The following is a 60948-nucleotide window of genomic DNA, read 5'->3' as shown; positions in this document are numbered from 1 at the left end:
CAGAGGAGAAATTACAAATTACCCCCAAAGAAAAACTCCTATGGCTTATCGAGACGGAGGACCTCTTAAGTAGCTGCACATCAGCCCATTTCCACACAACTCCCTGCCTCTGATGGCCAGCCCAGGGCAAAGGCTGCCAACCTTCTTCAGAAAGGTGGTTTCAGGCTTGAGCAAATCATGCTCAAGTCTAATGTACTTATATCACCGTCAATTGTAACAAAGATAAAATTTAAAAAATCAACTGAAATCCTATGACGTAGACAACACCTACTGCAGAGAAATAGACCGTAAAGCAAAGAGTACTAGGTGTGGCCATTCCAGCTGCAACCTCTCAGAGAAACACCTATAAAAATGAGGTATACGAGCTGAGAAGCTACACTGTAAAGGAACAATTAGAAGAGTGTGTTGTAACTAAAGGTGAGAGTCCAGGAACCTTGCTGGAGCAAATGCTTTTTTTTCCTCTTTTGTTAAGGGAAAGTTGAGCGGCAGGAGGATATGGAGATCTTATCGAACCCTACACACTTGGAGTGTTTACAATACAATCTGTTCTCATCTCAGAAGCCCCGGCCTTGGTCTTTGTTACCTATTGGATTTCAGGAAGGCTGACTTGAGATGCGGCGTTGCCATTTCCTGGGCCTTCACTTTTCTCCCACCCTGGAAGCCAGACTCTTTGTTGTGTCTCCTCTGCAGTCACTTTTCCTCTGCCCTCACACCTCCCGATGACACGATGGGGATTTTTGTTTTCTTGTCCTGGCGCTTAGAGCCCGGGAGCGCCAGTCTACCCGGCATCAGATCAAGTCCCTGGTGCTGTAGAGGCTGGGTGCTCGCCCTCCGGGAGCCCGGCTTTGTGTGCCGGTCTGTTTGTCTCCTAGCCGGGACCGCTGGGGGCCGCGACCCCCGAGGAGGCGTGGCCTCGTCCCAGAACCACCCGGGAGGGCTGGGCACAAGCTCTCCGCTCGCCGCCGCCCTTATTTGTTCCGTTAGCTGGCGCTGGCCAGCCTGATGCAGCCAGGACCCGGGAGGCTGGACAAGGCTGCCCGGGTCCTCCGGGGACTGCATCCCACCCAGCCCCGCCCCCCGCCTTTCCCCTCTCCACTTTTAACAGTGCCACTGGAGGAGGGCTGGGCAAACTCAAGCTGAAGCGAGAGAAAGGCGGGCAAAAGGACCACATTCGATGCGCCCATCTGTCTGGTCTAGAGTTCCCCAAGGGTCTTGACCATGTCGGAGTCCGGGGAGATGAGTGAATTTGGCTACATTATGGAATTACTAGCCAAAGGCAAGGTAAGCGCCTCTGCCGGGGGCCCGGCTGGGCACTCAGAGCCTGGGGGTTAGCGGTGGCACCCGAGCGGTCCCATGCTGGGGGTGCACGGCTGGAATCGGGGTCTGCGCTCCGCACCGGCGCATCCCAGCTGTACACAATGCACCGTGGCTGCCTTTTCTTTATGTCGAAGAAAGGGAACTCTTTGAGCTAGTTGGAGGCAGCGGTGCGGCAGCCCGGCGGCGGCGGGAGAGAATGGGGACTTTAGGGACGCCCCGACAGCACGGGGACTTGGAGCCGGTGACAGGCGTGGGATGTAGAGGGAGGGTCCGCCGATCCCTCAGCTCAGAGGCCCGGAGGAGGCTCCGGGTCTGCACGCAGCCTGTCGCTGTGTGGGACAGACAGGGAGAGCCCTCCGCCCTGCTTCTTAACCGCTGCCCTAGGCGGGAAAGATGCTGAGCAGCCTTCCTTTGGTGGTGGTGGTGGTGGTGGTGGTGGTGGTGTGTGTGTGTGTGTGTGTGTGTGTGTGTGTATGTTTGTGTGTGTGTGGTGGGGGGGGGGTTGGGGGACGGGTTCTGGACTGGCCAGATGCCAGCCTCATACCTATCCTGAAATCTTTGGGACACAGGCTGAGTGCCTCGGGACGTTGGCAGGGTGGCTTCGCCTGGGCAGACAGCCTTGCGAGAAACTGGACCCCGGGGAGCGGCTGAGAAACTGCCCAGAGATGCCTCTAAAGTGGTTTACAGAGGGACATGTTGGGAAATACTGAGAGCGACTCTCCAAGGTTGGGTTGGGAGAAAAGGCGCTAAACTGTGCCTATGCTTGTTCTCTGCACCTGGCGTTTGGAGAAAAAAAAAAAATAGAAAAGAAAAAAAGAACCAGACTCCCTGAGCAGTCATCAGAAAGGAAAATTGTGCAGCCCTGATGTAAGCCGCTGAAACTTGGATCCCACGCCCCACGCCAATACGCATAGCTGGCACGCAGCGTGGAGTAATTTGACTTCAGGCCAGACACTCCTGCGATTCTCAACCTGAGTATCAGGGCGATTAGTCCTCTCTGGATTCTCTTATTCTGTAGCCGCTGAAATAAAATATCCAGTAACATTTCGAAAGCAAGGGCCATGCTTTGGGCCACCCTTTGGACCACCCTTATCACTCATAACCTGGACCAGAAGCACAAGTGGTGGACCCTCGTTCCACCTTTCTGCTTACCTGGGACTCCATCCTGTACCTCAAGTGTCCTCCGAGCACGCATGGAGTCACTCTGGCCAGAACATTCGAGCACTTCATGGTCCTTACAATGTGTACCAAGGCCACTGCTTCCTCCTAATGGACCTCCCAGAGAGGAGTCCAGAAGCAAGGGCTGGTTGCCAGGGAAGAGGGCCTTGGGCCAGAGGTGGGACTTTGGAGAGCAGGGACAGTGCTCGAAAAGGGGGTCAGAGTTGGGAATAGGTTGGGAGGAAGATGCCTTTGTGAATGTCAATATAAATGGACCACTCTTGATGGGCTAGGGAACAGGATGATGGACTGGTAAGTCAAAGTTTGTGCTCAGATGTTCTTCAACAAAAACCAGAACGGTGTTTGTTGGCTGTGCTTTTCTCCGATGGAGAAACTGAGAAACTAGTTCTAGGGGTCAGGCCAGGGATGGGCATGTTGCCAACTCTCAGGTGACTATAAAGTAGACAGATGGACTTCCTATAAGCACTAAATGGAGAAGGCAAACCTTGGTGAAAGTTAGTGAATCTAACTTTCTTAGAAAAAACTCAGGTACAGGAGCCCAGGAATCTCTCAGAGCAGTGGTATGTTCATTACACTATGCTCACTGGAATAGAAACTTCAAACAGACGCACCTGGCATCCTGCACTGGATTCCTCTGCCTTTCCCTCTTTAGTCAGACCTCCTCTCTGGGTTCTACCAGCGGGCATGTGGCTGCCAGGTGCATTCTCCACAGACCTCCACAGCTAGAGAGGCCAAAAGTCTTTGGAAACCTTTGAGGTTGGAAAGTAGGTAGTTCCTCCCTAACTTTTGGGGGGTGGCAGTGATAGCTTAACCATTTATTTCAACTCATGTACTTCTTATCTACTCTTGAGATTTTCCAAGTGCATGTAAAATCCCCTCTCTGTGCATGATTATAAGTGCTTTTAACACTTAGGGTTAGCCATGGAATAGCAGATTTTTGAGACTGACTTCTTCCCTTTTCCCTGGGGATTTTAGGGTCCACTTGGCAGCTTGGGCATAGTGAATGATGGGTAACTGGTCTAACCATGAGAGTAAATGCACAGGGGAGGCCTGTAGTCAGCTAGCCCTCTCCCTGCCTCCTTCAAAGTTGGGTTGAATGGGTTGACCATCGTCCTGATCACTTTCCCTTCCCCTCTGGATACAGTTTTGTCCTTTTAATACTTCTCAAACTCTGTGCGTGAATTAATTTAAATGCCAGGGATGTTACCGGACAAGAATACTTGGGTATTAGCAAGTATTCTTGGGTAACATGCACAAGGCCCCAGGTTTGATCTCTAGAACTGCTAAAACAAAAATGCCAATTTAAAATACATAGCTTTGGGGGCTGTATGTAGCTCAGTATTACAATGTTTGACGAACATACACTAGGCCATGGATTCAGTTGCCAGCACCACAAAAATAAAATAGAATAAAATGCATGGTTTTAAAGTCTTACCGAATACATGAATATATGCTTGTTGCAAAATACTAAAACTTTTGAGATTTCACAGGAGAAACTATGGGAATTCATTCCCACCTCCATGCCACTGCCCAGCAACGTGGGGCTGTGTGCCCACTTCAAATTAAACCAACGTAGCGTATTCTCCGCCTGGAGAGTTGAGTGAGCCTTTAATCTTAGGGTAACCTAAAACCCACATACCTAACTTGAGCAGCTTATAATACTCTCTTGTGGAGCTGGCTTTACTATTTAAGGTACACAGCGATCCCCAGCACTACGACCTTTCTGTTCATCAAACAATACCCTGGAAGCACTGAGTTGCTAATACACAGGCGAATTCCCAAGAGCTCTGAAAAGATCAATACAAATGTTTCCCCTTTTCTTTCGCTGTCAGTAAAACTTTTGCCATTTCTGAAAGCTTTTTGTTTCTTTTGCAACCTGTCTTTGGACTAAAAGAGAGCTTTCCAAATCTGTGGTCAATATCTAGACATACTCAAAGCAATGTTCTCAAATGCTTTTGGTCTCTTGAAAGCTTTTCCTCGTTAATTTTTTATCATCTTCATACACGACTTTAGATCCTCATGTGCTTTTCCGGACTGGCAAAATGAAGCTATAGTGTAGAATGTAATCTTTTAAGTTTATGACATTTCTTCATCTATCCTACATTTGACAGAATTATACCTAACTATCAATACCCAGACAGTGATTCTTATCAGTTGCCACTCAGGTACATCGTAGGAGAACAATAATTTGAGCAAAATAAAAGTCATTTTGGAGAGATTAACATTTCGTTTTGATAAACAGGCAATGAGACTATTATTTGAACTTTGACTCTCTGTGAGGTACAAAACACTTGAGAATGTTAAAAAAAAACAAACTTTAAAATATTTATCTCTGTGTATTTTGCCGGCCTATATCTGTGCACCCCCTGGGTACCTGGTATCTGAAGAGGCCAGAAGAGGGCATCCAGTTCCCTGGAACTAGAGTTGTGCATGGTTGTGACCTCCCACCTAGCTCTGGAAGAGCAGCCTTAATAATCATAACCATTGTACCACCTCTCCAGCTCCAACTTTTTTAATATAAAATTGACTTTGAAACAAAGAATGCCCTGAAATGATAAAATATATATATATATAGGTTTAGAAAATCCCCGAATAGAGCAATGTGAAATGTTAACATCTTCTGGGACAGAAACAAAATCCCATCAAAGGATGTTTCAGATGGCTGAACAGGATTTCACACAACTGAATTTCAAACTGGGGTAATAATGGCGAGGCTGGGCCCACTACAAAGGAAACTTACAATTTTTTGTATGTTGGGGGTGAGTCAAGTGTATGCGCTGTGGGGAAAAGGGAAGAACACAGAGATTTGCGGTATCATTTGAAAATAGCTAGTCTCACAAGTAATTTCTTTATTACATTGTTGCCGAAGTAATTTGAAGATGGTATCTCCTAAATATCACTTAGAAGGGTAAGTGAGGTATCGCCATGAAATTGTTAATTACATGCTTTGTCCTTACCTTACACTGTACCATGCAGTGCAGTAGGGATGGTGGCGTCACATCCAGCTTTGCATTCTGCCTGATGGATAACTAGCAGAGTAGTTAATCTCAGGATGGAGGTAGGGAAGAGTGGAGACTGGTACGTGTCCCCTTTACAGAGAAGTATACCCATTTCACAGGGTTACTGCAAGGATTATAGGAGTATTTTATACAGCTTCTTGGTAGCGTTATTTTTTGGTGGAAGTATGAAGGCACCTCCACGTAGTTAAAAGGAAAGTTTATTTTGAGGGGTAACTTACAAGTAAAGGGATAGGTTACAGGGTCCGGGAGAGGTGAAGTGCAGTCTAGCAGTGTTCTCTGGAGAACTCTGCTCGGTCTACATCCAGCATCCAGGATCCAGGAACCAAGAGAGCCTGCACATCCAGATCTTGGGTCTTAAGGGCTCCTGTCTCGGCCCTGCCTTGTAGGCATAACAGTTACCGGAAGCCTCACTGGGGGTAGTACTTCCAGGTCAAAGCTGGAATAGCTACCCACTACAGTTATTGATACACCATAGACCGTCAGTGCATAAGCTAGGCATTCTGACACCAGAACTAGGTCGTGAGACACTTTGTATCATGACTGTGAGATCCTTAACAAGTGGATGTAGGATGTGTTATTGTCTGGCTACTGATAGCCTCAGAACCAGCAGAACCAGCATATGTGCAGAATGTTCAGTCAGGGCTCTGCTGAGGCAAAACAGGGTGCCAGGGCTTCTAGGGCGCAATTCAGCAGCTTGATCCTCCCCAGTTGTCTGGGATCTTCTCCTCTCTCTTTGCTTCCATGAGGAAAAGTAGTAGATGGCAAAGAAAGCCATTAGCACCGGGAAAGGATTCCTTTTCAGTATTAGCAATACCTGATGGGTTGAGATTTCTCTCTAGAAATCAAAGTCTTTTATGCCCAAAATGGAATCTGACATAAAAACAACAACTGTGTGAAAGGTGACCAGCTAATGTATGTCTACATTTCAGCGGGGTGGGAGGTGGGGTGTGTAAAAAGCACATGAGCCAAATGTTAGGACTTCAGAGCTTTCCCTACAACTTCACTCAAAGCCTCAGCTCACATCCCCTCTGGGAGAACTGGTGCTGTGTCTGCTCCTGGCTGGAGAGAAGGCTGGGAGTGTGGTTATTTTACTCTAGGAATATTGCCATCTAAACAAAAGCAAAAAATTGGATGTTCAGATAAAATACATGAAATGGCTCTGTGCTTCCAAACTCGCCCCTCATGGCACAAGGAGAGAACTTACTCCTACAATTTGTGCTGACTTCTACATGTGCACAAAGGCATGCATGGCCTCCACATAAATAAATCAAAGTAATGTTTAAAAAATACATGACATAGGACTGCAGAGATAGCTCAGACCATAAAGTGCTTGCAAGAAAAGATCTGTATTAGATTATCCAGAAGTCCCACTAAAATTGGTGGCATGCACTTGTAATCTCAGTGAGGAAGAGGTGGAGAGAGGCAGATGTCTTGGGTTCACTGGCCATTCAGCCTTGTCTAGACCAGAAGGAGAGTTCTAGGCCAGTGAAAGAACCTGTCTTAAATTAAAAAAAAAAAAATAGCTGGGCAGTGGTGGTGCACTCCTTTAATCCAGCACTCAGCACAGAGGCAGGTGGATTTCTGTGAGGCCAGTCTGGTCTACAGAGCTAGTTTCAGGACAGGCTCCAAAACTACATAGAGAAACCCTGTCTCAAAAAACCAAATAGATAGATAGATAGATAGATAGATAGATAGATAGATAGATAGGTAAAAATAAAATCACAATTGAAAAGGGCTGAGAGATAACTCAGAAGGTAAAGGCATTTGCTGCCAAACTTGATAACTTACCTTGGATCCCCAGGCCCCACATGTTAGTAAAGAGAGAACTGACTTCTCAGGTTGTCCTCTGTCCTCCACGTGTGTACTGTGGTGTGTGTGTGTGTGTGTGTGTGTGTGTGTGTGTGTGTATGCATGTGTGTGTGTGTGCACGTGTGCATTTGTGTGCACGTGGGTGCACACACACACACACACACACACACACACACACACACACAAGCATGTACATGTGTTGTCCATAAAGTGAAAATTTAAAAATACTTAAAAAGGTAGATGACATCTAAGGAACATCACCACCCAAGATTATCATCTGGCCTTTCCATGCCACACATGCATTTATATACATGGACACACCCATCTACAAATGTGGGATAGAGAATTAAATTTGAAATGCATTTAAAAACAATTTAATACAAGTATGTACAATATTTGAGACATATACTAAAACATGATTATAGATCTAACGTCCACGTTTCAGTGGGTGTGTTAATGCTAGCAATCCTAAAGAGAATAGTAAGATGTGGTCAAAGGAAAAGTAGACAATCTGTAAGCATTACCAATATCATCCACCTCAACCTGCCCAAGAGCCCTTTGCCCACTGACCATGTAGACTGTGTACTCCTGACACTCACCAGAAACTACCACCACACTACCCGCCACAGAAACACTGCACCTCGATCATCTTCCCAATGTGGAATTGTTGGCTGGGTGCTGCTGTGTTAAGTGCCTACAAGATTTTATCTTAAGCACATAAAAGCTTAAATCATTTTGGAGTAGGGCATCCAAACATCAAACATTACTGTAGAAATGAGAGTATGTAACGGAGCATCATAAACTCAATTGCAAATGGGGTTAGAGTTAGGAGATATGGTCAATGATTTTACACTAATGAATCCTCTGTGAGATTTATTATTCGCATTTATTTGTTTGCTTTGAGACAAGCATACGGCAGGGCTGGCTTCAAACCCATGGCCTTTCTGCCTTGGTTTCTTGAATGCTAGGATTACAGGCATGTGCTACCTTGCCTGGCTTTTGGGGGCCGCTACCGTTTGGGTTTCTTTTCTGCCTTTGGTTACCCTTCACATCGTACTGTTTCTACTTTTCAGGTTCTGTCCTTTCTTTTTCTCACAGTTAATGGTCTGAAATGGCAGACTTGAAAGATGAGTGGGACCTGGTAAGGTGATCTCTGGATACCTCTCTCCTGCCCTTGTTCCCATAGCAACGGTTTATGACTGGGCAACCTGCCCTGTGCCAAGGCGTGGGTATAAATGGTAGGCAGTGCAATTTACTGCCTTTCTCCTGGGACTTCTGATACCTGGCAGTATGGATTGCAGAAATCCCATGGTTTCTGCCACTTTTAGCTTTATTTCCCTTAAGTCTAGGAGCCATCTGTATTTTCTGCTAGGGATGCTAAAAGATGGTGGGGGTTCTCCTTAATGGATGTGGTTTAGTAGTCTGTACATCGCCTTGCTTCTAGTTTTTGTTTAGGATGTTGCTGAGTGTTACTTCATCTCCAGACCAGAGGTATAAATCTAGTGTTTCAGGTCATGCAAAAAAAACAAACAAAACAAAACAAAAAAACAAACAAACAAACAAAAAACAAACAAACAAAAAACCCCACCATGGTCACTAGGATCCAACCCAGTCAGGAATTTCATCTCTTCCTGGAGACCAGGAGTCAACGTGGGATGAGACCAGGTTTGGTGGTTTGAATTAAAATAGCTCCCATATGTCCATAGGGAGTGGCACTATTAGGAAGAGTGGCCCTTGTTGGAAGTAGATGTGGCTTTGTTGGAGGAGGAGGTGTGTCACTAGGGGATGGGCTTTGAGGTCTCAGAAGCTCAAGCCTGTCAAGTCTGTCACTGTCACTTCCTGCTGCCTGTGGATACAAAACTCTCAGCTACCTCTCCAGCACCATGTCCGTGTTCATGACTCCTGCCATGACAATAACGGACTAAATCTCTGAACTGTAAGCCTGCCCTAATGAAATGTTTTCCTTTTTAAGAGGTGACATGGTCATGGTGTCTCTTCACAGCCATAGGAACCCTAACTAAGACACCAGGTGAGCTGGGTGAGTAGTGCTAAGGGGTTGTTAACTTTTGGGCTTCATGGACTAGGTTCACATGGCATAGCTCACCTCTCTGTGGCAGAACAGGTAGGTAGACTGGAGATTCAACTCTGATAGAGTACTTTCCTAGCCTCCCCCACAACACACACACACACGAGAGAGAGTGAGAGACAGAGAGACAGAGACAGAGACAGAGACAGAGACAGAGACACAGAGACAGCGACAGAGAAAGTAAAGAGAGCTGAACACACACACACACACACACACACACACACACACACACACACACACAGAGAGAGAGAGGGGGGGGGCTGAAAGCCTACAGGAGATGACAGGAATGGACTAAGTTTCCAGGTCCTGAATTGGGCTCACATGTTCACAGACATTAATGGGGGTGGGGTGATAGGATCCACTGAACTGAGGAGGAGCAAAGGATAGCTTATGAAATACAAAATGGGATAATGATTTAAAAAATTCACTGCTTTTTTGTCTGCATGTAAGTCTGTGTACCATGTGCATGCCTGGTGCCTGCAGAGGTGAGAAGAGGTGCCCTGGACCTCTAGTTAGAAATGGTTGTGAGCTACCATGTGAGTGCTGGGAAAGGAACCCGATCCCCTAGAAGAGCAACCAGTGTCCTTAAACACTGAGCCCTCTCTCCAGTCCTGCCTTGACACTTTTGATTTAAAACCTTCAAACAGTTCCCAGCATATATAGAAATGCTGGTTTTCCCAGCCCTCAGTACTTTCACAGACTCATTTTGTGTCATGGCAAGTTCACCTCCCTCCTGTAACTCCTGTCTTCCAACACTCACACTGAAACACACACTCATGCACAACTACACTCCTTCCCCCCGCCCCCAAATAAGTTCCAAGAACAAGATGCTGTGTTGCAGCACATAGCTCATTTTGCTCCATCTGCAAATGGAGCCACCAGACAGTGCCCCATTTCGGGCAAGTCATCCTTAACCACCCATCAGACTGCCCATGCAAGAGAGGCAGGCAGAGGGGCATCCTGAGACGAAAGAACAGAATCTGAAAAGAAACACTATGATCTGGGTAAAGACGAAGTAAAATGGGTTAAAAAAAAACCCAAACAATAACAAATCCACAAAAGCCAGGCACTGTAGCACATGCCAGTAATCTCAGCATTCAAGGAGCAGAGGCAGAAACATGGGTTTGAGGCCAACCTTGGCAACAGGCCTGTCTCAAAGCAAACACACCAATGTGAATAACAAAACCCCACCTGAGAGTTTTAACTGAGGACCCCGGAAGGATCTTGGTGCCTTTGATAAGTGGGAGACTGGGAGTGAATATGTGCCAAGAATGGGAAGTTGATGGAGCTTAGCAGATGAAGAGGATGCTGATGCTGAGGGAAGTGGGGAGCTGGAGGTTTAAAGCAGCGGACTTCATACTTGCTGTTAACACCACCCCCTCTCTATTTCTAATAGTTTCTAGATCAATAGGATTTGCCATAAAATGTTTTAGGATTAAAACACACACATATTTAAAAAGTGCAAGCAATACAATATGAGTGGAAAGTAAGCCTTATATACCCGAGTGCCTCCTATCATCTCTGCTCATCTATTGTTGTGCTCTATTCCAGAGAAATAATCTTTTTGTTTTGTTTTGTTTTTTGTTTTTCAAGACAGGGTTTCTCTGTGTAGCTTTGCGCCTTTCCTGGATCTCGCTTGGTAGACCAGGCTGGCCTCGAACTCACAAAGATCTGCCTGTCTCTGCCTCCCGAGTGCTGGGATTAAAGGCGTGCGCCACCACCGCCCGGCTGAGAAATAATCACTTTTATTATTTACCTATATAAACACATGCTTGCCTATGCACATGACCACATGCGTATGTGTGTTTGTGTGTGACACACACACACTGGCAGCAACACAGTGCTGGGAATAAAAAGCCTGTGCAATAAATGCTTGGCCAACTTCACAATTAAAAAAAACCCTCACTGTATTTTAGACATCTTTAATAAATAAAATATTTTTATTTATTCTTTGATAATTTCATATATATAAACAATGAACCTTGACATATGCTCCTCCAACTTCCCCCACCCTTTCCCCCAGGACCCCCCAACATGTCTCCTTATCCCTATTATGTCTTTAGTTTTTGTTAATAACCCAAGTAGTTCTGCCTGTTGAAATGCTGACTTATCTTGCACAGGTAACCATTTTTCAGTACTCCCCATCTTCCAGCTCTCATATTCCTCAGGCCCCTCTTCTGCATGTTCCCCGAGTCAGACATCCTTTCTCATCACATGGATCTGCTACAAAGTATTTTGTGGCATAAATGTACATTATGGAAAATATGTAGTCACTGTAAGTCCAATTAATATTTTTGTATTGTTCTGTATACATATTACAAGTATTTAAGTAGGGCCATTTTTAGCTATGAATCACTCATAAAGCTTATTGTATTATAAATTTTTGTATTGCAATTTTTAAAAATAGGATTTGATAAATTTCCTTTCAAATATTTTTGAAAGTGCCTGAAATCTCACATTTTTGTCAGGTGTATAACAGAAGTTTTGAAACTTTGCTGGCCAGGTGTGAAATACCTCAGTGATGTTTGCTTTGTATAATGGAAGGTCCTTAAAATTTATTTTCACCCAGATGTTGTCTATAACATTTATCCTTAGTTTGTACTAATGAAACCTCCTGGTATTCTCTTACTCTACCATCTAGTAAGTTTTGGCCCAAAGGCCTATCTAGGCATGCTAATGTGAATTCATCAAAGAAAGGTCAATATGAGAAACAAAAATAGACTTAGGATACTTTGTGAGGGTCTAGACTTTAGAGAATACATTGGGCATGTGGTATGGGGTGCAGACATTTGCGCCTCTCTTTTCCCTCTTGCTTAAGACACACTTTCCAGATCCAGGGAAGCATACAGAGTCTAGCATGTGCAGCCGCCTATCTGGATAGGAACTGCTCAATCATCCCCCCTCCCCCCGACAAGATGTGAGTCTTCTTAGTTTTACCATCCCTAGATTGAGGGCACTCCATTAGAGGGTAGAGTCCCTTGCTGCTGTTCTAATTCTCCACTGCTATGGTCACTGAACTTCTGGGGTGGCGAAGAGGCTACGGCTGTTGTCAGGGCTGTAGGAAGATGCGGAACTTGCCGCAGCAGGACATTATTCTTCCAAGCAGGACAATTAAAAGAAAGACGCATTTCAAAACCTAATAGAGATGTCGCTCTGCAGCTTCAGGCTCTCTTGACCGGGAGTTAGGACACAGGTTCTTTCAATCTAATATCTAGAGGTGAAATTAGCCATCGGGAAAGCAGTGGCGTTAAACACCTAGTAAAATAGCCTCCGACAACGGCAGGCTACCTTGTTTTGCAGGTGCAAAGGAAGCCGATGAAATGCGCCCATCTAGACCCTTGGCCGGTGCATTCGAGGCGTGGCTGCCGGGCATCTCTGGACCCCTTGTCCTTGGTCTTCAGATGCGAAACTGCAGGGTGGTGGTGATCTGGGCTAGGGCGGGGGCTTTGCCGCAGTCTCTCGACTTCAGTCCTTGGCCAGTACCCAGGGATGGAATCCCTGCCCCTCGGGCTGTCCTCGTGACACTGGGCTCCTTCCTTGGCGTGGGGCACCAAGTCCTGGTTGAGCCGAAAACGGAACCCTAACTCAAGTGCTCAGTGACCAGGGAATGTGACGTCACGAAAAAAAAACCCCACAAATCTAGAGGGGAGAGTAGGTTGAAGAGACAGTTGAGAAGATTAGGGGGACCCCCTCGTGAACTTCCCCTTGGGCCTGCCTGGCTAAGGGGTGGCGGCAGGAGTGGGAGGGACCTCGCGCTGGCGTTGGGGCGGGACTCCCTTGCCCTCATCTCCAGCGTTCAATTCAGGGCGTCGGAGCGTCGCTGGTCTGTGGGTTTTCGCGCGCGCTTTGCGAACGTCCACAGAAAAAGTAAAATGGGCAGAAGCGCCGCAGAGCCAGGACGCGCCCCGTGCAGCCCCAGAGCCGCCCTCCTGCCCTGGAGGATTTAGACTCCCGGCGCCCTAGAGACAGCATGGGGAAGGGGGCGTCTGCGAGCGTCTGCCCCGCCCCTTCCCGCACTGACCACGCCTCGGCTAGCCCCGCCTCCTTTGTGCGGCCGCGCCGTTGCCCGGGCGACGGCCCCGCCCCATCGCGGCACCGCCCCTCGCCACCGCCCCTGTCTCCGCCCGGCGGCCGGTCCAGCTGCAGTCCGCGCGAGCCGCCGCCGCAGCCGGCAGCCGGGCGAGATTCGCGGCTCCCGGGGCCCTCGGAGGGAACGACCGCACTCTCCCGTGCCCGTGCTTTCGCCCGAGCCGGCCCGTCCCTCGCCGCTGACCGGATCTGGCTGACCAGCTCGCCCTCCGGTCGGACCTGAGGCTCCCGGGCCGCCGCGGGGACCCGCCCACCAGTCCCTGTCGGGGCCCGCTGTGCCTGTGGGGACTCCACGGTTGATGACACCCGGCGGAGGGCTGCGATGGAAGGGGATGCCTCAGACTCTCAGGTGCGCAGCGGCCCCGCTTCCTCTTCGCTGTCTCTCCCGGCCGGTCCCACCGTCCCGCGCCGCCTTCTGCCCTTGAGAGGGTCGAGCTTGGGGGTCCCACGGGCGGGTCCGGGTCCCGGGTCCCGGTCCGGCGCTCCTGGCCACGCTGTGGTCTCCCCACGGCGGGCTCTTCCGTGGGGTTCCGTCCGCAGAAGTAGTCGCTCTGGGGCGTCTTGGGCGCTAGAGAGTAGGGCGCGTGCCCTAGCGTGCCGCCCTTTGTCTGGAGCCCCGAGGGGCGCTCGAGTCCCTCCCGGACCCCGGCTGTGCCTGCAGCCCGCTGGGAGCCGAGGCTCCTGCTGGCTGGGCGGGGCCCGGGCCCCTGCGGCGGTGCGGTCCGAGCCTTTGCAGAGGTCGGGTAGGCGCGTCTCCTAAGTTTCCTCTGCTCCAGTGAGCTATCAAATCACATTGCTCCTGGTTTTAGCTCGAAGGACATAAAAAAAAAAAAAAAGACATTGGTTTTTCTTTTTAAGAAAGAATTACTTTATATCCAGTGTAATCAAATGATTTAGGCGCAAGGAAAAAAAATGGAAATGATTTTTAGATATTCCTCTAGGAGGTGCAGCTTTACTGAGGGTGGTGTTCATACGTTAAACGGGACAAGAATCTAGTTTGGGCAGTCAGGACAGTTATATTTTATTTTATTTTTCCTTTGAATTAGCGTGATACTGGGGAAAGAAAGGTAAAATGGGAGTAATCTTTGGTGTGCGTTGTAGGTGTGGCCGTCCTATTTCCATGTTGGTTCAAGTCGTAGCATTCTGTGGGCCTTTTTAAACAGTTGTGGTGCTCGAGAGACACTGCACTGAAGGTCTGCTGTCAGTGAGGAAGTCAGTTGCTTGTGGGGCGATTATCAGGGCTTATTAAAGAAAGCCTTTTGTCTCACCAGTGGGGAGATAGATTAGCTTACACTTTGATTTCATTAAAATAAGTGAATTAAATTTTACTTTCTGAGCACTTTTTAACCCAGCACTCGGGAGTCAGAGGCAGGTGGGGCTCTGAGTTCAAGGACAGTCAGGGCTACACGGGGAAACTGTCATGAAAAACCAAAACCAAAAACAAACAACCAAAAACTTTCTGTATATTTCTAATAGATGAAATGATTATATAAGATTTTTTAAACAAAATATTGGCTTGTCATTAAAATTGCAGGATTCCAACAGTAACCTATAGAAATTGAAAAGCTCACCCTCCACCAGTTTAAAAAAAAAAAACTTATAGGTGATAGATGGGAAAACTGTATGAAGTCATCAAACCTTTTTATCTGTGAGCCTAAAGTGTTTCTCACTTAAAATGGAGAAATAATGAATTCCTGTAGGTTTGAAGGAAGCTCTTAGGATGGTGTCTTTTAGTCCTCTCCACCCTTTTAATATTGTGCTTTTATGATAACTGCTTTGATATGGAGCCTAGAGCCTGAAGCATTTTTGCAGGATCGAAGGAAAGCACATGAAACATGGTTAAATTTATTGTAGGCATTTTCTGATACTCAGCTTGTAAATTGAATTCAGTTAGGACTTCCTGAACACTGGCTTAGCCTGGGTGTTTATTTTTGTCAGCTCTTGCTAGTTGGCAATCTTGGAGTTAATGCAGTAAGTAAGAATGGTTAGTGTCACAGTGAAACTTTAAAATGATCACATTTAGAATTTTCCTGGAGTCCTAAGTCAGGGACTTGTTCCTGATGATTTGAACAGCCTACAGTTTTGATAGGGCATGGTCTTCTAATATTTTTATATTAACCTTTTCTCTTACATTTTACTTTCTTTTGTCTTGTAACATCAGTTTTTAACCCCATGCCATGTATATTAAAGGGAGTCTGGTGGTGTAGAATTTCAAAGTTGTGGTAGTTTGAATAGATATGGCCCCCAGAGAACCACACATTTGAGTGGTGTGGCACATTAATAGGTGTGGCCTTGTTGGAGGAAGTATGTCACTGTGGAGGCAGGCTTTGATGTCTCATATATGCTCAAGTCACACCCAGTGTGAAAGTGCACTTCCTTTTGCCTGCTGATCCAGATGTAGAATTCTCATTTTCTCCTTCAGCACCATGTCTGTCTGCACACTGCAGTCAAGATCATAAACTACCCCCTGAAACCATAAGCCAGGCCCAATTAAATATTTTCCTTTACAAGAATTGCCATGGTCATGATGTCTCTGCCCAGAGCAATAGAAACCCTAACTAAGGCAGAAGTCATAGGGAGGTTTAGATTTTAGGGTCTATTTCTTAATTCTTTTTTTTTTTTTGGAAAAGCAAACACATTTATGTACGGGAGACATGCCGACACATTTACCCACTCAGAGTTTTTGACCCTGGCTTTTGCTTTTCATCTTAAGGTGACTATTAAGAATATCGAAAAGGAGCTGATCTGCCCAGCGTGCAAGGAGCTGTTTACACACCCGCTGATTCTCCCTTGCCAGCACAGCGTCTGTCATAAGTGTGTGAAAGAGCTCTTATTGTCTCTCGATGATTCCTTCAATGATGTGGCGTCAGACAACTCCAATCAGAGCAGCCCCCGACTTCGGCTCACCTCCCCGAGCATGGATAAAATTGACAAAATCAGCAGGCCAGGTATGTTCAAAAAGCTTGGGTGCTGCACCCTTGGTTGGGCAGGGAGAGCTTGTAGATTAGAGGTTCAGCTATAACTGTGGAGGGAAATTGTTGGTATTTTTTTTTTCCCCAAGTGAACAAGTGAAGACTAGCTCCCATTTAAAATGTCAAAATGAACTGTTTTTTTTTTTTATAGGCACTCAAGATGGATATTGAATACTAATTTTGTGTTAAACTACTTATTAACTGTGTCTTTATTTTAGGTGATATTCTAACTCTGTAATGTCCTTGATAATGGTGGAATAATGAACGATTGAACTACTAGGGACCTATTAGTACATAACTATCAAGTTAATGTGCAAATAAATATTACAGAACTAAGGATGGGAGGGACTACATAATGGTTACTTCTAAAAACTTTTTTATCTTTTGAGTTTACTTAATTTTGTTTGATGTGTGTGTTTCAATGTATGTCTGTGCACCATGTGTCTGCGGTATCTGCTAAAGCCAGAAGCTGGTGTCAGATCTCCTGGGTCTGGAGTTATAGTTGGTTGTGAACCATCATGTGGAAGCCAGGAATCAAACCCAGGTCCTCTGGAAGAGCAGCCAGTGCTCTTAACTGCTGAGCCATCTCTCCAGCCCTTAGAGAACTTTTTAGATCAGATCAGATCATGTGGTATCACTCTACTTGAGAATTTTATTTTCTTCAATTACTTGAAATTCTCTTTTTTAAATAAGTGTTTTGGCAGGGCTTTTTGGCACATGTCTGTATAACAGCCTGTGGTGGTTGGAGGGAGAAGGACCTATGGTTTCTAGGACACCCTGGGGATGCATGAGAACCTGCCTTTTCCCAAAATAAGGGTTTGGACTCTCATGAGTACTAGACGTCTGCAGTAATGTATGGAAGTAGATCTAATGACACATAGCATGTATTTTGCTGTATCTCAGCTCAGCATTTACCTTGTTTCCTATCAAGATAGTGTTACCTCTGAACAGTTATTGCATGGATGATGTAGATCAAAATTAACTTAAAATTACAGAAGCTGCTGAAATTCTTTTAAAATCAGTGGTGACCACAGCCTCTCATTAAGCATGGCCTTTATACTAAGGAGTGTGTGTGAGTGTCCAGAAGTTCCAGGCTTCAGAGCATCCACTCTGAGCCGTTTGGGCTTTGAGGTTTCATTTTTAAACACTCTTGTGTACTCTCCTCAGTTCCTCCCACTGATAGGACAGAGGTCACTTTTTAATCTTGTGAGTTTTTCAGAAAAGCATCTCTTTCTAAGCTGCATTTAAAGAGTATTATCTTTTTGTGGCCTGACTTACGCAATGGAGTCTCTTTGTTCATTCAGTATTTATATCCATGTACCTACTCCATCAGAGTACTTTCATGAGTTATGTTTTATATACCACACTTCTTTTACACACACACACACACACACACACACACACACACACACACACATGTATATATCATTTTATATGTATGAGTATTTTGCCTTCATGTTATGTATGTGTATCATGTGTGTGTTTTGACTGCATGTTATATCTGTGTACCACATGTGTGCCTGGTGTCTAAGGAGGTCTGAAAAGAGTGTTTGCAGTCTCTAGGACTACAGCTACAGATGGTAGTGAACTGCCTGTGGATGCTGGGAATCGAACCTGGGTCTTCTGTAATAAGTACTCTTAACTGCTGGGCCATGCGTTTTTCTTTGAATGACAGTCACTATTTAGAAGATAACTTGTGTGTGTGTATATATATATATATGCCAGTGAAGTCGATTGGGCAAACTGAGAGAGTTGAGGACAGAGAGGGTTATGCTCATAGTGAGGTCACAACTTTTATGCTTTCCTCTTCGCTAGGAATCTGGCACCTTGAGGAATAGAAAGACAGTAATGAGTTGAAGTCATTCTTACCAGATAAAACTTGATGTTCATCTTCCTTGGCCAGTTGGGAATCCCCTTCTTGTCTGACTGAGGAAAATTTACTTTCTGTGTATTAATACTCAACACAGACAATTAGTGGAATATCTCTGCTTACGATCGGTCTGTGTTCACATACACTTTTCACGAAGTTCTGTGTCTTAGGTAGTCTTTTTCATCTCTGGATTTGACTGATTCTCATGTGCGGTTCGTATGAAATTCGAGCTTCCCAGAGTACTCTGTCTGTGCTTGATGCATTTTTGGGGAATGGACGTTGAAAGAAGACCTTCTGGTAACTAGCATCAACAGAGCATGCCACCATGACAGAAGTGTAATGTGGTTAAACTTTCTTTTTTTTTCAGAACAAGAATTCCAGTTCACCATATACCCCACTGTCTAGATTAGACAGGAAATGACTAAAATATGGCCCCTTCCCATTCTGTAAGATCATGTCCTGAGCAGGGAGTTGAAAGAGTCGGAAAACTTTTCTGTGACGGATAGCTCCAGGTGCTAAGAATGTTTCACTTGGAGAAGGATGACTACAGAAAGCTTCCTAGCACCGCAGCAGCAGGTGACTCAGCCACCTGTAACTTCAGTACCAGTGGACCTGACACCTTAGACTGGCTCCCTTGGCAGGCAGCCTCCCCACATCCATATAAATAAAAGTCAACCTTAGGCTTGTCCCAGATATGGCAGTTTCTAAATGTTTTGTGTGTGAATCAGTGATCACAGATTTAAGGACCGTCTTCTGTATGGTCACAAGTTTTAAAGAGCCTGGTGTCACTGAATTACAGATATCCCTTTCATTTATGGGCAAAAATGATAAGGCACACTTAAAAAGGAAGTCCACAACTCTGTTCATAGCAATGGATGTGGAAGGAATATATTTCTAAAAATTACTTTTTAACATTGATTTTTACTAAGCTATTGATTTTTACTAAAGGATTAGACCCTAGGCTGTCCAGTATAGTAGACACTAGCTGTGCAATGCTTGAAATAGGACTTTTACTGATAGTCTGTAAATATGAAATGCTTATTAGATTTCAGAGGCTTTAGGATAGCACAAGTAGAGATTTAAGGCTTTTTGTATTTATTACATTTTTGAGGTGATATCTTGAATATAGTAGATTAAATAATATAAGAACTAATTTTACTTTTTCTTAACTTTTATTGTGGCTACCAGAAAAATACATTGTGCTGTGGCTCATTTATTTCATTGGGATGATATTGCCATACACATTTAATAGACTTTTTAATGAAAGGGTACTTTGAAAGGATAAGGTTTCTGTGTATATGTCAATTACATGTTCAGGTATGTAAACAGAAAAGTTGTTTTGTATATTTCTGATCATATGTGTGTAATCTTTCCCTCCAATTTGTTTTTTCCTGTTATCAGAGATTTTGAATTTTAATAATTTTTTAAATAACTTAGTAGTTTTTTAGTTCAGCAAAAAGTCAAAAGATACTTGAATTGACTTCGTTTTTCTAACAGTTGCCGGAGATGAGGTTGTTTAAAAACACAAATCTGTAGGACAAAGTGTATGTCACTCTAGTCCTGCCCAGCAGTGGTGCATCCAAATTCTTTAAGATTGATCGACTGTTTTATATTGCTGGCTTTGTAAACACCCTGTGTGTCAGGAAGAATACATGTTTACTGTTGATTCAATAATCGTATTCTCTGCAGGACATAGTCAGTGCTTTATCTTTTGTTAACAAGTTGTGAGTATTCTCTTTAGAATGGAATTCTAAATCCAGCTTTCTGTTCATTGTTCACAGCATCACAGCGGAGATCTTTGGGGTGGAGAGGTAGAAAAAGCGCTTTATTGCTTTTGCGGGCCGCGGGCAGCGTGGTGTTAGATTTCAATTCTCTTTTGTGTCTTGAGATTCTCTAACACCAGTGGTCAAGTCTTTCAAATTATAAAAAAAAAGTAAACAAATTGTACTGACATGACTTAAAGGTCAACAGGATGAAACTTCTGATGTTTTTAAGGGGTGTGTGTCCAAATGATTCCTGTACACAACACAATTTTGTTTTTTCGTAGCTGGTACCTGAAAAATCTTTTTACATTTATGTAGACTGTAATGTAACTTACATGCTGCATTGGTAAGGTTAAACTAAAAATTGGTAAAGGTTAAAATTCTTGTCTAAAGTTGGCAAGTTTTGTAGTTAGCACACTCTCTGCATGTTTATTATGATATAATGTCTTGTCTTTGTTGTCCATGTTTTAAAGTGGTTTTTTTTTTCCCATGGGAGTTTTAACATGGAGGTCTTACCCATTTTAGGCTTTTAGAATATGTAATTCTGTATGAAGCATTCCAGCCTACATTTTTTTTTTTTCTTTTCACTCCAGTTGACCTTTAAAGTAAAATTGACTACTTTTTGGTCAAATTCTGGTGATACTCTTTGGTTAGAGAAATGTTACCCCTTTTCTGTTCCCCTCACTTTCTGGGAAGTCCAACTGGTGGCATCCCACCAATTGACAAGCAGTAAGAACAGGAAGTTGTTATGGCCAGAATATGGGAGAGGGTACAATTGCAGCAGTTTGGAATGTGCTGCGAATTGATTCTCTTGCATTTGTTTTTATTTAGAAAATATTTAGAAATATTTTTAATATTTAAATTTGTCTTTGCATTTATTTTTTTCTCCTTGATCGTTGGATGATAAAACATAGACAGAAATATCTCTTTTGATGGATATAAACCACTTTGAAAATACTTTAAATATTTTAAAATTGTGCCCTGATATTTGCTTCCTGCGCCTTTGAAGCAAAGATGTGTGAATTGGGAGTATTCGCATAGTTCACAGATAGGGACTCCACAGTTGTGTGGCTCTTGCTTGGTCGTGGGCATTCCTTCCTTAGTCTTCCCAGTCATCTGGTTAGTCCCCCTACCCCAGATTCTATCACATGGCAGAGAAAGACTATGTAAATAGAGCTTTCTCTGATGGAAATAGTCAACCCTTCACTATAAGGTGTGGTATCCACTAAGCCTCAAGTACTCTTGAGAATTCCAACTATGGATATTGCAACCCAAAAAGTGAAAATTTAATCATCCTAAATTTAAACTTCAACAGCCATTTGGCCTCATGGCCCTTTAGATAGCACAAACATTGAAAGTTGACTCTATTACATTTTCCTTTTAGTCCAGTGTTGCAATAATTTTCCCCATGAGGCTTACTTTCCAGGATATCCTTAGAGCGGTCATGCTTTCTTTGTTTCTCTGAATATAATATTTTATAAAAATCATGGTAAAGGCATATGACAGAGGAAATGAAAGTTAGCATTCTTAAGATCTGAAAGCCACATGGGATCAATTTAGAAAAACAGCCAAGATACTGATTTGAGTAAGTTCCCTGAAAATTACTCAGGTCTTAAATTCCACGTTTTATCTCATCTAAGAGGTCTAGTGTGATGTTTCATAAAAACTTTTATTTTCACCATAAAATTAAGATAACAGAGGAATACAGAAAAGGAAAGGGAACATTTTTTTTGGACATTTCTAAACATGAAAACAACCAAAATTTGGGTGTCACCAGCATACATGTTAAAGCATGATTTAGTCTTCATGATTAATTTTGTTTCAAATCACTATTTAATTGACCACAACCTTCACAAAATCTATAATAGGTCATTGTTTTTCACATGGACGACTGAGATTGGTTATTCATTCATTTAAAGGTCATCATCTAGTTAACTGTAGAAAGATGTAATTACATGCGAATTTCCATTTCTTTAAACTTGACCACTGCATCATTTGACTTCCAGAATTGTTTGGCTTGTTTTTTTGACAAAAACATTTTCATTGGCATGTGTGTGTTTTGTTTTATTTTTTAATTAGCCTTGCGCTTATTTCATTACATGCCTGCTGTGGTGTGAAACATCTTGGACTGTATTGCATGTTTTTAAAATTACTACAGGAATATATATGGAGTAGGATTTTCAAGTTTGTGGGAAGTTTCCTTTTATATGATTCATGTTTAAAAATATTAAGGCTAAAATATCATTAAATGGAGATATTAAATATTAAAAATACTATGCATGCTTGTTATATAAGGTGCTTTTGGAGTTCAGTGACACTTTGCATGCTATAAAGTCATTATTATAAATAATACTTTGGGCTATCTGTTAAGTTTCACCTATTGTGATATCATACCAGGCATCTTTTAAGATATATTTTTTTAGACAACAGTCATTTCAAGGGCAATACTAACTTAGCTACTTAAAGACCTTTGTATATTAAAATATAATATACTGAGTTTACCCATTAATTTTTGGTATTGGAGATAATACTATGAAAAAAGGCTGGAGATTAAGAAGTTTCTTTGGTGTGTTATGGAAGCTATTTTGTGGGCAACTGAGATTTCATACTTTAAGAAAGGTTAAAGTAAGTATCTATCCACCTGTGTTGAACAGACAGCTGTGCATTTGTCCGAACCAGCAGGTGAGTATGGCAGACTTTGGTTTCCTGACTTATGAAGATCGGGGAGACAACATGAATAGAAAAATCTAATGTTTAAGGTCATTAATTGTATTTTGTATAATACAAAATGACATGGAGTGCATCTTGGCACTGAAGTAAATAATCTTAATGATTCTTTGTTTTAGGTCTCATGGTTGGCCCTTTTAAAGTTAGTAAGTTCCAGGTCTATGAATGAGTTCTTCACTCTCCTTTAGATTGCATTCAGTTACCTTCTGGTCTTTCCCACTGAGCTTTCCCAGATAAACAGTGCTACAATGGGAAACAGTCCATTGTGATGGTTCTTGAAACTGTGAGCACTTATTCCTCCGAGCCTGTGATGAAAGTCCAGACTACCCAGAAGACAGTGTGTGTGTGAATGTGGACAACTTACAGTTTCAGATAGTCACTGGTATGGCACTGAGCGAGCTGAGTCCTGGGCCCTACTCAAGGGCCCCTGCTCTGTTGTGTGCCCCTGTTTCTTCCCAGTCAGCTAAGATGGTATTCACTTTATGACTTTGGGTATGATGTATAAAATTAACTGGAAGTTTAGTTATATAAAATACTCTATGAAGTACTGTATTAGGTGCTTTGTCTTCATGTCTGTGTTTAGCTTAATACAGGTTTATGTGTAATTTATTATAGATTATTTTTTTCTGTATGATAACTTTTAATAATTTGAACTTGTCGTTTTATATACCAAGTAAAAATATTTGTTTAGAAAAGCATTTTCAGAATGCAGATGGAACCACTTGTAGTATTTGTGATTATAGAAACTTTCTAAAACATGACTTTTATTATTATTATTATTATTGTTTTTGTTTGTTTGTTTTTTAGTTTTTTGAGACAGGGTTTCTCTGTAGTTTTGGTGCCTATTCTGGATTTCATTCTGTAGACCAGGCTGGCCTCCCGAGTGTTGGGATTAAAGGCGTGCGCCACCACCGCCTGGCTATGCCTCTTCATTTTAATCACTTATGATGTTACTAAATGAAGCCTTACTAACTACACAGGCTGGAAGCGTAATTCCCTGACCCCAAGGCCGACTATGTTTCCTTGTCCTGGCTGTGAGCATGATGTGGATCTTGGAGAGCGAGGAGTCAGCGGTCTGTTTCGAAATTTCACCTTGGAAACGATTGTCGAGAGATACCGGCAGGCCGCTAGGGCAGCCACAGCCATTATGTGTGACCTTTGTAAACCACCACCCCAGGAATCTACGAAGAGCTGCATGGACTGTAGTGCAAGCTACTGCAACGAATGCTTCAAAATTTACCACCCTTGGGGGACTGTAAAAGCCCAGCATGAGTATGTGGGCCCCACCACTAATTTCAGACCCAAGGTAAGTTAGGGCACCAAACATTGTGGGAGAAATTGCCGGAAGTCTAGAGACGGGAAGGTGTGATTGGATAATACAATTGTGATGTTTTTAGTTAGCTAAAACTTGACTGTAGGTTAAGAATAACTTTAAAGCGTGAGACATAGTGCTTATATAATCTGTTAGGTGGACTTTCCATTTCTCAAGTGTTCTGGATAATTTGTTTTATAAATCTCACAAGAACTTCATGTTCTATGGTCTATGATGAGTAAAATAATTTGTGTGTCACCACCACCCAGCATGGATGCTTATAAAGTTGTCGTTGTTGTTTTTTTGTTGTTTTTGTTTTTTGGTTTGAGACAGGGTTTCTGTGTAGCCTTGGCTGTTCTGAAACTCTCTGCAGAATGGGTTGCCCTTGAACTCACAGAGATCCACCTGCCTCTGCCTCCCAAGTGCTGGGATTAAAGGCGTGCACCATCACCACCTGGCATAAAGTTGTTTTTCTTTATAATTTAGTAACTCGTAGGAATAGTGCCAGTTACTAAATATAACAGTATTCTTAATTATAAAACCTTTAATTTGTAATAATTTCATATGTAAATCTTAAAAACTATTTGGAACTGGAGAGATGGCTCAATGGTTAAGAATGCCTACTACTTTTTTTTAATTTAATTTTTTAGTTCTATATGCATTGGCGTTTGACCTGCATAACTTTGGGAGGGAGTTGAATCACTGGAACTTGAATTACAGACGGTTGGGAGCTGCCACGTGCGTCCTGGGAATGGAACCCGGGTCCTCTAGTAGAGCAGCCAGTGTTCTTACTCACTGAGCATCTCTCCAGCCCCTTGCCTGCTGCTCTTAACAGAGGACCCAGGTTTGGTTCCCACCACTCATGTGGGGTTGTTCACAGCCAGCTGTAGTTAGAGCTCCAAGGAATCCAGTTCTCTCCTGTCCTCCTAGAACACTAATGTTCACATACTCAACACAGACACACACTTACACATAATTTAGAATGAAATTCAAAATCTTAGAGAAGTCACTACACAATACTCACCGAACATTTCTGACATAACACAGGTCTGAAAGATTAAAACAAGCTATTTCTTTGTCCCTACATTCTGAAAGACCCTTTTTCTCAAAACTGTTAGTCTCATAACATTTATCAACCTTGTTTCACCCTAACTGCTCAAGGTCATTAATTTTTTAAAATGTATGACTTTTTTAGTGTTTTGTTTACAAGATTGCATTAATACTCTCCTATCATGAAAGGACACATGATAATGAGCTACATCAGGGTTGGGTTCTTATAATTATTTCTTAGGATTTGGAATACAAATTGGTCATAAAATACTGCTGAGTAAACCACAGGAATAGGAAAAATCGTTCCCTTCCAGCCATTTCTGCCAGCCAGTTTGGTGTAGCGTCTCAAAGCGGTCCCTTATGCTACAGAGTATTCACCTACAACTGAACTCGTTGTACCCCTTCCTATGGAAAGCTTAAGTTTTCCTACTTTAAAAAAAAAGTACACATTCTTTTGAGAATTAGGAACTTGGACATTCTGAAACATTGTAAGTTTTTTCCACTTTTGTCCTCCTGAAGATATATTATAGACTTTGCATATTGGTCTTTTTTTCCCCTAATATTTCAGGCCCGGTTAAAGTTGCCTGTCTTCCAGTCTCTTGAAACTATGAACAACTATTTCGGAATGGAGACAGTATTTTATGTACAATTTCAAATGCATCTACAATGCTAGTTCATAGAGTAAGTCCAAATGTGTTTCCTCGGGAGATGCTGCTGGGCAGTGAGTGTGGCTTGGAGCTGGCCTGCTGGGTGCTTACATCACAAAGCCCTCCAGAGGTCTCTTGGCAACAGGCTTGTATGGAGAGTCAGGCCAGAGATTCTCTGAAGGTTTTCAGATACCTTAGGAGATGTTCAGTAAGAAGTGCCTAATGTGTGTGGTGAGAGGCCCTCTTCTAGCCTGTTTAAGCATTCTCTCTACTTGAGTCCTGTTGGAATGAATGTTCTTCTCACCAAGTTTAGGGGAAATAACATCTATGTGTTAACAGTTTGAACCCAAAGATTTAAAAATGGTAATTCTACAGTTTTCATGTGACATTTTTATTTTTTATACTTTTATTCACCTATATGGTTCTTGATTTTATATAGCAAATACTTGTGCTGGGGGGCGGAGGTTACGTGAAACCTAGATCTTTAACTGTCCATATGCTTTTATTCAATAGATTTTAATGTGCCCTGAACACGAGACAGAGAGGATAAACATGTACTGTGAATTGTGCAGAAGGCCGGTTTGCCACCTCTGTAAGTTGGGTGGGAACCATTCCAATCACCGAGTGACCACCATGAGCAGTGCCTACAAAACCTTAAAGGTATGACTTAGGATATTAGAGTGCGTTTCAGTTTGTCTGTTTTATTGAATGTTTATGGATGTTCTACCTGAAAGAATGTCTGTGTGCCATGCCTGCAGTACCAGCAGAGGGCCAGAAGAGGGCGTTGGGTGCCTGGGACCGGAGTTACAGAGGGTTGTCACCCTCACTCCGGGTGCTGGAATCAAAGCCAGGTCTTTTGGAAGAGCAGCCAGTGCTCTTAACTGCTGAGCCAGCTCTGGAAGTAGGTTTTAATACCTGGTGATTTCGTGATTCTTAAGTTTTTATAATGTGGGCTGTTTTACTGAAAGGAGTTAACAGTATGAGGTTAAACCGTAATATGTAATTATTAAAAAGTATGTAATCGGGGTTGGGGATTTAGCTCAGTGGTAGAGCACTTGCCTAGCAAGTGCAAGGCCCTGGGTTCGATCCTCAGCTCAAAAAAAAAGTATATAATCATAATAGATAAGAATAAATATATATTTATAATCTATAAAATTATTTAAATATATAAATATACTACATAAACGATATTATATATAGCATATAATGTGTTATTATGCACAATAAATTTATTATATATTAAATATATAAATAATGTATAAATATAAATAAATAAAATTATTACATAATTTTATATAATAATTATAAAAAACTTCACATATCGAAAATAATTACAAATTATTTTTAAAAATCTCTAACTTAAGATTGTTAGTTTTTCTGAGTGTGTTAAAGCCTTGCACAGCTGGTTGGAAGTGTGAGGGAGAGAGGAATGTGGGCCACTGCTAGGACCCTCCAGAGAGCTCGGTGTTCGTTACCGCGCTGGGTGCAGAGGCAGAAGGGCTCAGAACATGCTCAGATCTGGTCATCAGTATTGGGAGGCAGCACTGTGGTGCTCACTTTATTCTGTTCCTTTTGCTGTAAGCGGCGGTCTTAAAGGAATTCATTCATCCTCAAGCTTCCCTTTTATTTTATTGTTCCCTTTCTTTAACAGTATATGTGCAGATTATCTCATGTGTGTAGCCGCATACATAAATAGTGTCATATGTCTGTGTCATGGACAAGTTTGGCCATTGTACCTTCTATTTATTCCTCTGCTCCTTTGCTTGCCTGGTGTCTTAGTGTCTCTATTGCTATGGTAAACCACCATGGCCAAAAGTAACTTAGGAGGAAAGGGTTTGTTTCATCTTATACTTCCAGATAAACAGTCCGTCACTGAAGGAGTCAGGAAGCTGGAGGCAGGAGCTGGAACAGAAGCCATGGAGGAACCCTGCTTACTGACTTGCTCAGCCTGTTTTCTTAGCACCCAGGACCAACTGCCTGAGGGTGGTACCACTCATAAGGTGCTGGACCCTCCCACACCAAGGTGGTGGGGGCATCTTCTTAACTGAGGTTCCCTCTTCCTAGATGACTCTAGCTTGTGCCAAGTTGACACGAAACTAGCCAGCTGGAAGGTTTTGATTAGCTATCAGGTATTATTAGTTATGCCCTGTTTTCAGCTTTGCCTGGCGGGGCAGGGAAGCATTTGGTTTTAGGTTAATCAGCCTGACTTTGGAGGTAAAAACCTTTGATGATTCTCCTCCGTCCCTGATGACTTAGAAGCTCTGCTTTTCAGGGTTGGAGGTCTGGAGGATGGGGAGCATGTTACTCCCAGCTTGTGTGAACTTTAATCCTCTCTGGAACGTCCCTCGACCTCAGGCATGGTTAACTGGTGTTGTATTCCTCTCTGTATACCTCTCTGGTTGACTGCTGTTCAGTCTTGTATACCTCTCTGAAGGCTTTTCACTTTCCACTTGTCTCTGTGGTTTTAGGCTTTAGGAACCCCGACTTCCTTAACTCCCAGCTTCATCACTTACGCTCACAGGAGACACTGAAGTCCATTTGAGTTCTCTGCCTCCAGCCCTAGCAACTGCAGACAGCAGGCTAGGCTAGTTGGGCGCCTCTTGTTTCCTATCATCTAGGAAATGTCTCTCTGGGATCTGGCGCATAACAAGAGAGTTTCCAGATGTTTCAAGTGGGAAGCCAAATCCGTTATTGTCACTTTATCATGCCTCTGTAGTCGGTCAGCTTCACATAGCACAATTTATAATTTATCACATGTGTAGAAGTTTTGATTTCTAATTGGTTTAGTTTCGTGTAATTGGTTCCAGTTTTTATTACTTGTACTGTCTTTGACACTAGAGTAAAGTGTTGGAAAAACTACCCATGAATCCATGTTTCTTCTCTGCTCTCAGAACCCACAACAATCAACACAGAAGACATTTTGTTTGTTTGTTTGAGACAGGGTCTTGCTGTGTAAACCAGGCTGGCCTCAAATTTGCCATGATGCTCTTGCCTCCAATTCCCAAGTGGTCATTTACAGGAGTGTATTACCATGCCTAGGCAGAAGGCTTCCGTGACCTCACATGACATCAGCAAGCAGGCACTGGATTCTATAGCAGCAGATGTGAGCTGGAGATCCTCTAATTCAGTTAGTTCCGACACGGTACTGAATGTGCCTCAGGTCCTGCAGGTGACGGGCCGGTCCCCAGGGCATCTGTGCCTCTCTCTGTCCCAGTATACATGCCAGCTGCAAACTCCATGTGGGTTTTTTTTGTTGTTGTTGTTTTGTTTTTTGCCTTTGATCACATGACTGTAAAAGGAAGTTTAGCTCACCCTTCTTGGGTCTAATATTTTGTTTGCGAGGCTCACAGAACTCAGGAACACACAAACAGCAATTTATCATACAGGATATTACAACAGGTGCTGATAAAGAGATGCACAGGATGAGGAATTTGGGAAGGGCACAAGTTGCTATGCCCTCTGGCACTCTATGGGAACGTCCAAGGGCTCTTCTGCTTGGAAGTTCCTAGCTCATTCTGAGTATGGAAGCCTCATCGACAGACACAGTTGATTAAGTCATTGGCAGTTACTGATCCTCCACTTTGGGCTTCTGAAAGTTGTGAGGTAGGACTGAATCTTAGCTGTCTCATCATGCCTCTGTGTTCTTGGAGACCAGCTCTTACCCTGAAGCCAGCTGCCTCTTGACTCATTAGCTTACAAAAAAAAAACCAAAAAAAAAAAACAATCATTTTAGAAACCAAGGACTTTAGGATAGGTATGTCAGGAAACTGGATGAAGAGCATATACATAATAACATAGCTATCTTTTCCATTGTATGTTAATTTCTTTCTTACATAGTTCAGACTTTCAGAAAGATATTCCATAATGCACTTTCCAATTTATTTACTTTTTAGTAAGAAACTAATTGTCAGCCAGGCGGTGGTGGCGCACGCCTTTAATCCCAGCACTTGGGAGGCAGAAGCAGGTAGATCTTTTTGAGTTCGAGGCCAGCCTGGTCTCCAAAGCAAGTTCCAGGAAAGGTGCAAAGCTACACAGAAAAATCCTGTCTCAAAACAAAAACAAAAACAAAAACAAACAAACAAAAAACAAAAAAAGAAACTAATTGTCTAATTTGTCAATTGCTAAGAGATTTAAGCTGAAGGGGACTGGCTACATGATGCAAAGACACAGTATCGTTTCTTATTTTGGGCCAGCTGGGTGTTAAGTTAGAGAAATGAACATCATAGAAGGGTAACCTTGCATTTGTCTTGTGTCTGCTGTTTGCTGAATCTGCTGAGGTAAACACCAGGTTTCTTATCTGTGTTATAGTGTGTGTCAGGTTGTTTGTGTTCTGAGTTCTGGAAACAGCTGCACTTTTGGAGAAACTGGCTTAACCAGTTAATACCTGGATCTGAGAATGATCTACTCTTAGCAGTTTTGTTAGGTGAGGCTAGGGTATTTCCCCTCCTGTGACTTGCTTGGCTCCTGTTAATATTGACATTGACATGTGCACGAGCTCCTCTTCCCCACAGCAGGCTGTGGCTGCCTGCTCTTAGTCTTCCAGAATGGGGACTCCAGAGAGTCCGCAGGGGTTCCTAGTCGCTGTTTCCTGTCACTGTTTTGGCCCACTAGGCTTTTCGATTCTGGTGTGTCCTGAAAAGACACATGGTCACTGCCCATCTCCTAGTCTGGCATGCCACCGTCACCCAGCCCCTCCATTGTTGGGAAGTCAAGACCTTTCCAGAGCTTTCTCAGCTTCTTGCCTCACTGTACAGTTTTCTTGTTAAGCTTTTGATGTGGCTTGTTCCCACTTTAGCTTGATCACGCTACAACCACAGCTACAAAAGTTTGTGAGCATGTCACTGAAGGAGGTTTCCTGAGGAGTTTTTTTGATAGTTTCCCATTTATTATTTCCAAAGATTCCTAAGAACGTCTTGTCAGACAACTTGTTAACAGTGAGAACCTATAAAATGCTAGCATCCCTGAAAGCAATCCCCACTGCATAGGGAAGTACTTGGGGATAGCATTTGTAGTTTAGGGAGTGTGAGACACAATTTGTGCCTTTTGTGGGGGTAGTTTGTGGTGAACATTGTTGTTGTAGTCTCTGAAGTAGACTAGTGCTCATCATTATTGTAAGTGCTGGTAGTGAAGGTCTTTTCCAACATGGTGGTGCTTATGGCTTGATTGTAAAATGCCCCTACAGGCTCATGTGTTTGAACATTTGTTCCCCTGTTTTGGAAGGTTGTTGAATCTTTAGGAGATGAGGTCGAACTAGAGGAAGTGTGGGGCCTCACAGTTATAGCCCATGTGGGTTCTAGCAGAGCTCTTTACTTTGTGTCCATCAACACAGTATACATGGCTGTGTCAGGCTTGTGCCACCACAGCCCTGAATTCCCTGAATGCCCTGGCTGCCCTGGCTGCTGTGCCCTTACCTGCTGTGATAAACTTATGTCCTCTCAAACTGGACCAAAATAAACCTTCACAGAAAATATCACATATTTGTTTTTTCCAAGATTTTATTCTGAACATCTTTGGAGATGAAGCAAAGTTGGTATCACCTTTAAACTTGGTATCAACGAAGCATAGGAGTCATGCTAGTTATACATTATTCTCCTAGACTGCTTGCATGAAAGATACTTTGACACAGTTGTTGAATGACTTTTCTTTTGTTTTGTTTACTAGTGTTTCTTGGGTACCTTTTATTGGAGTGTTTATTGGGTACCTTATATATGGAATGGAATAGTTCTCAAAATGGTTCTCAAACTTGGCTGGGTATTAGCCTGACATTGGTACAGTTACAGAGGCCAGCCTTGTCCTACTTCAAGGGGTCTTAGCTTTGTTGAGCGGCTTTTCTTGGGGAGATGTGAACAAGCATCATCTTACCCCAGACCCAGCGGACTCCAACTTGGTGAATTAATGAGTCTGGTGTGGTTACTTATGGAAGCCCAGGTGGCCCTCCCTCGGGCACCTGTACCACTAAAAAGCCCACCCCTGGCCAGCTGGTTCCCGGAGCCCTCTGTTTGGGTTGCAGGCAGCTTGGCTGGTGGGAGAGCTATGGCTTGTGTAACTTTGGGGAGTGTGGCCTCTGATGAGTTTCTAAAGCACTCAAGTCTGGATTTATTTAAAACTTCTTGCCCTGTTGGGTGAACTTCTTACAGGCTGAAGCCTTGACTCTCACATTTTACCTCTGTTAGTAATGCCTAGTGTCGATATCTAGTGCTTACAGTTTTTGGAAGCTTATGAACAGACATTCTGACTATTAAGACACCTCCAGTCCTTAAAAACAGATTGCCAGGGTCTGGCCAGTAGCCAGAGAAGACTGACGCTACTTGGATAAAGGTTAGGACTGGCCAGAGACTCTTGAGTGTTAACAATCCTGTGAGTGATTGATGATGTCTTGGTCCATATTTCTGAATTCCACCTTCGGTTCTTCCCTAGTGACCTCTGGGTCACCCCGTTTATCTTAGGCTCTCTACGTTTAGTTTAAGCTGTTTTAGAATACCTATATCAGTTTTAGTGGCCCAATGTAGCTTTGTCACTGTAGTTAAGAAGAAACAACGGTACCTGCTGCTTGTGCTTGTGGTCCCAGCATGTGCTCATAGGGACAGTGCTAGACTTGTCATTCAGCTTGCAGTGTGGTGTTAAACACCCCCTACCCCGGACAGTGGTTATGTTATTCAATTGTGACTAAGTTCCTGGTTCAGCCATTGACTGTGTAGTATTTGTACCTCATGAACTTTGGGTTCCTTAGTGGGTAAAATGCTAGGTCAAAACAAGAGACTTCCTGTCTCCCTGTGGCATTGTTATCTTGTAAGGTCCTATTTTCTTTCTGTCCCTGTCTCTGTGTCCCTGTCTCTGTGTCTCTGTCTCTCTCAAGGATTTAATGGAGCCCAGGCCTTGCTCCTGACCCTCTCACCTCTACCTCCCAAGTGCTAGGATTTCAGGATTGTACAACTCGGTCTGGCTCTTGTTTTTAATTGACTGACTGACTGGTTGATGCAGGTAATGGGGGATCAAATCTAGGCCTTGCACATACATGCTGGGCAAGCGCTCTCCCCGTGAGCTAGATCCTCAACCCATTCTGTCTTTTGTGTCCAGAAGTCTTGTTCCTTTCCAGTCAGCGGCTTCCTGTTTCTCCAGTGAGAACCCTCCCAGGGGGTTTACTGTATCTGGTGGCTTCTGAGCCTGAGATGCGTCCTGCAGAGCTGACCATGTCTATTTCTGCACACATCCTCTTCCCCTCTCATGTAGTGTAAGATGAAAAAGAGGAAGATGAATAGATGGGAGACTCACTTCCTGACTCCTCAACACCGAGCCGCTGTTTCTCTTCCTGCCCACATTTTGCGTTTCAGGTGTTCAGCAGTCAGCAGGATCCTGGCATCTTCTTGTCCTGGGAGGGTTTTCCTGGGTGTTCTCACTTTTCATTTGGCCTCTAATACATTTACCCATCGTGACTTGGTAGTCCATGGTGCTCTGAAGAGGCTTTAAAAATGTACTTCAGATTCATGTTAGACCAAGAGATTTTACTAAACCCTACAATGTAATTTCTATGAGGAATTATAGTGTTCAGAATAGCTAATTTACAAATTACTCAAAAATCTGTTTTCACTTATGTACAGTGAATGAATAGCGAGGCTGGGATGAGCTGGGATTATTTTGGACTAGTCCTTGGTGTTTTTCCTGCTGGGTGTGTGTGTGTGTGTGTGTGTGTGTGTGTGTGTGTGTGTGTAAATTGTGAAATGTAATGGAAGGCTAAACTGTGTGAGCTGCCAACTTCAGTTTGCTTAGAAGCATTAGAAGCAAGAATTCTGAGAGTGGTAATTAAACACAAATGTACTACTTGAGCATTTGGATGTTTCTCCAGCCTTAATTTAATCTTTCCTATGACCTTGGGCCTATACGCTTCAGGCCAGTAAATATTTACCTCAAGTTAATTACTGTAGCCGATTTTGCTGTTCCTTCATCGGGAAGGATGAAGGATGGCTACTGTGTAATTTGCAAAATTGCATGAAGTCTTTGTTGATTTGTTTATGTACTTGTATCTGTGTGTTTCCACAGGAGAAGCTTTCAAAGGACATTGATTTCCTTATTGGTAAGGAAGGCCAAGTGAAGAGTCAAATTTCTGAACTCAACTTGTTAATGAAAGAAACAGAGGTACGTTACAAAGTGGTCAGCATAGGTTTTCATTTACCTGTCCAGACAATGGCTTATTTGTTCATGAAATCCTGAATGTGTTCCCTGAGCTGGGGGTTGTGTGACCTCTCACCTCTGCTTTCCTAGAACTTGTAGAAACATATGCAGCATAGACTCCTGTGTGCTCAGTGCCCAGGTGCCATTGGAATGTGATAGTAACAAGGGCCCAGAAGTTGTAAGGAAAGGGTAGCTTTCAACAGTGACCTGCGTTTGTTTCAGCAGTGCGAACAAATGACAGATAGCCTTTGGAAAGTTACTGTATGTGACAGGCCCAGGGGGCTATCTAAAATTCCAGATACTGCTGAATACATGTTCTGCTTTGCTTGCTCACATAAAAATGAGTGGGAATGCTCGCCTTGTTTGTAAGAGCCACAAGGTCCCTCAACAGAGGAGTCAGGTAGCAATGAGACATAGTTTAGGTGTGTCCTGCTGTCCTGCTGTGATGACATTTATAGAAAGCATCCAGACCAGGATGGGAGATGGTTTAGCAATGGTTGAGAGTACTGGCTGGCCTTCTGGAGAACTCCCTCATGGTGGTTCACAACCATCTGTAACTCCAGTTCCAGGGGATCCAATGCCCTTTTCTAACCTCCATGTGCACCAGGCATCTGCACAGTGCACAGACATATATGCAAGAAAAGCACTCATATACATTAAGTGAATATTTTTTAAGTAGCTGAACAGTGAAACAAGATTATATCTTAAAATTTCATGAAGTGATACTTGAGGAGGGCAAATCAGTACTGTAGAGCTTATGAGGGTGGCTTCTAGTATACCAGTAATGTTCTTTTATCTGAATGTCCTGCTGGTTGGATGTTTATTTAATGAGTCCTCATCTTTATACTTACATGTGCATTATATTCTACTTTAATTAAAAAAAAAATAGGGGAAGTAAGCTAGCATCCTGGTACTTGGAAGATGGAAGCAGAGAGATCATGAGTTCAAGGCCAGCCTTGGTTACATAAAAATTAAAGAACTGCACAAGACTGTCTTAAAAAGGGGGGCAGGCTGGATAACCCACTGGGTAAAGGTACTTGCTGCCAAGCCTGATATACCTGAGTGTAATTTCTGGTTAAGGGGCAGAATCAACTCTCTTGAGTTCTCTGACCTACACACATAGACACAGACACACAGACACAGACACACACACAGACACACACACACAGACACACACACACAGACACACACACAGACACACACACACAGACACAGACACACACACACAGACACACACACACAGACACAGACACACACACACAGACACACACACAGACACAGACACACAGACACAGACACACACACACACACACACACACACAGACACTATACAGACACACATAGACACATACACACACACACACACACACACATAGACACATACACACACACACACACACACAGGGAGGGGGAAGAGAGGCAGAGGGGAGAGGAGAGACATGGTAAATACAATGTAAAAAAATAAAAACAAAAAAATGCATAATAAATAATAGCACTTTTGAAATATAGTAAATATGAGCAGGGTTAGGTTATTTGACAGTTCAAGTACCTTAAATAGGCTTTAATATGTGGAGTGGAGTTTCTTTTTCTTTTTTCTTTTCCTCTTGGTCACTTTAAAATTTATAATTAAGTATAGACAATCTAGGCTATTATTTCTTGAAATATTTTTTCCAGTCAGAAGCGAAATAGTTAAGAAACAACAGGGGTCAGGATGTATCTTAGTGGTGGAAATTTGCATCATGTGTGCAAGACATGTAGGTCTGGATCCTGATCTCCATCGCCGACACTGCAGAAGACATAAGAAAAAAAAAATTAACGCCAAATTTGTCTCTATTCTCAACTCTTCCTCAGTGATGATGGGATAGTTTTGGTGTCTGCACTTATAATTTTTACTCTGAGCTCAATCTGGAAACCATCATGACATTGTAACTGAATTTTGCTGTCCTCTTTTCCCTTTAAACATTGAACAAAGTATTGTGGTAAATAGGAAAATATCCTGATAAAACCTATCACTTTGTATGTTACTTAAAAAAAAAAACCTTCAGAGTCAAAAGTGGGACTTTTGGGGTTAGTAATGGGCAAGGGAATCTGCGCAGCATCCCTTTCTCATGGGGTCCAGAGGCCGCTAAGGATTCTGCAGTGCCCCTTTGCCATGCCTGTTACTGCAGACATGCCGTTAGGGCTGTTGGGAGAAGCACTCGTCAGTGCTCACTGGACTCTTTTCAAAATCATACCGAGCTCTTGTTTTATAAAAATTCAAATCATTTGGGCCAGGCAGGGTGACATAGACTTGTAATCCCAGCACTAGGGAGGGTGAGGCAGGAGGATTGCCCTTGGGGGCAGGCAGCACAGGCTATATAAAGAGACTGCTTCAAACAACAAGAACCCAAATGAACATGCTTAATACACATTACAGACAGGATTGTTCTATACAAAAAGAAAAAAAAATTACATAATAAGAGTGTTTATGTGGCAATATTGTTTGATTTTTATGTAAATAACCCTTCTGAATCCTCATAAGAACTTAAATAATTTCTGTTATCCATGAGCTTTTTGTGGGAGACAGAGAGGGGTAGGCACTGAACCTGGAGCTTATGCTTAGCCTCAATTTAGCATATAGCACATGGCCGAGTAAGGATGAAAGCAAATGAATCTTAAATACCTTAGTACAGAATATTGAAAATGTTGTTTTTAAAAGTTCTATTAACTTTAGATAGCTTCCTGTATTTAAAAAGACTTCTGAATTTGGGATGAATTGCAAACTCTCTAGAATTGTGCTTTTGCTATATTTATGGTTAAATCAGTTTAATTCTGCCATCAATTTATCTTGTCACTGAAATTCTCATTTAATTGAATAACTTGTCTGTTACTGGACTTTGAAAATAGAGTTCTGAAATTACAAAGCAAATCTAAATGGAAACTGACAGTTCTTTGTTTGATGCCAAACTATGATTTTGAAGATGTTAGGGTCAGACAGAACTCTTTCTTTGCAACGTCTAGCCTTGTTTTGTTGAGTTTGATAGCGCATAGGACATCATGAGAAGACCTTTGGGCTTATGGATGAGGTAATGCTTGCATTCTATACTCGTGCAATGGAGAGGTTGGGTTCAGCACACGCGGTAACACCTGTGTGTTTCACACTAGTGCAATGGAGAGCGGGCCAAGGAAGAAGCGCTGGCACACTTTGAAAAGCTCTTTGAAATCCTAGAGGACAGGAAATCATCTGTTCTGAAAGCCATAGACACCTCTAAGAAACTAAGACTAGACAAATTTCACACGCAAGTGGAAGAGTATCAGGGCCTCCTGGAGAACAACGGGCTTGTTGGATATGCGCAGGAGGTGCTGAAGGAGACAGACCAGTCTTGCTTTGTGCAGACAGCAAAGCAGCTCCATCTCAGGTACTCGCCGGCTCCTCAGCCTTGGAAAACCCCCACCAGGTAGTCTGGGCCTGCTTCATCCTGGGTGCTGAAGGCAATGTCCATGACTTTGGTATGCCACGTTGCAGGTGTTTAGACTGACTTGCCTTTTTAAAGAATGGCTTTTATATGAACTATATCTGCCCACAGAATACAGAAAGCTACAGAATCTCTGAAGAGCTTTAGACCCGCAGCCCAGGCTTCTTTTGAAGACTATGTGGTCAACACATCCAGACAGACAGAGGTGCTCGGAGAACTGTCCTTTTTCTCTAGTGGTAAGTGAAGGCTGTGCCTCCTCCCTGACCTGCCTGCATGCTGCAGAAACACATCCCTTCCCCTTTGACATAAGATGCTCACGATCGTCTGTCCTGGAACCTTAGACTGGCTTTTATACCTGTGTTTCTGTGCATAAAATTGTACCCCTGGCTTTTTAGACATTGTGTGCATGGCATCACATTTTTTAAAAATTATAAGCTTGTGCTATTTTTTTGTACATGAAATCTGGCTTAAGGTATATTCTATATTTCCAGCCATATTGAATTAGGACTCACCGTGAGGACCTGAGCTTAATTTGATATCCTTCTGAAGACTGAGTCTCCAAATCTGTCTTCTGAGGACTGACTGCTGTCACAATCAGGGTTATGACTTCAACACATGAACTTTTAGGGAACACCCTCATGGGGGCTTCCTTCTGATCTTACATCTCACCACATTTGCCTTGCTGAAGTTTCTCTTCTCGTGAAGTTGAGGCAGTACAGGCTTGGTGCTGGAGAGATGCTCAGTAGTTACGAGCAGGGGCTCCTCTTGCTGTGGACCTGCGTTTGATTGCCCATGCCTATATCAGTGGCTCACAACTGCCAGTCAGATGCTCCAGCTCCAGGAGATCTGACACCTCCTGGCCTCTGAGGGCACCTGCACACATACCTGGCCCCCAAATGTATGACCTTTAAAACCTATAAAAAATATCTTTTTTGAAAAAGGAAATCTGTCTTCTTAAAAGTTAAAAACTGTGGGTTTCTGTGGCATCTTTTCTTTTTAAATTTATATCCGAATCTGGTATGACTTATTATGACTTTAAATTTTCCAAGTAGGTGTTAGGTGTTATTTCAAATGTGGACTTTTCTTCCTAGACTGTTGATTCTGCATACATCAGTTGCTTTTTAGATATATGTTAGCTTACTTTGGAGTCTTAAGCATTGATCCAAACATTGTCCCTGGAAGGGCAAGGCTGACCATGGACAATCATGGGCTGTGTTCAGTACACAGCAAAAGACCAAGAAAATGAATGGTAGGTAGAGGAGAGAGGAAGCTCCCATTTCCTGCCTGTGGATGTATTTCATTTTTCCTCCATGGTCACTCTTAGAACCATGTGACTGACACACTCTATGACTGGTCCTGTTGAACTTTTTAACTTTAAAGTAATTTTGGATGTGTTTTCAGATCGTATCGTGGCTGTATAATCTCCAGGTGTGTTAATGCACTGTCAGACTTCCTTATATGCCTTATCACTTATCACTTAAGTGAAAAGAAGCAGGGCACCTCCCTTATTTCATTTCCTCCACTGTGGTTTGATGGAATGGTGTGTGTGTGGGAGTGTATGTTTGTGTATATAATTTATACAAGCTGAACAAAAAGTGTGTAGTGGAGGATGACTTTGGATTTACTCTTCTGGGATTATAGGCATGTGCTGTCATGTCCAGCATACATGTGACTTTGAGACCTTACTGTATGCCAAGTTTACAAGTTTAGTGTAGAGAAAAGGTTATGTGTGCACATGGACTTAGCTGTGACATTGGCCTGCTTTTTGTTTTTTGAGAAGCTATAGCCTGTAACTCATTATGTAGCCCAGGCTGGCCTAGTATTTAGTTATCCTTCTGCTTCCTAAGCACAGAGCTTACAACTGTGAGCTACCATGGTTGGCTTTCAACATTGTACTTTTAGCAAAATATTAGAAACCTGTTTTTCCCAAATACATAAATCTTGATTGATCCATACAGTGAAATATTACAGAAAAATATTGACGGAATCTAAATGAAATCGGTGCAGTGGTTACCTTGAAATTGTCTGAATATTTTTGTGGGTTTTTCCTATTTCAGGTTCTGGCTTTGCTACTGTTTTGATGTGTGTGTTGTACATGTGTGTATGTGTGTGCATGCGTGCGCGTGCGTGCGTGCGTGCGTGTGTGTGTGTGTGTGTGTGTGTGTGTGTGTGTAGACCAGAGGCCAGAGGTTAGTACCATGTGCCTTCCTTGGTTATTGCTCTTATTCTTTTGAGACAGGGTCCTTCTCTTGACTGGAGCTCCCTGACATGTCTAGACTAGCCAGCCAGCGAACTCGAGAGATCTATGTCTGCCTCCCTGGAGCCTGTGTTATGGGCCACTGCAGCCAGCCTTTCTGTGGGCGCTGGAGACACGAACTTGGGGACTCAGGCTAGGGTAGCAAGCACATCACCTGCTGAGCCACCCTGCCAGCTGATTTGTACCTCACGTCTGTACTAAGAAGAAGTATTTGGCTTTGCAAGTCAACATTAGAAAATATTAAAGGAAATGCACAATAGAATTACTTAACCTTTTAAGTATTGAAATGGTTTATGTAAATATAAATAAAAATTTCTACTCCAGAGTCACAACTCATTATGAGGAAAGTCTATGTTTTTTTCTAAGAAATTCTTTTTTTGTATTTTTTGGTTTTTAGAGACAGGGTTTCTCTGTGTACTTTTGGTGCCTGTCCTAGATCTCGCTCTGTAGACCAGGCTGGCCTTGAACTCACAGAGATCAATCTGGCTCTGCCTCTTAAGTGCTGGGATTAAAGGTGTGGGGCACCCCTGTCCAGCGAAAGTCTATGTTTTTAAAAATAGAATTTCCAGTATTTTAGATTTAATAATGATACCACTTAATGCTGTAATCATGGCTTAATTTTTGTTTTATTTTTTACTTACTTTTCCCATTTCAATTATGATTACAAATTTACCTTATTTTATATTTACTATCTTTCTTATGCATAGTATTATAAATTTAGGAATTTCTTGGATACCACAGAAACTGTGAGTACTTCTTTTTGCTGAGGGAAATTCTGTCTTAACGTCGTGTTCTGTGTCTTGCTTCTCTCAGGCTTAGACATCCCTGAGATCAACGAGGAACAGAGTAAAGTGTATAATAACGCCCTGATAAACTGGCACCAACCAGAAAAGGACAAGGCCGACAGCTATGTTCTTGAATACCGGAAGATTAATAGAGATGAAGAGATGATGCCGTGGAATGAGATAGAGGTGCATGGCACAAGTAAAGTTGTCTCCAACCTGGAAAGCAACAGTCACTATGCTTTCCGAGTGAGAGCTTACCGAGGCTCCATCTGCAGCCCCTGCAGCAGAGAGCTGGTTCTGCACACGCCTCCAGCTCCAGGTATGGGGAACAGTGTGGTCAGAGAGGTCTGGAATGTAACAGGCAGTGTCTTCATGCAGTCAGTGACATTGGAACCAGCTTTGTGCTTTTAAAAGGCTCTGGACAAGTAGATTTCATACTTGGCTGAGATTTAGAAGTGACTCGAATCCCCAAATATCACCTCAGAGGCTGTATTAGATTTTGACTGATATCAGACAGAAAAAAAAAAGCTTTTTAATGATTGGGGCTAACTTAGTATAAAAATGACATGAATGCTATTTTAAACAATTAAAATTGCATAATTGCATGTGCTTGGTGGACCATGCCTTTAATCTCAGCACTTAGGAGTCAGGGGCAGGCAGATCTCTGAATCTGAGGCCAGCCTGTTCTGCATAGTGAGTACTTGGCCAGCCAAGGGCAAAATCATAAGACCCTGTCTCAAAGCAAAAAAAAAAACAAAAACCAAAAAACAAAACAAAACAAACTCCAGACATAAAACAATAGTATGGTTCTGGGACTTTTTAAAAGGAGTTAATGACAATGTCTAAAATACAGGTTATTGATAGTTATTTTTAAAATTCATTAGTGTGATTTAATCTAGGTCTCACTTGCCCTAAGTTTTCTGTCCCAGTGTGATTCTCTGCACATGGGAGTGGGAGGCATATATTGGGGCCACGCGGCAAGCTTTCCCTCCACACAGATAGCTTCCCAGTCCCTGCTACCCTGCCTCTTTAGAGAGGTTAAAGAGCATTACTAGATAGGAAGGACATTCAGATTAGTTGGTGTCTACTACAGTGTCTTTATAGATGAGAGATACTTAGAACTCAAGTTGTTCTCTGTCATCGTAGTGGGAAAGCATTTCTCCCTGCCTGTCACTGCCTTGGATGTTCAGACCACAGACTCCACCCCTGTTTAGTGTCCTATGTATCCATATTTTCTGAAGTCTGTCTTTCCTTTCTCCTCTTGTCCAGTGCAAAGAAGCAGTGTGTGCGAGTGTACGTGTGTACGTGTGTGTGTGTGTGTGTGCGCGCGCGCGCGCGTGCATGCGCGCTTTCCAGGTATATTGTCTTTAAATATACTTTAAAAATATTAGATTATGAAAAAAAATATTTTTGGGGGTTGGGGATTTAGCTCACTGGTAGAGCGCTTACCTAGCAAGCACAAGGCCCTGGGTTTGATCCTCAGCTATGTATATATATATATATATATATATATATACATATACATATATATATATATATATATATATATATATATATATATATATAGAGAGAGAGAGAGAGAGAGAGAGAGAGAGATGGCTGAAATGATTTTTCTTGAGTCTTGCTAAAGCCAATAGATAAGTTGAACATGCAAGTGTTCCATAGACATTTAACACTGAACGCTGTCTCTAATTTCTGGCCTCTGAAAGTGGAAGGATGAATCGGGACGTAGCAGCTGTATAGGAGGGGAGAGGGCATGCTAAGAGTTTTATCTTCCTCTCCAAGAGAGACCGTATAAATACTGGAGCTGTTTAGATGACTGTGCAAAGTAGGAGATACTGGAGATGGACAAGAATCTCGAACAACTATGCTAGGACATCACCCATCACCAAACAGAAAGATCTGCCTCTGTATGCGGCCTGGGGTTAGCTTGCTGGCAGCATTTTTTTTTAAATGTTGTAGAATACAGATAAGATTTACTACTATAAGCACACAGTTTAGTGATAGAAAGAACATTCACAGTATTATGCAGCTATCATCATTCACATCTCCAGAAAAAAAATTTAAACCTCATCTGAAAATCTGTACCCATTAAACAGCTCTTCACCCCTCTTCCCGTAGACACTGGAAGCCTCTATTCTTTTTTCTGAGGGTGTGACTATCTGGGTACCTCAGAAGAGCAGAATTGGGCAGTATTTGTCTTTTTGCATCTGGTTTATTTTGTGTTGTTCACATTGAAGTGTGTTTCAGGATTTCCTTTTTCAGGGCTTGCTAACACTCCACTGTACATCTTCCACATTTTCTTTATCCATTATTTTGCTGATTGAATTTTTGTTGTGTCAACATTGGCTAGCAATAAATGTTATGCATACAATAGTTGAGTTAGCCCTATTCTGTAAATGAGGAAGTTTAGAGTTTAGATCAGTCTTTTGTTAAATATTTGAGCTGAATGCAAACCTTTCTGAACTGAAAGCCCATGATTCTCTTCTTAGATAGTACCATCTTTCTCATATCTGCTGTGTTGATTGATAAGGGAAAGATCTTAAATTCTCAAATTTATAAAATTTCGAATATTTATAAATATATACCGCCTCTTAGATTAAGCTCCTAGGGAGCTTAAATTGACTTCCATGGGCACTCATGTGCACATACCCCCCCTCCACAATAATTAAAAATAATAAAATGATCATTTTTAAAGCTGAATGATTAAGTATGTTCTGTGTATAGTAATTAACATTGCTGATTCCAAGGTATGCATTTCACAAGTGTTTGTAAGTAGCTAGAGCATTTGCTTCTGCTTTGGATATTTCTGAAGCTCTTCAGGTATGGGGAATATACTGGAACTTTTCCGCTGCACTGGAATCTGGATTGATGCAGCTATGTGGCAGAGAATGGCGTTGTCTTTGCATATCTTCAGTAATTGATTTCTGTTTGAAAGCCGTCAGATTCAGCCTTAAATTACAGAACTGCTTGTAGATGTTGCTCAGATTACTAAGAATAATTCCACCCTCCGTTCAGTTTTCAGTTTCCTCTTCGATGAAAAGTGTGGCTACAATAATGAGCACCTGTTGCTAAACCTGAAGCGAGACCGGGTGGAGAGCAGGGCTGGATTTAATGTCCTTCTGGCTGCGGACCGCATCCAAGTGGGCTATTACACCAGCCTCGACTACATCATTGGGGATGTTGGAATAAGCAAAGGGAAACACTTCTGGGCCTGCCGTGTGGAACCATATTCATACCTGGTCAAAGTGGGAGTTGCCTCCAGCGACAAACTGCAAGAGTGGCTGCGGTCTCCCCGGGACGCCGCTAGTCCAAGGTAGGCTCTTTCCTTGACGGAGCACTTGATAGCGGCTTTAGAAGTAAATACTGCTGTTGCACAAGATCCCCCTGAACAGGCTGGGACGCTTTCATTACGTTTGCAACATACATTTCTTAAATTCGAGTGACTGGCTCTATCATGGGGCTGCTTTAGAAAAGGAGGCAGGGTGTCTTGTATTCCTTCACAGAATAACATTTCATTTTTGCTGCCATGAGGGAATTAGTCTGTTTTGAATTCCTCTTGATTATGATTCAGCGTCAGAACTTACAGTGTGAAGGTTTCCTGTAGTTCCTAAAGGCATGTTAAATCTACCCATACAGTGAGATGCCTTTAACTGCCCTTTTCACAGCTCTAGAATTTTCTATAGCTTTTCATGTTTCACAGAGAGAAAAACAATTCCATTACTCTTTCTTGATGTGGGAACACAGTCAGGAAATAGGGTTGTATGGAGGAGAATGACCATGCTCTTGTCTCGTGTTCTTTTGAAAGTTATTACTTTAGTCTATGAATCCCATGGATGAGGACATAGGTCTTTGTATTTTATGACATAGCATTGTGTACCATAAATATTTAATCTTAAATTAAGTCCTTCACCCTCCTGATTTTTTTCAGTAGAAGTGCATTTTAAGGTTTCCACTTGTGTGTACGTCTAGGTAAAAATGGATGGCCCTATAGGGAGGTCTGTACTGAGTAAATAGTACAACTCTTAATGGCAATTTGCAGTGCATGCTTTATGTGTGTTAACAGAACACTTTTGTGTATGTTAACTTTAGAACAATATATGTTGTTTTTGGAGAGTGTGTCGGAGATACTGGGAGACTGTGGCTAGAGCTAAGTAAGATTTTTTTTTGTTCACTGTGTTTATTGTCTTGTAGATATGAACAAGACAGTGGGCATGACAGTGGCAGCGAAGAGGCCTGTTTTGATTCTTCACAACCTTTTACATTAGTTACTATAGGCATGAAGAAATTTTTTATACCCAAGTCACCTACTTCTTCTAATGAACCCGAAAATAGAGTTCTTCCCATGCCAACAAGTATAGGGATTTTCCTTGACTGTGATAAAGGCAAAGTCAGCTTCTATGATATGGATCACATGAAATGCCTGTATGAGCGCCAGGTGGACTGTTCACATACAATGTATCCAGCATTTGCCTTAATGGGCAGTGGAGGAATTCAGCTTGAAGAGCCCATCACAGCCAAGTATCTGGAATATGAAGAGGACGTGTAGCTTGGACACCCCCTGTGGCAAGGATGAAAACTGTGAACAAAGCCATGCCTTGGTGTTAGTCTTCGTAACTAATTACATATCATTTACGTCTTCTGTCACCACACCTGTTTGTAGTGTGCGGTTGCTTTGTTTTATCTTGTTTTTCTTTCACACACAAGCTCTAGCTATGTAGCCCAGGCTGGCCTCAAACTTTGTCCTCCTGTGATAGGCTCCAGAGTGCTGAGGTTATATGTGGGCACCACCAGACCCAGATAATGTATGATGCTGGAAACACAGAAGGCCTTCACAGCCTTGTCTCGTCCATGTCGTTGTTCTGCCTTTTACAAATGGCAGAGTGAAAACATTCTGTCGCATCTAGTCCCAGGTAGCTAACTTTACAGCTTGTCCTTCTCTTTGGGCACAGGGACTCTAATTTATTGAAGTCAGCTGGTGTTACTACTTACATTCCTTTTGTTTTGGGGTCAGGGTGGGATACAAAGTATTTATTGTGGTTTTGATGCTTGTTATTTTTCTTTCCTTTCCATTTTATATCATGTTCATGTCCAAAGAGAAGATATTTTTAAATGCCTGTTGATAGAAATTAGCCCTAAGCCATGCGTCTTGAATTTGTTGTCAATAGGAAAATAATGTTATAGACAGGTATAATGACAAAGACCATACAATGGTAGTATATTTAAGTAGAAAATTATGTATCTTAAAGTGTGTAATGACTGAGTGTATATTGTCTGGCAAATCAATACTGCTCTTTTTTCTTGTAGACCACAAACTGTATTTATTGATAAGGACATCTCTAAGAGTTGCCTGGGCTGTAATGCTCCTTATTTGGCATATGTAGCAAGCATGGTCTCTTGTAGGAAACCCAAGGTTCCTGAACCCATGCAACTTTTCACTGCAATATAATTTTTTTTCCAGAAAATTTTATCTTTACATTTTCTTACTTCAGAAAATACTTGTATTTATAGCAAAGAGTTATTTTTCAGAACTACTAGTGAGGATAGACTGATAGTGACTGCCAGTCTTGTTAGTTTTGTGTTTTGGGCACAGATGTTACACATCAGGTTTCTTTGGCTTGTGTTTACAAATTTGAAAAGTTCACTGTCCGTCTTAACAGCATTAAAATACCAGACATATTACATGTTACTACGGTCTAGTTGGGTGGCATTGTCCATGGCTCACTGCATGGTCATAAACATTTGTAGTGTGAATCAGTAAAGTATAAAATTATTTAGAAATATAGTAACTAGATGAAAAGGATGTGTATATTTGGTTTGAAGAATGACACCTTTTCTAAATTGGATGTTGGTTTCTTCAAGATTATCTTCTAGGTACCAAAATCATCTTTTAAGCAGGTGATTTTTATTTGAACTGCCTTTTTAAAAGTTAAAATGTCTTTCTTGACACTAAGACTTACACTGATCACTTAGGGAATGTTAACATTTTAGTGGAGCAAACAAAATTTTTTGGAAGCTGTTTATCTTATTTTTTAAAAATTACTTTTAATGGAAGTCTTTTAGGCCAAACACACTGCATCAGACCCACCACTGACACACACTTCCCACTTGTGTAGGTAGATCTAGAGAACCTGTGTTTAGTGGCCGTCTTTCCTCTCACCTATATCTAGCACTTTATAACCTAGGAAAAAAAGAGAATGGGCAGTGTTACCTGGATCATTGTGCAATAAAGCTGCTAAAGTCACGTGTGTGAGGTTGGTGTGATACTCAGTACTCATGTAAGCACATATTCTGTAGACATTTGAAAATATAAAGCTTTAACAGGAATCAAAAAAGGAAGCTGTTTCAAACACTATCAATGTACAGAAATTGCTTGGTGGAATTTCATTTTTAATAAAAATAAATAAAATGAAAGTCAAGTGTAGTTATTCAAATCTACACTCCAGGAATTTTTACTGTGCTTTGTGGGAAAGTGAAACAAAACACTTATTAAAAGATGCTTTGTGGCACATGTTAGTTTTTTTAAATTTAAAAAATGATTTATTTTTAATGACTGTGCATGTATGCATGAATGTGAGCACCCATAGAGTCCAGAAATATCTGATGCTCTGGAGCTAGAGTTCTGGGTTGTGTGAGCCATCCAGCGTGAGCCTGGGACTCTGACTTAGGTCCCTTGGAAGAGCAGTCAGTGCTCACTCGTAACCACTGAGCTATGTATGCCTCCACCCCTCACATGTTATCAGTAGAAAAGATTAATGTGATGAAGGTAATTTATTTCAATTGTCTGCTTATATTGTCTTAACATTTCTTTTCTCATCTACAGTCTGCAGTAGATTACATTTGACCAGGTGAGTGGTCCTTTAATTTATGTGCATCATTTTGGGTTATGATGCTGTTAGTTGTTGTCAGTAGTGGGTCATAGAGTTTTTGCTAATGGAACTCTTTTTTTTTTTTTTAATTAACAACAGAATCAGTGGGTGGGTCCTAATACATTTGTATAATTAACAAGAGTTTCATTGGGACTGGTAGTACAGATCTGTAGTCCTACACAGCTGCTCTGGTGGGTAAGGTAAGGAAATCCCAAGTTCAAGGCTTGTCTGAGCTTACACAGACTGAGTTCCAGCCTGAGTAATTTACTAAGACCCCGTTCCAAATTTTAAGGTAAAATATAATGCCCGGGGTGGGCCCAGGTTTGAGCCACAGCACCACAGCAAAACAAAACAAAACAAAACAAAACAAAAACAAAACAAAACAACAACAACAAAAAAACAAAAAAAAAAAAACCAAGAAAAAGATATAAGACCCTTCTTATAGAGCTAAACAATAATTACACATTCACAGTTGCTTTCTGAAAATAGTAGGAGTTAGAGCTATCTCCTGTGGAATAAAACATTTTTTGTTGGGCCAATAATCTGGTTATAGCCTGTGAGCATGTCTTAGGTGAGAAGGTGAGATGCAGGTTGAGAACGGGTGTCACAGCAGCAGTGCTTTAAGACATTACATTGTATCCGGTTGATTTGCATTCATTTAAAAAGAAATTTATCTGCTTATTTACGAAAATGTCTTGACAATGGGATTCTTTCACCTAATAAAAGAAACTTCAAGGGATTTAGTTAAGTTTGGTTTACAGTTACTCATTTCACAGAAAGTTGCCAACTCCTGTTATATCTGAGACATTGTGTGGACTAGATCTAAAGAGAACAAGACAAGCTATCTGTGTCCTGTTTTCATGCAATGTAGCTGAGAAGAGAAGACGTAGTGCCTCACAATAATAATCACAGCAGTAATCAAAGATGGTGTCATGATTTGAAATGGAGTTAAGACATGAAAGGAGCCACAGGGAGAAGAGGGGTTGATAGAAATTATAAAATACAGAAATCGTGAAATTCTCAAAAAAACATTAAATAAAAATACTTTCTAAAAATAGGATTTAACCTCATACATTTGAATAGCATGATTATACTGGGGATATATTAAGTAACAAATTAAATTATTTTTTTTAAAGGATCAGGCTTGATATGACTACAGCTGTTTTTGTTGTAATTATCATATTGTCTGCTGATGACTCCAATAATGCATCTCAAACCCTACAGGGCAAAAAAGTCAGTCAGCCAAGCAGTGTTGGACTGGCCACTGGTTGCTGTGGAGCAATCTTTGTACACTGTAAATATGTATTGTTCCTATTGTTAATAAAAAGTCTAATGGCCAATGACTAGGCAGGGTCTTAGGGGCAGAGAGAATGCTGGGAAGGAGGGTGGAGTCAGGAGTCTCGATGAAAAGTTCATAGATGAGGTAAATGAGCCTTGGGGCAGCACATAGATTAATAGAAATGGGTTAATTTAGTTGTAAGAGCTAGTTAGTAATAAGCCTGAGCTCTATATTGATTATTTGGGGAGTGCAGGCAGGCAGAACTGGAGGTCTAGATGGAAAACTCCGCCTACAACTGATGGCCAAACTTTTTTTTATGTGTGTGTGTGTGTGTGTGTGTGTGTGTGTGTGTGTGTGTAAGTGTAAGTGTAAGTCAGATGATAAGCTATGGGGAGTCTGGTCTGATCTCCAGATTGGCAGTAAGTACCTTAACCCTCAGAGCCATCTAGCTGACTCTAGACTAGTCTTTAACTGTTTAACATTTTTTTAAAAAGGAAAGGCCAAGTATATTATGGCTAGCTTTCATTCACCATTGTCTTGTTTACCATAAATTTCTTCCTTCTAAACCTGGAGTGTAGAGACCTACTTGCTACCACCTAGGACATAACATTTTAATAAACAGTACCTTGTGCAATCCTGGATCTACCTGTCTCTGTCTTCTTACTCAACTTTTAGCTGGTTTTCATAGATGAGGACTGAGGTTTTCCATAATGCCTGCTCATCCACTCCCCATTGGAGAGTTGAATTAGTAATTAATTTGAGGTTAATTCAGTTTGTCAAAAAACCAAAGAAATCCCCACTCAATCTGTTTTCTGGGAAATCAGGACAGGAGGGTTCTGGTGTATTTCTTTGTCATTACAGAACAGTGGTAGGAAGCTCATGTAGTGTGAAAGGCAAGGACCCAGAGTGAACTTAGTGGCTTGTGACACCTACTGAGGGCCTGGTTAATGAGATGTATCATGTTGTGCAGCACAGTGTTTCCCAGTGCACTCGGATCACCTGGAGAGCTTGTTGAAAGCTGGTTTTGATTACTCTCAACCTTCTGTCCTTTAAAATGGACAACTGATACATGTCTTGTAGATTGCTACCAGAATTAAAATAGTATCTACATAAAGCGTTTAGCATAAAGCCTGGAATGGACTCTTAACAAAATAAGCTTTTGAAATGATTAATCCTACCAGATAACTCTTTTAGCCAATTGTGGATATATTTTGCAAATAACCCACTGTAGTTCATGGAGAAGAGTCAGAGCTAAGCAAACACACACAGTAGAAGATCTGAGCTGAGTCCTGTTAAGTTTCAAACCCAGGACAAATGGCTGAGGTGCCTATTTAACATCAAATTGGACCAGGCCTCCAGGTTCTCCCAGTATCTCCCAGTCCATACCTGTTGCATAGTACGGCTGGCATACCCTGCCCTCTATCCTGAGTTCTCCAGCCCAGTGGCTGGGCTGCCCTTCCCCCAGAGGCTCTTCCCTATATAATCCAGACATTTTGGTTATTTCCCCCCATAACCCTCGTTGTACCTTTGGCCTCCTGGCTGCCACACCTTCTTCCCATCTCTCCCCTGCTCCTTCCTCCCCCTCACCTTCCTCCTCTCACATTATGGCCCAGCTCAGCCTGGTCATGTCCACTGTGGACTCTACAGATGTCCCTGCCCCCTCCCTTTTGACTACAATAAACTTTCTCCTCCACCACACCTGGGAGCAGCCATGTACCCTTCCTTATTTTTTTCATTCAAGTCCTTATTTTGTTTTAAATAAATGCAAGGTGCCCTGTAATCCCTGCACTAAACTTGGAACGTCCTAATTTCTCCCATATTGGATACATTGGGAGAATGAAATCTTTGCTTAAAGCACACGGCAATTCAAAACCTCTTGAAGTGCTAACTTTGACCTTCCTTGTAAACATCACAAGGTCTACTTCAAGGCTATTTCTCCCTTCAGCTGCATTTGCTAAGTTTTAACTGCAGCCAAATACACATTGTCAGCTTTCCTTCTACACCTCCACAGAGGAACCGTTCTCTTCTCCACAACACAGCTACTCAGCATGTTCCATCTAGATGAGCAATTCTCAAATCGGGGAGTTTTTAGATCCCAGCAAAGAACTCCACTGCCTGCAATGTGCAGGATTATTCCCAGTAGCGCTTTTTCTAGTCATTACTGGAGATGGATATTTGTTTGTAGCAGAGTCACCAGAGCAGACTATTTATTGTTGGCTTATTCTATTACACTCTTCCTTAACCATAAATTATAAATTACTTCAAGGTGTTCTTTTTTCCCTTGGTGCTAGGCATTGAAGCCATAAACTTGTGCAAGCCAGGCAAAACACACTGCCATTTGGCATCATCTCCAGCTCAATATTTTCTTCTTTTATTAAAACATCTTGTTTTTTTGTATTTATTCTTTGGGAATTTCACATCGTGCACCCCAATTCCACTTACCTCCCAGTACCCCCATTTCCTCACATCATCTGCAGAACCCCCCAAAGAAAATAAAAACAACAAAACCAAGCAAGCAAGCAAACAAAAACAAAACAAAATAACCAAAAACCCTCTTCACTCCTCCATCCTTCCCACCTCTCCAACACCTCTTCATTGGTCCTGGTGGCATTGGAAACTGTGGTAGACCCTTTTGTCAAATCAGCCTTACTAGCAAATGTTCATTACAGTGAGTCATTGGTCTGGTTCAAGGCTTCTGGTTCCTGGTACACCGTCATCCCTGGATCCTCACCAAAACTCCTCTGGGATATCCCATGGCTGCCCGGAGTCATGGAGATCCTTTGGGTATCATTCCACAGTACCAGTCCCTTTATAAGCTCCAGCAGGTCCTAGATGGGGTAGATGTTAGGGTAGGCTAACCCAAGGCCTGGCTGTAGACCTGGGTGGTAGCTGAGCTTGTCAGTCCAGACTAGTGGGCCACCTCCCTCAGGCAAGGGGGCAGAGCCAGCTCCCCTATGCCCATGCCATCATGGTCAGTTCTGAGGGATGGGGCCATCTTTCCTGAGTGCAGGGGCCAGCTCTCCCATGAGGGTCAAGGCCAACTCTCTACAGTATACCTTGAGAGGCAGGGCCAGCTTTCTTAGGGCTAGGGGAGGGCGGGGCCAGCTCAGCATGGCCCTCTGATTTCATCAGGAATGACTCCTATGGCCCCCTGAGGTAACACAAGTCACAGACATCAACACAGACCCCAGCTGCAGCTGGACCATGGACCCAGACCTGGCCATCGGCAGCAACTTGGGCCCAGACAATATCCCGGCTCCAGGAGGCAGTGCAGGCCACTCAGATCGGCATAGGCCCCAGCAGCAGCTTAGCCCTTGGACACTAACATGGCCCTGGACCTCAGTCATCCACATGGCCTTCAAGGGTAACAGGAACTTCAGACATCAACACAGACCCTGGCTGCGGTAGGGCCATAGACCCAGACAGGCCCTCAGCTGCAGCCCTGGCCCGGACATCACCATGGCATGGCGTAGCAAAGTAGGCTACTCAGATCTATCCCCAGCTGCAGCATGGCCCTTGGACACTAACATGGACTCAGGTGTCTGACTTGAACCTGGGTATCCACATGGCCCTTGGTGACAACAGGAGCCATGGATGTCAACCTAGACCCTGATTGCGCGATAGGGCTGTGGACCCAGATAAGACTCTCGGCAGCAGCCCAGGCCCAGATGACACCAGGCCACCCAGACCAGTGTGGCTCTAGTGGCAGCACAGCCCTCAGACCCCAGCAAGGCCACAGATTGCAGCCCAGATCCCAGGCTTCTGTGTGGCCTTTGGTGGCAACATGTGCCATGGACGTTTTCATAGACCCTGGCTGCTGTAGGGACATGGAACCAGACATGGCCCTTGGCAGCAGCAGAGGCCTGGATGACACCATGGCCCCAGGTGGCAGCACAGGTCAACCAGATCAGCATGGCTCTGGGGGGCGACCCTTGGACACCTTCATGGCCACAGGTCACAGCCCAGACACTGGGCATCCTGGTGTCCTTTGATGGCAACATTGACTGTGGATATCCACATAGACGCCGGATGTGGTAGGACCATGGACCCAGACATTGTCCTTGGCAGCAGCTGTAGCCTGGACGTCACCATAACCTCAGGTGGTAAGCATCATCCTACATCATTCTACTCCTCACCATCCTCATTTCTCCTGGTCTGCCTCCTTCCACAGCACATGAACCACTTTGCTTCTCTCTCTCCCATTTCTCCAACACATATTTGCTCATCACATTAGGAGTCACATGTCACAAGGCATTGGGCAGGCCCAAGGATGTCTTCCTGACAGCCTTGAGGACCCAGGCTGGCCTGTGGATGGTTAGCACCTGCCTGAGTGGCAGGCCCTCATAATTTTCAAATGTGTGCATAGTCTCATTTAGGTTCCATTTGGGATCATTTCTATCATTCCTTTTTAAAAATCACTAGTTTCAATTCAACCAAGAACCACAATTGCTGTGGGATGTCTTTCTGTATGCTGTGAATATGTGTGGCTCTGATTGGTTTATAAATAAAGCTGGCCTATGGCAAGGCAGCTTAGAGGCAGGCAGGAAATACAAGCAGATAGACAGGAAGAAGAAAGGCAGAGAAAAAGAGACGCCAGCCAGCTGCCCAAGGAGCAAGCGGACTGGTAAAGCCGTGGAACATGAGGCAACGTATAGATCAATAGAAATGGGTTAATTTATGATATAAGAACTAGCTAGCAAGAAGCCTGCCAAATGACTTCTGACTACACACAATAGCTTCTTTCCAGAATTCTTAGACACATCCTTCAAAGCTGGTTTAACCGATACATAGTTAGTTGATATGCAGCTTGAGAGCTAAAGTTATTTTATGCTTTCAAAGGCTCTTTATGGAACTGGAAAGGTCTCCAGGATAGGATACGTTGACTTTCTTTCCTTTCCCCTGACAAAAGTAAAAATGAAGACTTTAAGGAAGGGAATGCTGTGGAGCTGAGAAAGAAATCATGAGGTTTTACCTTTCACAAGATCTGGAAATTCTTAACATCCCCTCAATCACTGTCACCACCCAATTATGAAATACATCAGCAAAAATTCCCATCTGGCCGGGTCACTTGGCTGAACTCACCAGCTGTTAAAATGAGAGCCCAGTCACATCACAGACTGCACCAGGTGGTAGTGGCGCCAACCCTCTCACTGGCCTGGCAAGGAGGGCAAGTGGGGGCAGAGGGGAGTTGTGCTTTGCAAGTTCCCATTCCTGCGTGTGTCTCCTCTTCCTCCCTCACCCCAAACTTTCTTTCCTTTCATACATCCATCTTCCACTTATATATCGTCTTATTTGGAGGTGCCATAAACTGATTTTAAAAATTCTCTTGAACACAGCTGGGCAGGGGGGCACACGCCTTTAAGCCTTTAATCCCAGTGCTCAGGAGGCAGAGACAGGAAACTCTCAGAGTTCCAGGCCAACCTGGTCTACAGAGGGAGTTTCAGGACAGCCAGGGCTGCACAGAGAAACCCTGTATCAAAAACAACACAAAATTACCTTGAACACAGTTCAAAGAGTTTGGTTGATAGAGATAAATGGGCCATTTTTGTGACTATTCCTTTTCTTCTCTCTCTCTCTCTCTCTCTCTCTCTCTCTCTCTCTCTCTCTCGTGTGTGTGTGTGTGTGTGTGTGTGTGTGTGTGTGTGTGTGTGTGTGTGTTTCCTCAGTGACATTTCTATGTCTTTCCAATATGGATTATTCCTTGTAAATAAAAACACGAGGCATACTTGGCATTTGGTTGATGTTGACTTGAGGTTAGACATCGGAGGGATCTCATTAGCATTAGCAGAAGAGGTGGGAACTTTACCACAAGGTAGAGTGAAGGTTCTTAGGTTCCCTGAAGTGAAGCTGCCTCACCAGTTGGGCTGCTAGTAAAAGAAATGTTTTGTGGTGACATTTTATTTGTGCATCTTAATAAAGCTTGTCTGAGGATCGGAGGAAAAAGCCAGCCATTGTAGTTAACATGGTGGTCAGGCAGTGGTGGCGCACGCCTTTAATCCTAGGATTCTAGAGCTAGAGATTCATCTAGATCTCTGTGAGTTCAAGGCCACACTGGAAACAGAGCCAGGCATGGTGGCATGTGCCTTTAATTCCAACACTAGTTAACCATTAAGGTCTGGAGGTCTGTACAGACAGACAGGAAGTGACAGAGCTGGGCGGAAAGAGGAAGTGGTGTAGTTGAGTGGAGAGAGGAAGTGAGATGTCAGGGACAGAAAGGCATATAGGCGTGGGTTATACAGGAAGTAGCTTTCTCTTTGGCTTAGGATTTCTAGCAGTAAGAACATGCCTGGCTTCTTTCTGCTTCCCCAGTCTCTCAGTTTTTACCTCAATATCTGGCTCCAGGTTTTTTTATTAATAAGACCATTTAGCAATTCATCTTACATTATTTAATGATCAAGTCTTATAAACATGAGGAAGACTAGATAGTGTAGATTGTTACATTTTTTTTTTCTCACATGACGTGGAGAGAAGTTTGAGTCATCTTAGACCATCTGGCTTTGCTTTGGAGGTTTTATAGAGGACTCTGGGTGTTAATTGGCTAACACTGCCAATACTGTGGAGCCCGAACCCTCAAATCACTAAGTGGTCTCCTTGTACATGGCTTTGGTAGGTACTCACATGCCAGTGATTCCACAGTGCATTGACTGCAGTATTGACCTCTCAGCTCCCCAAACCTACTGACACAGCCACCTTCTTTTGGGTGTCTAAAGAGTAACTTAAAATGAAGCTTCTGCATGCCAGACACTCTTCCCAACTGTTCATTCAGAAAGAAGAGCTGTTAAAAATCTTACAAGTAGGAGGAGTGGTCGAAGAGGTAATGTTGATAGAGGGTCCTTTCAGTGTCCTCAGCCGCTCATCGAATGGTGCCAGCAAGTTGTCAACAGTCTGCCGACTCACTTCTGAAAGTCTGAGAAGACAGAGAGAATAATGGCGAGGTCCCATGTCAATGTCATTTGCATTTTGGCTCGGTGCCAGCTGGATTCTCATTTGGCATGCTCTGAAATCCACTGTCTACAGACTCCTGTACATGGAAAGAACTGGATGGATGTATTTGTGCTCAAACTACAGCTCTTCTCTTTACTAAGGAGTAACCTTCTGGAAGCTCTGACCTCTCAGAACATTTTTTTTTCATCTGTAAAATGGAAAATAAAATACCTATGAACTTGCAGAGTTCTTGTGGATTATATAAAGTAATAGCTGAGAGGCATATGAGAACACAACAAATGTTAACTTTTCCCATTTCCAAAAACTGGGAATACATTTCACAAAGTTACCAGTGTCCCTGGCCCCAGCTTGGGACAGGTTCTCCAATATTCCAGCCTGATCTCAAACTTGATATGTAGCCACAGAGGACCTTTAACTTGTCTCTACCTCCCAAGTGGTACCTGTCATCTCACATGATTCATGCAGTGCCTGAGATAAAGCCAGGGCTTCTTACTAGGTGAGCGCTCTGCTGAATTATAGCCCGAGAGCACAGGGCAGCAGCTTCCTTAGAAGCCCAGGAGTTTTTATCTCTCACCAGATGGAATTTATCCCCAGTCACCTTCTTATTGGTGAAATTATTAAGGTCACTCCACGTAGTTAAAAGGGAGGTTTATTTTGTGGGGTAACTTACAAGTGAAGGATAGGTTACAGGGTCTGGGAAAGGGATGGTGCAGTCCGGCAGTGTTCTCTGGAAAACTCTGCTCCGTCTACCTCCAGTGTCCAGGATCCAGGAACCAAGAGAGCCAGCGCATCCTCTCTCAGCCTGCCTTGTAGGCATGACAATTACTGAAGCCTCAATGGGGGTTGGAACTTCCAGATCAAAGCTGGAATGGCTACCCACTACACCTTCTATAACGAGCATTTTCTCTGATCTTGCTAGGTTGGGGAAATACTTATTTCCCCTTTTGTGTTTTTGAATTCTATTAATACAGAATATACTTGAAGTAAAAAAAGGGGGGGCATTCTTGGTGATTTAACAGGTTATTTATTTTGGTTTGTTTCAGTGTAGTAGATGGAACTCACCTTGTGCACATGGAACTACACCCCTTGACTCTTAACAGTTTTATTGTAGAGCTACACCATTCTCTTAGATTGGATAAAAAAAGGCTGCTCTTACATCATTATCTTGCTTTTAGTAACAATGACCCAGGGGCTGCCTTTTGATGTGGATTTTCTTACTAAGAAACTACTGCTTGCCTGCCATCATGTCTAAAGTGTATGGGTGCTCAGCCAATACCTGGCCAGATCAGCTTGTGATACAACATTTATAAGCAAATTATAATAAGTCTGTGTCTTGAAGTGGGGTCCCAGCAGTGTCTGATCTGGCCTCAGGGTCAGGTTTGCTTGTCTGCTTCCTCTACTTTCTCTCAGTGGCTCTTGGAAAAATGCTTCTAGGTTGCACCAGCACTGTTGTACATGTGGCTCATGCACCTAGAGTGGACCTCTCTTCAACTTTTGCCATGTTTTGTTGCCCGGCCCCAGAACTGTCATCTCTTGTGTCCAGGAAAGACACTGTAGGAATGCACTCATGCCAATCTGCTCCCTACTCTGCCAGCAATTGCTTCCTTTCTCAGTTTTCCCAGAGTCTCAAATCCCTATCTTAATTTCCCAGGGCTGTTGTGATAAAGTAACAAGTGAGGTAACTTAGAACAGAAATCTGTTAAAATCAGAGTGTCAGCAGGTCCTTGTGCTCTGAAGTCTCTAGGGAAAGAACCCTTCTTTGCACCTTCCACCCCGTGGCAGCCCTGGGTGTTCTATAGTTGTGGCAGCACGGCCATTTTCTTAGGTGTGTGCATTGTATTCCATGTGTGTTCCTGTGCTCAAAGTATCCCCTTTTATAGAGACAACAGTCAGTGATTAGGGCCTACCCTAATGACCTTTAGTCTTGAATTCCCAAATATGTCACATTCTCTGGAGGTTAGGATGCCGTATTTTTGGGAAACACAGTTCAGCACATGACAGTCCCATACACTTCAGCACATTCTTGGAGGAGTTCCAAAGAAGCACTTCTCACATTGGTACTCAGAAGCTTCCTTTGAGCCCTGTTAGCACATTTAAATGGATGAATAGAAGACTAAACTCAGCAGTGTCAATCACAGGTTTTAAAAATGGCGACTCTCATTAAAATGTCTAGTCATCTGTCTTCCTAAAAGGTTTTAAGAGATTTAAAATTAGTTCCTTTGGATTGAAAACCAGTATTATTCCACATGTGTGAATGTATTTGCAGTAAATAAACTAGAGTTAAAGACTATATAGAATTTACATGCACTAATCTTTTTGGAATGCTCTCTGGTTTTCTGATTGCAGCTCTTATTATCTAGTAAGGTTCAAATGTCTCTAAAACCACAATACAAGAATAAGCAGCCTCAGAACTATTACCTTGTTCCATGGGTAGAGTGGTAAGAATTCTCTGGAAGTCTTTTATTCCTTTAGTGTAGATTCTATAAGCAAGAGTGGCCAGGATTCATAGACTACTTCCTTCTCAGTTACTAAGTGGGGGAGTGAAAACCCAAGTACTTATTGCTTGGAAATATTTGGGACCATTTTTGTTTCTGAATAAACATTGCTGAACAGTCTCCCAACATGGCATCATCAAACTTGAATGACTTCACCTCTTTCCATCCAACTCATTGATAAGACCCAAGAATACAAGGATAATTATGCCACAAAATTATATATTAAATATGTCAGTCAAGAACTGTATTGCTGATAAGATGGAGTTGTTTTTTTTCTGGCTTGTATAGACATTTTGTTTAGCTTGTATCAAAGCTGTAAGCATAAGTTGCCCTATAGAGTAAGGAGCAAAAGACATGAATAGGTACATCACAAAAGAAAATCCCAAAGACCAACACAAGTTCAGAGAGAAATAAACAACACTGATAACTTTGAGGTCTGCCGCTGCTAAGAGTTTGCAAGGACACAGATCAATGGAAACTCATCTTTGCTCATGGGACTGTGGATTACTACAACCATTTGGGGGAAAATAGTCCGTAATCTAGTAATTTGAAAATGTGCATACCTAATGACCCAGTAATTCTACTCATAGGTGTGCATTTCAGAAAGTTCATGCTCACACGCTTCTGAATACTTGTATGAGAAAGTTCATAGTCCCGACTGAGAAATAACATAGAGTCCATCAGGAAAAGAATAAAGAAATAAGGCCTGAAACAGTTATTTATAGAGAGGAACAAACTGCAACTCCATGCAACAACACATATGGGTCTCACTATGTTGAATGGAAGAAGTAAAGTGCTAAATGTCTGTATGCTCATTAGTCAGGTCCAAAAAAAGGATAAAATGAAAATTTGCTAGATGTAAATCTCATGAAGGGAAAGATCTTTATGTTATCATTATTGTTGTTTTATGAGTACTTATTAAATGCTCAAGAAATATTAATTGAATGACCATAGTTATACTGTTTAAGGTAACCTATGTGGGAATATAAATATTTCTAAACAGCATTGGCACAAAAGTCAGAATAGGGTTACCTCTAGGAAGAATGGGGAGGTTGTGGCTGGGCAGGCCCTACAGATGAGATGTCCTGTCTTCTGGGGTGAGGGTAATCTCTTGATCTAGGTGGGAACTTTATTACATAATATAATTTGTTTTATGTGCTTTTATGTGGGTGGTATTTCACATAATGAAATAGCTAATGTGCAGATTTCCAGTTTGTTTGGTCTCCTTTTATACACTTCCTTTGGAGCATGGGGAGAGGAAGGTACACGTGGGGACTTTGAAATAAGTCACATGGCAACTCTTCTCTGAGACATTGGTCGGTGTGGTGTATTATCAACACTCAGCAGGCAAACTGGGCACACCTGTGTGGGATGATCTGAGGTTAGCCTCTGAGAGTGTCTGTGGGGGATTGTATGGATTATGTTCTTGATGTGTGAAGGTCAGCCTTAATTGTGGGTGGAGCTCCTGGGCTGTATAAAATGGAGGGGGAAGCTGAGGGGCAGAAGGCGTTAATTCATTGCTCTCTGCTCTTGACTGTGGATGTAATGTGTTCTCTTGATGTTCTGCCACCATGACTCCCTAGCTATGAAGGGCTCTAACTTGGAGTTGTGAGCCAAACAAAACCGTTCTCCCTTAAGTTGCTCTTGTCAGAACATTTTGTCACAGTAACAGGAAAGGAAACTGAAACACGACCACAGAGCTTTTCACTTGTTTGTACCAAATCTCTAGGTCATGGCCCTGAACAGAGCTGTGGGTACGGTTTCCTCCTTTTCCACTCACAATATGTGTGACACAGGAAACAGAACTGTGGAATGAGACTCATTGGTGTTCCCTCAGACAGATGCAGGGATTAAATAAGACACACCACCAAAAGGCATTTTTCCTGCCAGAGCTCACCTTGGGTGTGTTTATGTGAACTGTAAAAGGCACCTTCCTCCTGCTAGAGGAGGAGACTGGCTGGACATGGAAACAGCATCAGGAGAGGATGACTCCACTTCTTCTGGGCTGAGTAGGTTTGGACTCCACCTCACTGTACACAGATGACTGCTGTGTGGTAAATAAATGCAATGCAGAGCCATTCAGCAGCCTTGGTGTTGGCAAGTTGACAAATGGGCAATGCCATTGCCATGACTTAGAACCCAATTCTCAATCTGTATGCTGGGAATCAGCTAAGGGGCTTAGGTGGAAATAGAGACTCACTTCATTCTGTTGGAGGGGTCTAGCTTTTCATATTACTATTGAGCATTTATTACAGCTTCACTGGTTGAAGCAATGTGTTGAGAATCTTCATTTCTGGTCTTTGAGATAGATCTGATTAGTTCCTTCCCAAGGCCAGTTCCCTCAGCTTCAAAACAGGACTGTCCCTGTATTTTTGGTTCCTATTCCTTGCCTGGTGAAGCATGTATGTTTCAGAGTTAGCAGAACAAGATGTGATGGGGCAGGGTATTCTGATGGTGAGCTGAGGATTCCTCTGATCTTTCCAACTAAGAGCATAACGTGCTCCAACCTGGATTGACCCGATCACTCTGATAAAATGAGATTATGTGTCACCTAACACTGGCAAACCAGGACTTTGTTCCCCATCGATGCTTAATTAGCCAAGGTCTCTCTTTGTGATGCCTAATCTTGGTTGTTGACTTGAGGGAGTCTCAAATGAAGAATTGTCTGCATCAGATTGGCATTTCAGTGGCACGTTTTATTGTTAATTAGTATAAGAGTGCCCAGCCCACCGTGGGTGATACCATCCCTAGGCTGCTGGGCCTGGGCTGTATATGAAAGGTAGCCAAGCATCAGCCAGGGAGCAAGCCAGTTAAGAAGCCTTCCTCCATGGTATTTGCTTCCTACGCCTTAAG

The 60948-nt window shown here is 42.7% G+C and overlaps 1 protein-coding gene across 2 annotated transcripts; it reads left to right on the top strand.

The window, feature by feature from the left end:
- The first annotated feature begins 1085 nt into the window (after positions 1–1085).
- Positions 1086–45232, top strand: Trim36 (tripartite motif containing 36). 2 transcript variants are annotated; one of them, XM_036205258.1, is made up of 10 exons: positions 1086–1281; positions 16214–16448; positions 23813–24138; positions 26355–26501; positions 33879–33974; positions 37155–37408; positions 37577–37701; positions 40536–40826; positions 43526–43823; positions 44702–45232. In XM_036205258.1, the coding sequence occupies exons 1-10, from the start codon at positions 1219–1221 to the stop codon at positions 45054–45056; spliced, it is 2190 nt and encodes a 729-aa protein (XP_036061151.1). In that variant the 5' UTR covers positions 1086–1218; the 3' UTR covers positions 45057–45232. The 2 variants fall into 2 exon arrangements, with proteins under 2 accessions (XP_036061151.1, XP_036061152.1); XM_036205259.1 differs by lacking the exon at positions 1086–1281 and adding an exon at positions 13542–13849.
- The last annotated feature ends 15716 nt before the right edge of the window (positions 45233–60948 follow it).

Source organism: Onychomys torridus, chromosome 13 (genome assembly GCF_903995425.1).
Source record: "Onychomys torridus chromosome 13, mOncTor1.1, whole genome shotgun sequence".
Classification (NCBI taxonomy): Eukaryota; Metazoa; Chordata; class Mammalia; order Rodentia; family Cricetidae; genus Onychomys; species Onychomys torridus.
Note: the sequence above shows the minus strand (reverse complement) of the source record. Positions and strands in the feature narration are given on the sequence as shown.

Excerpts from the sequence above, each read along its gene's own strand:
- Trim36 (XM_036205258.1), top strand. The coding sequence starts at position 1,219 with ATGTCGGAGTCCGGGGAGATGAGTGAATTTGGCTACATTATGGAATTA. Across the intron at positions 1,282-16,213 it reads AATTACTAGCCAAAGGCAAG|GTGACTATTAAGAATATCGA; the intron begins GTAAGCGCCTCT and ends TTTCATCTTAAG. Across the intron at positions 37,409-37,576 it reads GCAAAGCAGCTCCATCTCAG|AATACAGAAAGCTACAGAAT; the intron begins GTACTCGCCGGC and ends ATCTGCCCACAG.